General features: G+C 37.8%; 2 protein-coding genes across 2 annotated transcripts; both read left to right on the top strand.

Annotated features, from left to right (window-relative positions):
* The first annotated feature begins 55,657 nt into the window (after positions 1-55,657).
* Positions 55,658-56,669, top strand: LOC121978528 (red chlorophyll catabolite reductase-like). Its single transcript, XM_042530863.1, has 2 exons — positions 55,658-55,867; positions 56,046-56,669. Exons 1-2 carry the CDS (start codon positions 55,658-55,660, stop codon positions 56,652-56,654), a joined length of 819 nt encoding a protein of 272 aa, XP_042386797.1. The 3' UTR covers positions 56,655-56,669.
* An 11,302-nt stretch (positions 56,670-67,971) lies between these two features.
* Positions 67,972-69,350, top strand: LOC121977835 (red chlorophyll catabolite reductase-like). Its single transcript, XM_042530258.1, has 2 exons — positions 67,972-68,353; positions 68,529-69,350. Exons 1-2 carry the CDS (start codon positions 68,030-68,032, stop codon positions 69,150-69,152), a joined length of 948 nt encoding a protein of 315 aa, XP_042386192.1. The 5' UTR covers positions 67,972-68,029; the 3' UTR covers positions 69,153-69,350.
* Positions 69,351-70,254: the final 904 nt, after the last annotated feature.

Here is a 70,254-nt window from a genome sequence, read left to right as displayed (position 1 = left end):
TCAGTTTTTACCATCTCTACATAGCACCGGTGAGTTGCTAGTTGGTCGTCCTTAACTTTGCCGACTAAGTTATCCACAGGAAACTTGATATTTTGACAGAATATGGAGACAATCACTTAGAATTCATTCAATGCTGGTCGACCTAATATGATATTATAAGCGGATGGAGTGCCCACCACAATAAAGTTCATCATTCTCGTCCTCTTGAGCGGTTCCTCTCCAAGTGATATGGCCAGCTAAGCCTGACCGATCAACAATACTCCATTGCCAGTGAATCCATATAAGGGCATTGTCATGGGCTGCAGCTCATTCTGATTGATTTGTAGTTGATTGAACACATTTTTAAATATAATATTCACCGAGCTGCCTGTATCTATAAAAGTGTGATGAATATTATAGTTAGCAATTACTGCTCAGATGATCAAGGTATCATCATGAGGGAGTTCTACTCCCTCTAGATCTAATGGATCAAAACTAATCTCCGACCCCTCTGCTCTTTATTTGCGTCACTTGATAGCGTGGATTTCCAATAGCCAAGCATGCGACTTCCAAGCCTGGTTAGAATTGTTGTGGGTTTGGCCTCCTACGATCATGCCAATGTCGACCCAAGCAGCATTGCTACGTTTCTCTTCCTCCTGAGATGATAGGTGTGACCGTTTGGCAAATGCCCGGGCGGGCCTTTCATACTCTCTTTGCTGGGGCTGCTGTTGGTGTTGTTCATTTGCCGACCTACCTATTGGTTGCTACTCAGAATATTGTACCGATTTCCCTGTACAAACATTTGTACAAGTTCTGAACTATTCCTAACAACATATTGTGTTCTTTAGAAATTAAATTTGGAATCGCAAACAGAACTTAACATTATTGATTCTAAATTCAACTTATCTATTTTTAGTGGTTTAGACTTGGATCGCAAACGATGCTTAACATTATTGATCAAATCCACCCATGTTACAAATTCAATTAAATATTAATTTCAGAGATTGACTTCCAGGTTAAACATGGCAAGACACTAAGCCTTCTTGGGTATGGGAGCATCTACCACTTCCTAGACAAAGTCTTTCAACGAAATTCAATATTTAATTTCCTTATAGTAACCCTAGGTTTAACAAAAAAGAACAATCAAATCACAAGTTCGAAAAATAAAAGAAACACAAAATTGAAAACATAAATTCGATTACATAGATTCATTAGCCTCTTGTGTTTGGTATTTCAAGATCTAAATAAAAGGATGAACTAGTTATGATGCGGAAACTAATAACTAATTATACATTTTATAGCTTATAGACCTCACGATCTTCTGTCGTATTCCTCTTCTTATCTCGGACGTCGTGTGGGCGACAATCTACCGAGACGAGAATCCACCCAAGCTTCCTTCTTCTTCAAGCAAGTTTCGGCCAATCAACAAACTCCTTGAGACGAAGAACTTCGGCCACCAACCAAGCTCCAAGGGATGCAAAGAAACAAAGCCTCCTTTCTCTACTTCTTCTCCAAGCAAACTCCGACCACCAAGGGTCTCCTAGAGAGTTGATGTCGCTGTCCAAGGAAGAAGAAAAGGGAAAGAGGAAGAAGAGAGGGAGGGCCGACCACCATAAGGAAGAGAAGAGAGGAATACTAGATGCATTTTCTTATGAGGTGAGGCACCTCTACCCTCTCTTTTATATTCCTTGGTCTTGACAAATAAGGAAAATTTTAATAAAAACTTCCTTATTTTCATTGCCACAGAAAGGAAAATTTAATTTATTAAAAAAAAATTCCTTTTCTCTATCAATGTGGTCACCCACCTCAATTCCTCCAAAGAAGGAAAGTTTTAAATACAAAATTAAAACTTCCTAATTTATTTTTGAAAATTTTAAAAATAAAAATTTCTCTTTAAAAATTCCATTCATGGTTGGTTATAAAAGGAAACTTTTATAAATTAAAATTTCTCTATTAAATATGTGGATGATTACAATAAGGAAGGTTTTCTCAAAATTAAAATCTTCTTTCAATCTACAAATAAAGAAAGATATCAAATCTTTTCTCTTAATTTTTTGTAGAAACTATAAAAGGAAAGATTTAAATTTTAAAACTCTCTTTTAAAATCATGAGGATGGTTACAAAAAAGGAAAGTTTTATCAAAAATTAAAATCTTCCTTTTAACTACAAATAAGGAAAGATATCAAACCTTTCTCTTAATCTTTTGTAAAAAACTATAAAAGGAAATATTTAAATTTTAAACTCTCTTTTAAAACCATGGCTTCCACATAAGAAAGATTTAAAAAAAAATAAAATCCTTTTAATTTATTGTGGCCGGCCACCTAAGCTTGGGTTTAAGCTAGGGCCGACCACACTTCAACCCATCCAACCATGTCTTGGCCGGCCCTTGCTTGGGCTCCAAGCTTGGTTTGGCTGGACAACTAAGGATGGGTAAGAAGGTGGGTATAGGTGGGTACAAGACTTTATAAATAAGAGGCTACGACAGGGACCGAGAGAAGGAATTGGTTTTGGTCTCCCAATGAACTTGAGCTTCTCGTGTCCGCCCCGAACACCCAACTTGAGTTCATCAATAATATCTCATTCCACTAAAGAGTTATTATTGAACTACCGCACCAATCCCATATTACTATATGTGCTCCTTCTTATCATGAGTGTGTTAGTCTCCCTGTGTTTAAGATATAGAATGACCACTAATTAAATGAATTACTGACAACTCACTTAATTAATATCTAACTCCAAGAGTAGTACCACTCAACTTCATCGTCATGTCGGACTAAGTCCACCTGCAGGGTTTACATGACAATTCTGTTGGTTAGTCCTAGGAAAACGTACCGGTTCCACTGTACAAAAATTTTATACAAGTGTCGAACCTTTCCGTAAATAACCTATTGTGTTCTTTAGAAGTTAAATTAGGAATCGCAGACGGAACTTAACATCATTGATTTCAAATTTAACTTATCTGTTCTTAATGGTTTATATTTGAATCACAAGCGGAACTTAACACTATTGATTCAAATCCACCTATGTTATTAATTTCATTAAATATTAATTTCTAAAATTGGCTTACATGACTGCATGGTGAGACACATGACCTTCTTGGATATGGGAGCAACCACCACCGCCTAGACAAAGCCATTTAAGGAAAGCTAATATTTAATTTCCTTAAATAACTCTAGGTTAACAAAAAAGAACAATCGAATCACAAATTCAAAAAAGAAGAAAACACAAACTTGAAAAACTAATTCGAAAAACTAGATGTAATGCCTCTTGTGTTTGGAATTCTTACAAAAAGAAATAACTAGCATGATGCGGAAAATAATTGCTAATTATACCTTCTTTTTGTATGTTAATGACCTCGAGATCTTCTGCCATATTCCTCGCCTCACCTTGTACATCGTGTGGGCGACGATCCTCCAAGATGAACACCACCCAAAAGCATTCCTCTTCCTCTAAAATCCGGCCACCACCACCACCAAGGAGAAGAGAGCAAAGGGAAAGGGAGAAGAGAGAGGGCCGACCACCAAGAGATCCTCCAAGCAAGAGAATAAGAGTTGTGTCTCATGAAGCATCCTCACTCTTTCTTTTATAATACTTGCCCAAGGCAAATAAGGAAAGATTTTTTATAAAAAAATAAAATCTTCCTCTAGTTTTTCCTTTTCCCTTTAAAATTTTCTTTTCTTTCCTCTTGATTGAATCAATCACCAAATCAATTTGAATGGTGATTTATTTTATTTTCTTTTTGGCCGGCCACCTTGCTTGGGCACCAAGCAAGGGTGGCCGACCCCCATAAGAGGAAAAGAATATTATTTTTTATAAAATTTTACAAGAAGAATAACTCTTATAAAATTTTACAAGCTCTCTTTCCTAAAGTAGGAGTTAAAAAAGGAAAGTTCTAAAAATTAAAACCATGTTTTAAAATTCAAAACTTCTCTTATAAAATTTCCTTTTTTAACATGATGATAGAAAATTTAAATTTTAAAACTTATCTTCCATTTTTCTTAAACCATAAGGATGGTTAAAAAAGGAAAGTTTTAAAACTTTTTAAACTTTCTTTTAAAACATGTGGCCTAATTCAAATAAGGAAAGTTTTAAAACTTTAAAATCTCTCTTTAAAAACTTGTAGTTTTCTACAAAGAGAAGATTTTAAAAATTCAAAACACCCTCCTTGTTTGAATTATTGTGGTCGGCCCCTACATGCTTGGGCACCAAGCAAAGGGCCGACCCCTATAGAAGATGATGTGGCCGGCCCTTGCTTGGTCACCAAGCATTAGACCGGCCCCCTTCTTGGGCTTATATTTGGATGGACTTGAGGCTATAATGAGGCTACGACAGGGACCTAGAGGAGAAATTAGTTTTGGCCTTCCGATGAGCTTGAGTATCCCGTGTTCGCCCCGAACACACAACTCAAATTCATCGATAATAACTCATTCCACTAGAGAGTTATTATCGCACTACCGCACCAATCCCAAATTACATTATGGGCTTCTTCTTATCATGAGTGTGTTAGTCTTCCTGTATTTAAGATAATGAATGTCCACTAATTAAGTAAACTATTAACAACTCACTTAATTAATATCTAGCTCCAAGAGTAGTACCACTCAACTTCATTGTCAAGTCGGACTAAGTCCATCTGCAGGGTTTAACATGTCAATCCTTATGAGCTCTTCTTGGGGACATTCTCAACCTAGATAACTAGGACACAGATTCCTTCTATAATCAACAACACACACTATAAGTAATATCATTTCCCAACTTATCAGGCATATTGATTTAACGAGCTAAACCTCACCCTTTGATAAGTCAAAGAAATAATATTAAATATATGTGCTTGTTCTTATATTAGGACTAAGAGCACACACTTCCATAATAACTAAGGTCTAGTTCTTTTATTAAGTCAGCACAAAAAGAACTTACCTAAAATGGTCCTACTCAATACACTTGGAGTGTACCAGTGTAATTTATTAATCAAGATAAACTAATACTTAATTACACTACGATTATTCCGATGATTTGTTCCTTTCCATCTTAGTCGTGAGCAACTGTTTATAATTTATAAAGAACTGACAACATGATGTTCTGTGTGTGACACCACACACCATGTTGTCTACTATATAAATTAATTGAACAATTACATTTTGTTGGTGCAATATTCCCTAGGTCAAGGTTGACCTGTTTGACTGGGCTTGAAGTGAGTCAAGCTCGAGTCTTGATGATTTGGTTTCGATGTTTGACAATACTTGTAGACAACACATGAACATTGTAGGTGCATTTGTTCATGTGGAGAGATTGTGAAGGAGAGTCAAGTAGGTCAAAGTTGACTGCATACTTGACTGAAAATCCTAGTGAGTGAAGCTAGGTGAAAGTCCTGGTGAGTGAAGTCAGGCAGAAGGAAACCCTAGTGAGTGAAGCTAGGTGAAAGTCCTGATGAGTGAAGCCAGGCAGATGAGAAGATCTAGTGAGTGAAGCTAGGCAGAAGGGAAATTCTGGTGAGTGAAGCCAGGTGAAAGTCCTGGTGAGTGAAGCCAGGCACGGGGAAATCCAGATGGGTCAAGGTTGACCAGACATCTGGTGAAAGTCCAAGTAGGTCAAAGGGATTGACCAGATACTTGGCAAGAGGAAAAAAGTCCAAGTGGGTCAAAGGGATTGACCAGACACTTGGTGAGAGAGTCCTAGCTGGTCAAGGGTGATCGGATGCTAGGTTTTATGTACCAACAAGTTATGGTTGACTGGATGTTGGTTTAGGGGGCTTTGGACTTGCTTTTGGGCAAAAACCAAGATCTGTATTGATCAGCGGATTGATCCAGCAGATCTGGATCGATCAGCCGATCGATTGGATCATGCCCAATCGATCAGCTGATCGATCGGGTGAGTCCCCACGAACAGAACCCCTTTGGATCGATCCGTGGATCGATCCAGAGGTCCCAATCGATTAGTGGATCGATTGGGAGCTGCTGTTTGTGAGCGATAAGTCCTGGATCGATCCAGGCTATTCCAGAGAGCACAGAGGCACTCTGGATCGATCGATTGATCGATCCAAAGCCTCCCCGATCGATTGGGAGCAATCCAATCGATCAGGATCCGACCGTTGGCGTTGTATTTAGCTGCAGGCGAGCGTTTCCTTCAAAAAGGCTTACACGATTCATCTCCAATCTTCACCAGCGACTCCACAATTCTCTCTCAAGTTCAGATCGCCAGTTCTTGAAGATTCTTGGAGGTTCTTCCAAGTCAAGAGGCAGATCAAAAGCAAGAAGAGAAGTTAGGGTTAGGGTTTATTGTAAGCTTTTGCTTGTATTTCATATCCTTTCCTTTGTTCTTGTATTGAGAGTTTGTAAAGGCTTCTCCGCCTTCGGTAGTTACCGTAGAGGAGTGTGTTTCATAGTGGAGGGTGCGTGAGTGTGTGGATCCTTGGATTAATCACCTCTTGTGAGGTGGATACCAAGTAAAATCTATTTGTTAGCGTTGTATTTTGTTTCTTGTACATTTCCGCTGCACATCTTTGAAGAAACAAGCAACGCCAACCAAGAAGCACGCGACGAGCTATTCACCCTCCTCTAGCTATATTTTGGTCCCAACACATTTAACAAATAAATGTAGATATTGACCAATGTGATTCTTTTATTTCAAAAATAAATGTTTACAAAAGCTAGGCTTTTAGTATACACTCTAACAATCTCCCACTTATACTAAAAGACTAAGCTGCCATATCTGTTGCCATACATCTGATTCCCATCTCCTCCACATGCCGATCAAAAGCTTTCGCCGGAAGGGCCTTAGTGAAAGGATTTGCCAGGTTATCTGCTGATGCTATCTTGGCGACGACAACTTCTCCTCGCTTTACGATGTCTCGTATCAGGTGGTACTTGCGCTCTATATGTTTACTTGCCTTATGGGCTCGTGGTTCCTTCGAGTTTGCAACTGCACCGCTATTATCACAATAAATTGTGATGATTTTGGGCAAACCAGGAATCACATCTAAGTCCATTAAAAAGTTCCTGAGCCATACAGCTTCTTTGGCTGCCTCAGAGGTTGCCACATACTCAGCTTCCATGGTTGAGTCCAAGACGCATTTCTGCTTAACACTCCTCCATGCAATGACTCCTCCTCCTAGAGTAAACACATAGCCTAACTAGACTTACTATTGTCCCTATCTGATTGGAAATCCAAATCCGTGTAACTTATAGGGAGCAAATCATCTGCTTGGTAAACTAGAATATAATCTCTAGTCCTTCTCAGGTACTTCAATATATGCTTTTCAGCAGTCTAATGTCTTTGTCCAGGGTTACTCTGATATCTGCTAACCATGCCCACGACAAAACAGATATCAGGTCTCATACACAGCATTGCATACATAAGGCTTCCTACAGCCGAAGCATAAGAGACTGCCTTTATATCCTCCATCTCCTTTGATGTCTTCGGAGACATCTCTTTAGATAAGACTACTCCATGCCTAAAAGGTAAGAAACCTTTATTGGAGTTCTGCATGCTAAAACGAGCAAGGATTGTATCTATATATGAAGCTTGAGATAGGCACAACATTCTTTTCTTGCGATCCCTTATGACTTTGATCCCAAGAATGTGTGCACATTCTCCTAAGTCCTTCATATCAAACTGTTTGGACAATCATACCCTTACGTCCGATAATACCTTGACATTGTTGCCAATTAACAAAATATCATCTACGTATAGTACAAGAAATACCATCACGTTTCCATTACACTTCTTGTATACACAAGACTCATCCGGACACTAAATAAATTCATATGACTAGATTACTTCGTTAAATCGGATGTTCCAAGATCTTGAAGCTTGCTTCAATCCATAAATAAACCAATTGAGCTTGCACACTAGATGCTCTTTGCCATTTTCAATGAACCCTTCTGGTTGCTTCATATGGATGTTTTCTTCAAGACTTCCATTAAGGAAAGCTGTCTTGACATCTATTTGCCAAATCTCATAATCCATATGAGCGACAATGGATAAGAGTATTCGGATAGACTTAAGCATGGCTATCGGTGAAAAAGTCTCCTCATAATCGATTCCCTCTTTCTGAGTGTACCCTTTCGCAACAAGCCTTGCTTTGAAGGTTTCTACCTTCCCGTCTGTCCCTCTTTTCCTTTTGTAGATCCACTTGCATCCAATGGCTTTTACACCATCAGGTGGTTCTACAAGCTCCCAGACCTTATTAGAATACATAGATTCTATTTCTGAATTCATTGCCTTTTGCCACGATACTGCATCTATATCTTGGAGTGCTTCATCATATGTTCAGGGATCAGGTTCATGTTTACTCGGGATCAAGTTCGAAGACTCTCCCAAAAACATGAATCTCTCAGGTTGCCTTACAACCCTCCCACAACGACAAGGCACTGTCTCTGGTTATGTATCATGTGTGACACGTGTTGCAGTCTCTTGTGGTACTTCATCTTGTACTGTTGGTACTAAAGTAAACGTGTCCTCTCTAAGTTCTTCTAGAACAATTTTGCTATTGGGCTTGTGGTCCATTATATAGTCTTCTTCTAAAAACTGGGCATTGGTGCTGACAATGACCTTCTGGTCTTCAGGACTATAAAATAAACCACCTTTCGTTCTCTGGGATAACCCACAAACACGCGTACTTCTGTACGAGATTCTAACTTATCAGCATCCAGATTTAGCACATGTCCTGGACTACCCCAAATCCAAATATGTCTTAGACTGGGCTTTCGCCCATTCCACAATTCTGTGGGAGTAGATGATACTAATTTAAAAGGTACTAAGTTCAGAGTGTGCGCTGTCATTTCCAGAGCATATCCCCAAAACGAATTTGGTAATTCTAAATAACTCATCATCGATCTAACCATCTCCATAAGAGTCATATTCCTTCGTTCTGCCACACCATTCTGTTGGGGTGTACCAGGTGCGGATAACTGGGATTGAATCCTGGTCTCTGATAAGTAATTCCTAAACCCTCCTAAGAGATATTCGCCACCATGATCAGACCATAGTGTCTTGATACTTTTACCAAGACGTTTCTCCATATCAGCCTTGTACTCTTTGAATTTATCAAAGCACTCAGACTTACGGCGCATCAGGTAAATGTATCCGTATCTTGAATACTCGTCTATAAAAGAGACAAAATATTCAAAACCACCTCTTGCATGGATAGACATAGGACCACACAGATCAGAATGAACCAGTTCTAACGCTTCTTTGGCTCTATACCCCTTGGCCTTAAAAGGTCTCTTGGTCGTCTTACCTTCCAAGCACGATTCATAGGTTGGAAAATTTTCCAACTCCAATGTGTTGGTGCAATATCCGTCAGGTCAAGGTTGACCTAGTTGACCAAGCTTGAGTCTTGGTCATGGTTTCGATGTTTGACAATACAGGTAGACACATGGACAATGTAGGTGCAGTTGTCTATGTGGGAAGAGTCTGATCAGGGACTGATCAGTGTGGATGAAGAAGAGTCAAGTAGGTCAAAGTTGACTGGATACTTGATGAGGAAAGTCCTAGTGAGTGAAGCTAGGTGAAAGTCCTAGTGAGTGAAGCCAGGCAGTTGGAAAGTCCTGGTGAGTGAAGCCAGGCAGAAGAGAAAGTCCTAGTGAGTGAAGCTAGGTAGTATGAAAGTCCTGGTGAGTGAAGCCAGGCAAGGGAAATCCAGATGGGTCAAGGTTGACCAGACATTTGGTGAAAAGTCCAAGTAGGTCAAAGGGATTAATCGGATACTTGGCACAAGGAAGAAAAGACCAAGTAGGTCAAAGGGATTGACCGGATACTTGGCAAGAAGAAAAAAGTCCAAGTGGGTTAAAGAGATTGACCGGACACTTGGTGAGAGAGTCCTAGCTGGTCAAGGGTGACCGGATGCTAGGTTTTATGTACCAACAAGTCATGGTTGACCAGATGTTGGTTTGGGAGGCTTGGGACTTGGTTTTGGGTAAAAACCAAGAGCTGAATCAATCAGTGGATTGATCAGTGGATCAATCAGTGGATCGATCAGTGGATCGATCCAGACTTTTCCCAGCGAACAAAAAGCCTCTGGATCGATCCAGGCCTCCGGATCGATCAGTGGATCGATCCAGGCTTTTCCCAGCGAACAGAAAGCTTCCGGATCGATCAGTGGATCGATCCAGAGGTCTCAATCGATCAGTGGATCAATTGGGACGCTGTTGCTTCGCGCGATAAGCGCTGGATTGATCCGTGGATCGATCCAGACATTTTTTTAGAGCACAGAGGCGCTCTGGATCGATCCGTGGATCGATCCGAAGCCTCCCCAATCGATTGGAAGCAATCCAATCGATTGGGATTCGACCGTTGGCGTCGTTTATAGCTGTTGGCGTGCGATTCCTTCAGCAGAACTTCACCGATTCATTCCAGAATCATCACAGCTCCTCCCCAGCACTCTCTAAGATCCTCACCGCCAGTTCTTGAAGGTTCTTGGAGGTTCATCCAAGTCAAGAGGCGAGTTGCAACGAGAAGAAGAAGAAGCTAGGGTTTTTACTGCATCTCTTGTAAGCTTTTGCTTATTCTTTACTACCCTTTCTTCTACTTGTATTGAGAGTCTTGTAGGGCTTCTCCGCCTTCGGTAGTTACCGAAAAGGAGTGTTTATTAGTGGAGGTGTGTGTGTGTGCGTGGATCCTTGGACTAGTCACCTCTTATGAGGTGGATACCAAGTAAAATCCTATTGTTAGCATTGTTGTAGTTTGTTTCTTTGTATTCCGCTGCGCATCACTTTGAAGAAACAAGCAATGAAGCACGACGAGCACACGCGAAGCTATTCCCCCCCCCCCCCCCCTCTAGCTACTTTTCGGTCCTAACACAATGGACCCAAGAGTCCATCAGCTATTAGTCTTTGAATCCTACTTAAGTTAATATGACTAAGCCTTTGATGCCAAAGATACGTTTGGTTCATCTCCGAAGGTTCTTTTCTCTTATTAGAGTTAAAAGATGTGTTATTAATTTTCATATTTTGCTTTTTGGGAGAAATTAGATTTAAAGTATATAAATTGCCAACCAATGCACCAGAACAGATAATCACCTTATTTCTCTTTATAACGACATTGTTACTAAAGGAAACAAAATATTCATCCAAATACAGTTTAGAAATTGAAATTAAATTCTTTCTAAAACTGGGTACATAAAGACAATTTCTTAAAATCAAACTTATATTCCTATCAAAAGATAAGTAGACATCTCCCACTGCAACAGCCGCCACCTTAGTAGCATTGCCCATGTAGACGGTTATCTCTCCATCAAATAGTCGTCGGGTGTCCTGAAACCCCTGCAAAGAATTGCAGACATGATCAGTGGCTCCCGTATCTACACACCAGGTGCTGGTAGATAACACCGCTAAATATGTTTCAACTACTAGAGCATGAGATATACCTTTATTGTTTTGATTCCTACGAGGACAGTCCACCTTTCAATGTCCTGACTGCTGGCAGATGAAGCACTTGCCCTTCAGCTTCTTCATTCCAGCTTTTTGTCCTTGAGGTTTATTCAATCTCTTTGCTGAAAAGACCTGTTTCTTCTTCTCCTTGAGTTGTCGCATCTATCTTGCCTCTTATTCTGCTGCGCCTCTGGTCGTCCAATAGTACCATGCCTTGCAAGCATCCGATCCACGACAAAATAGAATTTTACATATATCGATCCTATATTCCATAAAGGAATGCACATGTATTCTAGATCGAAAAAATAAAATTCCAAAAATAATACAGCTCCTGCTGTATTTGATACATACAATCATGCACACAAAATAATGCCCTTGACATGTTCAAGGGTCCAATCACACACAATATCTAAATGTCATAATAGTTGGAGCCTGCAACTACAAAGTTAGCACATCCTACTATTATTCTGCCTAAATTATGTATGACATGTGCATAATTAATTTGAAAATCAAAACACACAGAGGCAAACCCTAGCTCTGATACCAATTGTTGGTTAGTCCTAGGAAAACGTACCTATTCCACTATACAAAAATTTTGTACAAGTGTCGAACCTTTCCTTAAATAACCTATTGTGTTCTTTAGAAGTTAAATTAGGAATCGCAGACGGAACTTAACATCGTTGATTCCAAATTTAACTTATCTGTTCTTAATGGTTTAGATTTGAATCGCAAACGGAACTTAACACTATTGATTCAAATCCACCTATGTTATTAATTCCATTAAATATTAATTTTCAAAATTGGCTTCCAGGATTGCATGGCGAGGCACATGGCCTTCTTGGATATGGGAGCAACCATCACCGCCTAGACAAAGCCTTTTAAGGAAAGCTAATATTTAATTTCCTTAAATAACTCTAGGTTAACCAAAAAGAACAATCGAATCACAAATTTGAAAAAGAAGAAAACACAAACTCGAAAAACTAATTCAAAAAACTAGATCTAATGCCTCTTGTGTTTGGAATTCTTACAAAAAGAAATAACTAGCATGATGTGGAAAACAATTACTAGTTATACCTTCTTTTTGTATGCTAATGATCTCGAGATCTTCTGCCGTATTCCTCGCCTCGCCTTGGATGTCGTGTGGGCGACGATCCTCCAAGATGAACACCACCCAAAAGCTTTCTTCCTCTTCCTCTAAAATCCAACCACCACCACCACCAAGGAGAAGAGAGCAAAGGGAAAGGGAGAAGAGAGAGGGTCGGCCACCAAGAGATCCTCCAAGCAAGAGAATAAGACTTGTGTCTCATGAAGCCTCCTCACCCCTTCTTTTATAATACTTGCCCAAGGCAAATAAGGGAAGAATTTTTACAAAAAAATAAAATCTTCCTCTAGTTTTTTCTTTTCCCTTTAAAATTTCCTTTTCTTTCCTCTTGATTGAATCAATCACAAAATCAATTTGGATGATGATTTATTTTATTTTCTTTTTGGCCGACCACCTTGCTTGGGCACCAAGCAAGGGTGGCTGACCCCCATAAGAGGAAAAGAATATTATTTTTTATAAAATTTTACAAGAAGAATAACTCTTATAAAATTTTACAAGCTCTCTTTCCTAAAGTAGGAGTTAAAAAAAGGAAAGTTCTAAAAATTAAAACCATGTTTTAAAATTTAAAACTTCTCTTATAAAATTTCTTTTTTTAACATGATGATAGAAAATTTAAATTTTAAAACTTATCTTCCTTTTTTCTTAAACCATGAGGATGGTTTAAAAAGGAAAGTTTTAAAACATTTTAAACTTTCTTTTAAAACATGTGACCTAATTCAAATAAGGGAAGTTTTAAAAATTTAAAATCTCTCTTGTAAAACTTGTAGTTTTCTGCAAAGAGAAGATTTTAAAAATTCAAAACACCCTCTTTGTTTGAATTATTGTGGCCGACCCCTACATGCTTGGGCACCAAGCAAAGGGCCGACCCCTATAGAAGAGGATGTGGCCGCCCCTTGCTTGGTCACCAAGCATTAGACCGACCACCTTCTTGGACACCAAGATGAGCTTATATTTAGATGGACTTGAGGCTATAATGAGGCTACGACAGGGACTTAGAAGAGAAATTGGTTTTGGCCTTCCGATGAGCTTGAGTATCCCGTGTTCGCCCCGAACACACAACTCAAATTCATCGATAATAACTCATTCCACTAGAGAGTTATTATCGCACTACCGCACCAATCCCAAATTACATTATGGGCTCCTTCTTATCATGAGTGTGTTAGTCTTCCTGTGTTTAAGATAACGAATGTCCACTAATTAAGTAAACTACTAACAACTCACTTAATTAATATCTAGCTCCAAGAGTAGTACCACTCAACTTCATTGTCATGTCGGACTAAGTCCACCTGCAGGGTTTAACATGTCAATCCTTATGAGCTCTTCTTGGGGACATTCTCAACCTAGATAATTAGGACACAGATTCCTTCTATAATCAACAACACACACTATAAGTAATATCATTTCCCAACTTATCGGGCATATTGATTTATCGAGCTAAACCTCACCCTTTGATAAGTCAAAGAAATAATATTAAATATATGTGCTTGTTCTTATATTAGGACTAAGAGCACACACTTCCATAATAACTAAGGTCTAGTTCTTTTATTAAGTCAGCACAAAAAGAACTTACCTAAAATGGTTCTACTCAATACACTTGGAGTGTACCAGTGTAATTTATTAATCAAGATAAACTAATACTTAATTACACTACAACTATTCCGATGATTTGTTCCTTTCCATCTTAGTCATGAGCAACTGTTTATAATTTATAAAGAACTGACAACATGATCTTCTGTGTGTGACACCACACACCATGTTGTCTACTATATAAATTAATTGAACAATTATATTTAACAAATAAATGTAGATATTGACCAATGTGATTCTTTTATTTCAAAAACAAATGTTTACAAAAGCTAGGCTTTTAGTATACACTCTAACAAATCCTTATGAGCTCCTCTTAGGGACATCATCAACCTAGATTTCTAGGACACAGTTTCCTTCTATAATCAACAACACACACTATAAATAATATTATTTTCCAACTTATCGGGCCTATTGATTTATCGAACTAAATCACACCATTTGATAAATTAAAGAAATAAATACTAAATATATGCGCTTGTAATTATATCTGGATTAAGAGCACACACTTCCATAATAACAAAGGTCTCATTCTTTTATGTAGTCAGTATAAAAAGAACTTACCTTAAATGATCCTGCTCAATACACTAAGAGTGTACTAGTGTAATTTTATAGTCAAGATTAACTAATACCAAATTACACTACGACTGCTCCAATGGTTTGTTCCTATCCATCTTAGTCGTGAGCTACTGTTTATAATTTATAAGGAATTGATAACATGATCTTCTGTGTGTGACACCACACACCATGTTATTTACAATATAAATTAATTGAACAACTACACTTAGTATATAAATGTAGACATTTAACCAATGTGATTCTTATATGTTTAGACAAAAGCTAGACTTTTAGTATACACTCTAACAATCTTCCACTTATACTAAAAGACTATGCTGCCATATATCCTGTCATACATCTGATTCCCAACCCTTCAACATGCCCATCAAAAGCTCTTGCCTTAAGGGCCTTAGTGAAAGGATCTCCTAGGTTATCATCTGATGCAATCTAGGCGACAATAACTTCTCCTCGTTATACGATGTCTCGTATTGGGTGGTACTTGCGCTCTATGTGTTTACTTGGCTTATGGGCGCGTGGTTCCTTCGAGTTTGTTACTGCACCACTTATTATTAAAACACACTGTAATAATTTTTGAGCAAACCAGGAATCACATCTAAGTCCATCATGAAGTCTTTGAGCCATACAACTTTTATGGTTGCCTTAGAGGCTGTTACATACTCAGCTTTTATGGTGGAGTCCGAAAAACATCTATGCTTATCACTCCTCCATTGTTATGGCTTTACCTCCTAAAGTAAACACAAAACCCTGAGGTCGACTTACTATTGTCCATATTTGATTGGAAGTCAGAATCTGTGTTGTAACGACCCGACCCTCTTGGCCCATTGGCGGCCCATTTGGCGACCTCTCATGTCGTCGACCGTCGGCCCTTATGTCGTCGGCCCATTTGGCGACCTCTAATGTCGTCGACCGACGACCCTTTGCCGTGCCGTTACTCACTAGGACTTTCCACCCCTGGCAGTGGATTTTTGCCTCCCTCAGGATTCGAACTCTAAACCTCCAGGCTTAAGTATTAGAGTTTATGAATCCTGATAACCAAGTGAGATCATCTCACTTGGTTACCAGGATTCATAAACTCTAATACTTAAGCCTGGAGGTGCCGCCACAAGGGCCGCCCAAGAGGCCAAAGGGCCGAGTCGTTACAATAAAAGGCGCCTTTTATTGTAACGACCCGGCCCTTTGGCCTCTTGGGCGGCCCTTGTGGCGGCCCAACTGGCGGCCCTTATGTCATCGGCCCATTTGGCGACCTCTCATGTCGTCGACCGACGACCCTTTGGCCGTGTCGTTACTCACTAGGACTTTCCACCCCTGGCCAGTGGATTTTTGCCTCCCCCAGGATTCGAACTCTAAACCTCCAGGCTTAAGTATTAGAGTTTATAAATCCTGGTAACCAAGTGAGATTTTTTTTTATTGTAACGACCCGGCCCTTTTTGGCCTCTTGGGCGGCCCTTGTGGCGGCCCAACTGGCGACCTCTCGATCGATGACCCTTTGGCCGTGCCGTTACTCACTAGGACTTTCCACCCCTGGCCAGTGGATTTTTGCCTCCTCCAGGATTCGAACTCTAAACCTCCAGGCTTAAGTAATAGAGTTTATGAATCCTGGTAACCAAGTGAGATAAGAGTAACGGCACGGCCAAAGGGTCGTCGGTCGACGACATGAGAGGTCGCCAAATGGGCCGACGACAGGCCAAAAGGGCGGTCGTTACAATAAAGGCGCCTTTATTGTAACGACTGGCCTCTTGGCGCCCTGGCGACCTGTCGTCGTTTGGCGACCTCTCATGTCGTCGATCGTTACTCACTAAGTCTTTCCACCCCTGGCCGGTGGTTTTTCTCCGGATTCGAACTCTAGACCTCCGGGCTTAAGTACTAGAGTTTATGAATCACGGTAACCAAGTGAGATGATCTCGCTTGGTTACCAGGAATGTCATCACGGAGGTTTAGAGTTCGAATCTGGGGAAGGCAAAAAGTGGAAAGTCCTAGTGAGTAACGGCACGACCAAGAGTCGTCGGTCGACGACATTAGAGGTCGCCAAATGGACCGACGACATAAGGGCCGACGGTCGACGACATGAGAGGTCGCCAAATGGGCCGCCAAATGGGCCAAGAGGGCCGGGTCATTACATGTGTAACCCACAGGAAGTAAATCATCTGCTTGGTAAACCAGCATATAATCTCTAGTCCTTCTCAGATACTTCAATATATGCTTTACTGCAGTCTAATGTCCTTGTCCAGGGTTACTTTGATATCTGCTAACCTTGCTCACGGTAAAATAGATATCCGGTCTCGGTCACAACATAGCATACATTAGGCTTCCGATAGTCGAAGCATAAGGAACTGCCTTCATGTCCTCTATCTCCATTGATGTCTTCGAAGACATCTCTTTAGATAAAGCTACTCCATGGCTAAAAGGTAGAAACCCTTTCTTGGAGTCTTGCATGCTAAAACGAGCAAGGATTGTATCGATATATGAAACTTGGGACAAGCACAACATCTTTTTCTTCCGATCCCTTATTACTTTGATCCCAAGAATATGTGTGCATTCTCCTAAGTCCTTCATATCGAATTTCTTGGACAACCATGCCCTTACTTCCGACAACACTTTGATATTGTTTTCAACTATCAAAAATGTCATCTACGTATAGCACAAGAAATACCACCATGTTTCCATCACACTTCTTGTATACACAAGACTCATCCGGACACTGAATAAATCCATACGACTGGATTACTTTATTAAACTGGATGTTCCAAGATCTTGAAGTTTGCTTCAGTTCATAAATCGACTGATTGAGCTAACAAACTAGATGTTCTTTGCCCTTTGCTATGAACCCCTCTGGTTGCTTCATATGGATGTTCTCTTCAAGACTTTTGTTAAGGAAAGTTGTCTTGACATCCATTTGCCAAACCTCATAATCCATATGAGCGGCAATAGATAAGAGTATCTGGATAGACTTAAGCATGGCCACCGGCGAAAAAGTTTCCTCATAATCGATTCCCTCTTTCTGAGTATACCCCTTCGCAACAAGTCTTACTTTGAAGGTTTCCACCTTCCCATCTATCCCTCTTTTTCTTTTGTAGATCCACTTATATCCAATGGCTTTTACACCATTTGGTGGTTCTACAAACTTCCAGACCTTATTAGAATACATAGATTTTATTTCAGAATTCATCGCTCTTTGCCAAGATGCTGCATCTATATCTCGGAGTGCTTCATCATATGTTCGGGGATCAGGTTCATGTTTACCTGGGACCAAGTCTGATGACTCTCCCAAAAATATGAATCTTTCAGGTTGCCTCACAACCCTCCCACTACGACGAGGCACTGTCTGTAACTGTGAATCATTTGTGACACGTGTTATAGTTTCTTGTGATATTTCATCTTGTACTGTCGGTACTAAGGTAGGCGTGTCCTCTCTAATTTCTTATAGAACAATTCCACTCATGGGCTTATGGTTCATTACATAATCTTCCTCTAAAAATTGAATATTGGTGCTAACAATGATCTTCTGATTTTTAGGATTATAAAACAAACCACCTTTCGTTCCCTTAGAATATCCTACAAACAGACAAACTTTTATACGTGATTTCAACTTGTCAGTATCTCCCTTCAGCACATGTGCTGGACTACCCCATATCTGAATATGACTCAGACTAGGCTTACACCCATTCCATAATTCTATGGGAGTAGAGGGTACTGATTTAGAAGGTACCATATTCAGAATGTACACTGATGTTTCCAGAGCATATCCGCAAAACGAATTTGGTAATTCTGAATAACTCATCATCGATCTAACCATTTCCATAAGAGTCCTATTCCTTCGTTCTGCCACACCATTCTATTGGGGGTGTATCAGGTGTAGACAATTAGGATTAAATCCCAACCTCTGATAAGTAATTTCTAAACTCTCCAAAGAGGTATTCGCCACCACGATCAGACCGTAGTATCTTGATACTTTTACCATGACGTTTCTCCACATCAGTCTTGTACTCTTTGAACTTATCAAAGCATTCAGACTTGCGACACATCAGGTAAATGTATCCATATCTCGAATAGTCATCTATAAAAGAGACAAAATATTTGAAACCACCTCTTGCCTGGATAGACAGAGGACCACATAAATCAGAATGAACCAGTTTCAACACATTTTTGGCTCTATACCCCTTGACCTTAAAAGGTCTCTTGGTCATTTTACCTTCCAAGCAAGATTCGCAAGTTGGAAAGTTTTCCAACACTAATGAATGTTGGGACCGAAAAGTAGCAAGAGGGGGGTGAATAGCTCGGTGCGATCTTCGTTCTTGACGTTGTTTGTTTCTTCAAAGATGTGCAGCGGAAATACAAGAAACACTACAACAATGCTAACAAATGGATTTTACTTGGTATCCACCTCACAAGAGGTGACTAATCCAAGGATCCACACACTCACGCACCCTCCACTATGAAAACACTCCTTGTTGGTAACTACCGAAGGCGGAGAAGCCTTACAACCACACAATACAACAATGAGAAAGAAAGAAGCAAAATACAAATGAATCTTACAAGATTACAATGAAAACCCTAGCTTCTTCTTCTTCTTGTTGCAAATCGCCTCTTGACTTGGATGAGCCTCCAAGAACCTTCAAGAACTGGCGGTGAGGAAGTAAAGATCGTTGTGGAGAAGTTCTATGTTCGTTTGTGGAGAAGAGAGGAAGCCGTATTGAAGAAAACGCTCGCCAACGTCTATATTTGCGTCAACGGTCGAATCTCAATCGATTGGATTACTCCCAATCGATTGGGGAGGCTTTGGATCGATCGACCGATCAATCTAGAGCGCCTCTGTGCTCTCTGGAATCACCTTGAATCGATTGCCCGATCGATTCAAGGCTTCTCGAGCGATTTCCAGCGCTCCAATCGATCGCCCGATCGATTGGAGGCTTCAATCGATCAATTGATCGATTCAGAAGCTTATTGTTCACTCAGAAACTCTCCCAATAGATCGACCGATCGATTGGGGAAGTTTCAATCGATTACCCAATCGATTCAGCCCATTTCTGCATGAATTCACGTCAACCAATCGATCTACTGATCGATTGAACCCCCAATTGATTAGACAATTGATTGGGAAGCAAAAATCTGTGCAGAGCTTGAAATTATCTTTGTTTTGCATCTGAGATCACCTCATTCCGATATCCGAGTCAAAAGTTATGGTCTTCGGAAGTTTACTACGTCCGAACTTCCTAGTTCCATGCCAACTCCCTATTGGAGTTACGACCGTTAATGTTGGTGCGGTTAGCACTAACGATTTAACCCAGGTTTTGATGAATGACAAATTAGGTTAAGTTAGTTTGTCGTTGTCTGACACTTTGATCAAGTGTGCAGGAGAAGTCCAGACAGGTCAACCACCAATCAGACTGGGGGTGAATTTTTTATTTTCTTTTGTTTTCAGTTCGACGCTTAATTCTAAAACTAGTGAATCATCACTTTAATATTTTTCTTAATTAATCTAAATTGGTGCAACATGAATCTAGATTTTTACTATTTTTTTCTCTTCCCGCACTACTAATCCAAGACCAAGTCTTGGGATTTTTTGTTGTTTCTTCTCTTTCGTCTGTGCGCAGGACTAAAATGTCTCAGACAGAAGGATTCAGCACAGTTCGACCTCCACACTTCAACGGGGACGATTTTCCGTACTGGAAAAAGCGGATGGAGGTTTACCTCAAAACAGACTTCGACCAGTGGATGAGCATTACGAGACCATACAAAATTCCAGTGGACAACTCCGGGAAGGGAATATTAGGCGTCGATCCGGCTTAGATCCATTTCGGATATCTAAGTCGAGATCGTGACTAGATTCCGGTCTCGGAAAGACGGAATCTAAGTCATACTATTTGTGCTAATTCATACTATTATAAAATGTGCTAACAATCTATGTTGCAGGTTATATATTGCCTCGGACTAACTTTGTTTTGCAGGAAAAGGGAGTTTTCTGGAACAAGGTGGTCCGGGCGCCCGGAGGTCCGGGCGCCCGGAAGGGATCCGGGCGCCCGGAAGGCAAATTATATCCAGCTAAGTCGTCGCCACGTGGATCATCACGGTTTGAGCAGCTACGTCACATTCCAAGCGCCCGGAAGGAATCCAGGCGCCCGGAACAACATATAAAAGAAGCCCCAGGCAGGAGCTTCAGACAATCAATCATCAATCTGAGAACTCTTCTACTGCTGGTCCTGCTGCTCTGCTGCGACGCCAACAAAGCTCCGACAAAGTGCTCCTTCGGTTTTTAGTTAATTTCCTTGTCGGTATTACTTTGTTTCATTAGCATTTCCTGTATTCATCTTGTAATTATATTCGAATTGCTAGTGATTGCCCAACGAAAGTGGTCAAGGACCATGGGCCTTCGAGTAAGAGTCGTCACAGGCTCCGAACGAAGTAAAAACAACTGTGTTCATTTACTTTTCCGCTGCGTATTTTTACTCGACTTTTCGAATTGATATTCACCCCCCTCTATCGAATCTAATGGTCCTACAAGTGGTATCAGAGCAGCTACCGCTCTGATTTGGTGCAACCACCAATCAAGCAAAGGGGGGTCGTTTTTTTTAAAAAAAAATTAGATATTGTTTGTCTTTTAAATAAAATAATATTATTTAGTATTTAAAAATTAGATATTGTACGCCTTTCATTTTTTCCCTCCAAAACGATTTTTGAAAAATACATCGCCATCTTTTCACCATTATTTAGTATTTAAAAAATATTACATTTTCAAAATTTTGAAATAATATTTTTTCAAATATTTTATTAATATTTTAATAATATTTTATTATTTTTTTTCGAAAATAGTGAAATATTATTTTTTTTTTCAGCACTGCTAATCCAAGACCAAGTCTTGGGATTTTTTTTTCTGTTTCTCTGTGTGTAAGAATAATGACTCTTCAAGAAGGACGGAACCCCCACGAACCACCACCATACGATCAAGATTTCAACTATTGGAAGCGATTAATGGAATGCTTCTTAGGAAGCGTAAACTTTGATTATTGGCTGATATTGAGAAAACCTTCTCAGAACTCAGAACTAAACACAAATGTAAGTAAAATCATTTGTAATGTTTTACCTAACAATGTTTTATGCAGAGTAAAAAAGTACAAAGATGCACAGGAGCTTTGGACCCAATTGATCAAACTTCACGAGGAGCCAATGGAGCTCAAAGATCAAGTTAAAGTCGAATCTGGACTCGAGTCAGATCCAACGGAGAAGCCAGCTGAATTAGGGGTTGCGCTCAAGGTTAGTAATATTTACCAAAACACCCTTGCTAGTAGTAGTTTAAAATATGCGACTGTTAATTTGGATATGTCTGAAAGTATATGTGAAAATAGTGTACATGACAATACTTGCAAAAATACCTCTAGGATATTTTCTGATAAAACAAATATAATTAATTTAGAAAATACAGAAAATCTAAAAATAATTAATAAATCTAAAAATTTGAATTTAAACCTAAACAAATTTGAAAATTCAAACAAAAAAGATGACAAGGTCAATATTGATCAAGATAAAATTAATAAATTATTTAATCTAGACAATATTAATCTAGAAAATGCTATCCAAAACCAAGATAATTTAATTAATAAGAAATTAAACTCTAAAGATAAAACTAATCTAATAAATTCAATTAACCATATCAATTTAAAAGGCAAAGAAAATATAAGGATAAAATCAAACACTTTGATAAAATCAAAATGGAATTTAACAAACTTAAAATTAAATGTTAAAGATAACATATTAAACAAAAATAATCTAGAAATTTCAAAATTAACAATTAATAAAAAGCTAAAAGATAAACCATTAAGAAAATATAATTCAAACAGTTTAGTTAATTCAAATTTAAAAATAAATAAAAACTTAAACTTTAAAAATAAGCTATTAAAGAAATATAATTCAATTAACCCAATAAAATTTAAATTGAAAGAAAATTCAAATATTAAATACACTCTCTTAAAGAAAGATAATTTGACCAAGTTAATTAATTCAAAATTAAAAACTTAAATTTAAATTACAAATTAAACATTACAACTTAACTAAAACCAACTCTAATTATACAAAAATCTTAAATTAAAGACCAATAATTCAGGAGGAGGCTCCAGAATAGCTGGCACTTCCAAAATTAACCTACCCGACAGGGTAACCCTAACCAACCTACCCGACAGGGTAATTAGGACTAGTTAAAGAGGGTTCAAGTTTAACTTGAATCATGGTACTGGTGAAGTTTTTTGATGATAGTACGTTGGGGAAGCTTGGGCATCGCATGTCTAGAAAGATATGGCTTCAATCTGGTGCATTTGGCCAAGTGGAACCGACCGAAGCTACCTTTAAATGGATCCTAACTAGTTAGACCAAGGTTTAGTACTAAGCTCCGTGGATAGGACTATTCGGAAAATCTCGAAAGGTTGGTTACTTCTAATGACGTCCATGTGACTCACCAAGCTTAGAAGTTTATCCGAAGAATGCCTATTTGTTGAGACCAAAGCTAAACCTGAATCTAACACAAGTTAAACCAAACTCTGTAATAAAATCTAATTCATCTCACAAAATTATAGGATTCCTTGATTGATAATCTAGATCGGGTGAGATGAATAAGGATCAAATTAAGTTTCAAATTAAATTAAAATTAATTAAAATTAAATTTCAAATTTTAAATTGAATTTCAAATTAAAATTAAATTTCAAATTTCAAATTTAATTTCAAATTAAAATTAATTTCGAATTTCAAATTAAATTAAAATTAATTAAAATTAAAATTTGAATTTCAAATTAAAATTAAATTTTGAATTAATTAAAATTAAATTTCGAATTAAAACTAAATTAATTTTTTTTTAAAAAAAAATTAACTTTAAAAATTATTATAAAACAAAAATTAACTTTAAAAAATATTTTTAAATTTAACTTTAAAAAGTTTATATTTAACTTAAAAAATTTATTCTAAATTTAAAAATTATTTTAAAACATTTTAAAAATTATTTTAAAAACTCTTTTAAAAATCATTTTAAAAACTTTAAAAAAAATTCTTTTAAAACAATTAAAAAATTCTTTAAAAACTATTTTAAAAATTCTTTAAAAACTATTTAAAAATTCTTTAAAAACTATTTTAAAAATTATTTAAAAACTATTTAAAAATTATTTAAAAACTATTTTAAAAATTCTTTAAAAACTATTTAAAAATTCTTTAAAAACTATTTTAAAAATTCTTTAAAAACAATTTTAAAATTCTTTAAAAACTATTTTAAAAATTCTTTAAAAACTATTTTAAAAATTCTTTAAAAACTATTTAAAAATTCTTTAAAAACTATTTTAAAAATTCTTTAAAAACAATTTTAAAATTCTTTAAAAACTATTTTAAAAATTCTTTAAAAAAAAACTATTTTAAAAAAAAAATTCTTTAAAAACTATTTAAAAATTCTTTAAAAACTATTTTAAAAATTCTTTAAAAACTATTTTAAAATTCTTTAAAAACTATTTTAAAAATTCTTTAAAAAAACTATTTTAAAAAACTCTTTAAAAACTATTTAAAAATTCTTTAAAAACTATTTTTCTTTAAAAACTATTTTAAAATTCTTTAAAAAATATTTTAAAAATTCTTTAAAAAAAAACTATTTTAAAAAATTCTTTAAAAACTATTTAAAAATTCTTTAAAAACTATTTTAAAAATTCTTTAAAAACTATTTTAAAATTCTTTAAAAACTATTTTAAAAATTCTTTAAAAAAACTATTTTAAAAAATTCTTTAAAAACTATTTAAAAATTCTTTAAAAACTATTTTAAAATTCTTTAAAAACTATTTTAAAATTCTTTAAAAACTATTTTAAAAATTCTTTAAAAAAAAACTATTTTAAAAATTCTTTAAAAACTATTTAAAATTCTTTAAAACTATTTTAAAATTCTTTAAAAACTATTTTAAAATTCTTTAAAAACTATTTTAAAAAATTCTTTAAAAACTATTTAAAAATTCTTTAAAAACTATTTTAAAATTCTTTAAAAACTATTTTAAAATTCTTTAAAAACTATTTTAAAAATTCTTTAAAAAAAAACTATTTAAAAAAAAAAATTCTTTAAAAAAAGTATTTTAAAAAATTCTTTAAAAACTATTTTAAAAATTCTTTAAAAACTATTTAAAAATTCTTTAAAAACTATTTTAAAAATTATTTAAAAAATATTTTAAAAATTCTTTAAAAACTATTTTAAAAATTCTTTAAAAACTATTTTAAAAATTCTTTAAAAAACTATTTTAAAAAATTCTTTAAAAACTATTTTAAAAATTCTTTAAAAACTATTTTAAAAATTATTTAAAAACTATTTTAAAAATTCTTTAAAAACTATTTTAAAAATTCTTTAAAAGACTATTTTAGAAATTCTTTAAAGAACTAGGTTAAAAATCTTTTAAGAATTATTTTTTTTAAAAAAAAAACTTTAAAAAATCATTTTAAAAATTATTTTAAAAACTTAAAAAAAAATCATTTTAAAAATTATTTTAAACCTTAAAAAAAAATCATTTTAAAATCCTTTTAAACACTGTTTTAGAAATCCTGTTAGAAATCCCTTTAAAATAATAATAATAATAATTCTTTTAAATTCATTTAAAACTTAGACACTTAAATTCCATTAACTTTAACTTTAAACTTAATTATGTAATTAATAAGTAGAACTTAACTGTTTAGTTTAACTTCATTTGAGAACTAAAATTGACTTGAATTAAACCTTACTTAACTGTGTCTAATAATTTTAACTTCATGCTAACTTCAAACTAAATTAATCCCACCTAAAAGGAAGTAAATAAAAAAAATAATTATAACTAACACTTTCATTAACCAACTCAATCAATTAATATGAAATTTGAATTATTTTATTAAGTATTAAATTGTTACATCAAGTAAAAATTAATCAATAAATTATTGATAATGGCCAACTATTTTTTTTGTTTATCTTATTTAACCTTAAACTGAAGCTTAAGCGCCTGAATCTAATATTAATTATTGATTAATCAAACTCAAATAAACAATTATATCAAGGAAACAGAGATAAATATGTAAATAATTTAAGTGTTACCAAATCCCCTAGAACACTTAGGTAGACAAATGTGTTAGAGCTTGAAATTTAACACACACAAACCTTAGCATTATATTAAGGGGGAGTAATAAATAAGGAGGATTAATAAATTAAAGGAGTATTAAATTCAGGGGGAGGTTTATTTTTTAATTATCAGTGTTATTTTTTAAAATCTCTCTAGAAAATTCTACCTCATTTAAAAAAAAAAAAATTCTTCTTTGAATATTCTTAGCAAATATTCTCAAAATTTTATGTCAGGTTCAGGGGGAGGAATTAATTAAAATTTTCCCTTTATTTAAAATATTTTAAAATTTGTGTTTTGAAAAATGTTTTCTTAACAATTTCTTAAACCTATTTTTGAAAACTAACTCTTATAAAACTAAGTAAACTAAGTTATTTTTAAGAATTGGGTTTTACTTTTTATTGAAAATTGATTTTGAAAATTAGATTTAACTTAGTTTTGAAAATTGAATTTAAAACTCTAGTTCTTAAAATTTGATTTTACTTAATTTTGACAATTTGATTTAAATTAGTTGTAAAAATTGCTTTGATATTGAAAATTATGAAAATTAGATTTTTTTTAAAAAAACTTAAGTTTACAAAATCATTTTTCCTTAATTTTGGAAATTAAATCTTTCTGTTGAAAAATAAATTTCAAAGTTTTAAAACTGATTGTTTCCTTAAATCTAAAACTTAGTTTTAGAATTTTTGAATTTGTAAACTTATGTTTAAAAAGCGTTTCAAAGTTGAAACTTGTTTTGAAAATTTAAACTTGATATTGAAATTATGTTTGAAAATCAGACTATCTAAACTTAGCTATTTTTCTAAACAGCTAATGCTTTAAACAAGTCTTCAAAAGTTTTAAATTCCCCCAGATTAACTTGACATTATTCCTTACTTTGTCTGAAATCTATGTGTATGCTTACTTAATCCATGCTTATTTTTGATGAATGCCAAAGGGGGAGGGTAAGGTGGTTAAGTTAGCTGAACCAAACTGAAAATATAAACTAACTTAAAAACCACATTAAATGCATGTTGTTTTATGCATATGTTTACACTAACTTAACCAGGTTGCCATTCCATCAAAAAGGGGGAGATTGTTGGTGCGGTTAGCACTAACGATTTAACCCAGGTTTTGATGAATGACAAATCAGGTTAAGTTAGTTTGTCGTTGTCTGACACTTTGATCAAGTGTGCAGGAGAAGTCCAGACAGGTCGATGGGCTGACCGGATGTCTGGCACGAAGCCCAGCTAGGTCGACGGGCTGACCGGATAGCTGGCACGAAGTCCAAGCGGGTCGACGGGCTGACCAGACGCTTGGCGAGAAGTCCAGCTAGGTCGACGGGCTGACCGGATAGCTGGCGAGAAGTCTAAGCGGGTCGACGGGCTGACCGGACGCTTGGCGAGAAGTCCAGATGGGTCGACGGGCTGACCGGACGTCTGGCAGGTAAGTGATGTAAGTCACTGGAGGGGAGTGACTGCGAGGACGCGTACCCGGGAAGGGAATATTAGGCGTCGATCCGGCTTAGATCCATTTCGGATATCTAAGTCGAGATCGTGACTAGATTCCGGTCTCGGAAAGACGGAATCTAAGTCATACTATTTGTGCTAATTCATACTATTATAAAATGTGCTAACAATCTATGTTGCAGGTTATATATTGCCTCGGACTAACTTTGTTTTGCAGGAAAAGGGAGTTTTCTGGAACAAGGTGGTCCGGGCGCCCGGAAGGGATCCGGGCGCCTGGAAGGCAAATTATATCTAGCCAAGTCGTCGCCACGTGGAGCATCACGATTTGAGCAGCTACGTCACAGTCCAGGCGCCCGGAAGGAATCCAGGCGCCCGGAACTCAGAATCAATCATCAATCTGAGAACTCTTCTACTGCTGGTCCTGCTGCTCTGCTGCGACGCCAACAAAGCTCCGACAAAGTACTCCTTCAGTTTTTAGTTAATTTCCTTGTCGGTATTACTTTGTTTCATTAGCATTTCCTGTATTCATCTTGTAATTATATTCGAATTGCTAGTGATTACCCAACGAAAGTGGTCAAGGACCACGGGCCTTCGAGTAGGAGTCGTCACAGGCTCCGAACGAAGTAAAAACAACTGTGTTCATTTACTTTTCCGCTGCGTATTTTTACTCGACTTTTCGAATCGATATTCATCCCCCCCTCTATCGAATCTAACGGTCCTACAGTTAAGACTTCGGTCAACTTTTGACTCATCTGGACTTTCTCTTTGTGCCAAGTGTCCGGTCCTCCATTACCCACTTGGACTTCCCAACACCAGATGTCTGATCAACCTTGATCCATATGGATTTCCTCGTGACTTGTTTCACTCACCAGGACTTCCCTTCTGCCTAGCTTCACTCACTAGGTCTTTCACCTGGCTTCACTCACTAGGATTTTCCTTCTGCCTAGCTTCACTCACTAGGTCTTTCACCTGGCTTCACTCACCAGGACTTCCTTCTGCCTGGCTTCACTCACCAGGACTTTCCCACTGCCTAGCTTCACTCACTAGGTCTTTCACCTGGCTTCACTCACCAGGATTTCCTTCTGTCTGGCTTCACTCACCAGGACTTCTAGTCAAGTATCCAGTCAACCTTGACCTACTTGACTCTCCTTTACATCTCAACTGGTCAACCTTGACCAAACGGGAATTGTATCAACAATCTCCCCAAATGAACAACTGCACCTGCATTGTCCATATCATCTAAACCCAATATATTGTCAAACATCAAAACCTAAAGCAAGACTCAAGCTTGGTCAACCAGGTCTACCTTGACCTAAAGGATATTGCACCAACAATCTCCCCCTTTTTGATGTTTGACAATACCACATGTTAAGTTAGGAAATTAGGCTAATCTCATAGCCTCAACTCCATTCATGCCAATATCTGAATGATGGTTCCCTTCATTCTTCTCCTTTTCTAGAGGGCAAACTCCTCCTTTAGATACTGAAGGCCTAACTTAACCATGCATTCTCCCCCTATTGGAACATATCACAAACATGCCCCCATTTTTGGGCACACATCAAAAACAACACCTCCCCCTGAAGAGTTGCTTATCGTTGTTCACAACTTCACTCATTGTGATCACCATGATAATGAAGATCTCATACCCTTCATTATCATCAACGCTCACCCTTGAGCATTAACCACTTGAATAACCCAAATGAAGGTCACATACCCTTCATTTTTATCAAATGCTCATCCATGAGCAAACTCCACTTAAACAATGAGGATACCCACTCCTCATTAATTTCAATGCCCAACCTTGAGCATTTTCTGAAAAAAAAAGGTTAACCACCTTCCAAGGTTCATGAAAAATAGTTTTCATGTCTTTAAAGAGTCTCTCCCCCTAAAGACATGGTGGTAACTTCTGTCATTGCACCAACAATGACATGGAATCTCTAAACCTTTAGGAAACCCAAATTTAGAAGTTTTGAGGTTCAAATATTCAATATTTGAAGCAAACCTCAACCTAAACTTCTACTTAGTCTCCCAATCCATCCTTGTTTTCAACATGAAAACACCCTTTTTATGTATAAAAATGTACTTTTAAGGGTTTGGAATGGTTACCTAGACTAACCATGGTTCAAAAATGCTGAAATTAGGCTTTACCAGCCAAAATCAACAACTTTGATCGATTGGAGTTGGGTCCCAATCGATCGGACCATGATGAATCGATCCACTGATCGATTTAGGAGGGCTGGATCGATCGGTGGATCGATCTAGACGGCTTCTGTTTGCGAGAAGCCTGTTCTCAATCGATCGTTCGATCGATTGAGACCCTTCAATGGATCGAGTGATCGATTGAGGTCTGATAGTTGTTGAAAGTTCATTTCAATCAACTTCAGAAACCCCTAGAAAATTCTACAAAATTCCAAAAATTGTGAAAATTTGTGTAAACATTATTTAGGATATATATTTTCATGGAAAAGTAGTTTTCTAAGAAAATACATCATATTTTCAAAGATTGACACAAACTTGAAAACTTGCAAAAACTTTAGTGTTTTCTTCAAGTTTGTGTCTTACTATTCAATGATGATTACTATCAAAAGATAGCCTTCACCAAGGTTTTCCAAAATCATTTTAAAACCATTTTCAAAACCAATATCCCACCATGTTCCTTGGGCTTAATGCACATGACATGTACACTAGCTTTCCCAATGATGGGAACACACATAACTATATGTTTTGATGAACTTAAAACTCAAAAGAATGTACTAAATCAACATCTTGAGTTTTGTTCATCATCCTAACATCTCACTTGTATCTACTGTGCACTAAAACACATACAAGTCACCTTATAGGTCTTTGTGAGATGTAGATTTTGGTTTTGCCCTAATCTAGGGATCATGCATCTCTATATAGATATTTTGAGTGGCAAACATCCACCAAGGATGTTACTTGTTTATATCACCTGTTGATAAATGTCATTTGTCCTTAATTTTAAGGAAATAAACATAATGCATGATAATGTTATGGCATACATCAAAAAGAAATAATTTTCAAAAGAAAAATTTCCTATAACTACATGATGTATGTATGTCATGACATGGTATTTTTGTGTTTTTCATCATAAGGTACGAATGCAAAAATAATCATGATGTCATGGCATATAGTGAGCAAATAATCATGGCAAGGTTTAGCATAGATAAAATACCTAGATTACCTATCTAAGTGTCCTTAAACCTTAGATAACTTAAAATCTAACCTAGATTGCCCTCTAAACGCTCCAAGAAAATGCCAAAATCTAAATTGACATTTTTAATTCTCTTGACAAAATTTATGCTGATTGAAATTAAGCATATTCCTCAAGTGTTGGCATATTTTATTTTTCCACAAGAGTAGTACATTTAATTAAGGCTTAGATTTGCCTTAAATTACTAAGAAAATACCAACGTCCCAACTTGGTATTTCTTATGCTTTCCCAAATTGTGCCAATTAAAAATAAAATCAATACTTCTCAAATTTGGCACATTTTACTCTTTCAAAGAGTAAATCATAAATTCATTTCATTTTCAAAGGGTTAATAATAACTTTGAAAATGCTCCTTGAGTGTCAATTTCTTCAAAGTTGGGTTAATTACCCTTCTTCTTAGAGTTGACACTCTCTAACCCATCTATGGGGTAGAGAAGATGCTCCTAGGAACCCAAAATTTATTGGTGCTCCTTGAATGCTCTAGGTACTCACTAGGGATAACTTTCCTAGATACTTTCCTAGTGACCTTGTTTGGCTTCTTAGAAGCCTTGGTCACCTTTTCTAGGTCAACCCTAGGGATTGCTTCCCTTGTGACCTTCTTTGTGACTCTCTTAGACTTCTTAGAAGTCTTAGACACGTTTGTTGCAAAAATACTCTTAGGGATGACCTCCCTAGTATTCTTGACTTGACCACTAGACCTAGGGTTTGTTCCATAACTATATGGAACTCTATGACAAGTAGGTACATCCTTTTTGGTTTTAGGTTTGTATCCCAAACCTCTATGGCCCTTGGATGACCCTTGTTGCCCTAAACATAGATTTGCTCATTTTGCCCTTTAAGGATATTTTCCATCCTTTTTAGGGTCTTTTATAGTTTGTCAAGTCTTGATCTCAAGACTTGATTCTCCATTGCTAAGTTCTTAGTTTTTGGTTTCCCATTAAGTCCATGAGCATTTTGGTTTCTAGGCTTGTAGCTAAAATCCTTAGTGTTATTGCCTAGACTTTTACCTACCTTCCTAGACCTATGTTTGGTTGTCTTAGCATGGAGAGCCACATGATTTTCTTTGATAACATCATGCCTCCTATTTTCATGGTAAATAGCATTAAAATGATATAGATTAGAACTATCATGCTTTTTACCATTGTTTAAGGAGGTAGGTTCAATGAATGATACCTTCCTTTTTACCTTGGAGGCTCCCCCTTGAGTTGTGCTTTCTCCTTGAGCCTTGACCGCCTTCTTCCCCTTAGGGAATTGACTTCGGTAATGCCCCTTTTGATTGCAAGAGAAGCACACAATGTACTCCTTGCTCTTCTTTGTGTTGGGGATGGTCTCCTTGGGCTTCTCCTTGCCCTTTTGTGCCACTTGGCCCTTCTTCTTGACCAATTTAGGGCATTTACTTTTGTAATGCCCTTTTTCCCTACACTCAAAACATATAATATGATTTTTATTTTTAAATGAACTATTTATACCTTCTTGTGTAGGGGTGACTTCTTCTCCTTTGGATCCGGATGTGGAGGCTTCCTCTTGATCCGATGATGATTCTCCTCCAATAGATATGACTTGATTTGTGGAGGTGGAAGCTTCTTCATCCTCTTCTCTTCTTGACCCGGATGTGGAGACTTCTCCTTCTTCTTGATTCAGTGTCACCAAAAGTTGCTCCCCCTCAATCCTAGAGGTGGAGACTTCTTCATCTTCATCTTGTACATGGAACAAGGAGTATGCTCCCTCCTTGTTCCCTTCATTGCATTCCCTCGAAGATGAAGCTTCGTCTTGGACTTCTTCTTTAAAAGTTGAGCATCTCTCAACTTCGGAGTCCTCCTCTTGGTATTGCTCCAATGAGTCGTCCTCTTTGGATTCCTCTTGATTCGGTACAGTGGAGGGAATCTCATGGATTGATGCCAATTTGCTCCAAAGCTCCTTTGCATCTTCAAATTCTCCAATTTTGCAAAGAATGGTGCTTGGCAATAAATTAATCAATAATTTGGTTACCTTGTTATTCGCCTCACACCTTTGAATTTGTTCTTGGCTCCATTTGCTCTTCTTGAGGATTTTGCCCTTTGAGTTTCTTGGAGCCTCGAAGCCTTCCAATAGAGCAAACCATTGCTCTATCTCCATCATTAAGAAATTTTCAATTTTTGATCTCCAAGAATCGAAGCTTGTAGATACATATGGTGGAGGCACCCTTGTGTCGAATCCAAGTCCGTCTTGGAATTCCATGTTGAAGCTGAGCTTGAAGAAATCTTTGACTTGAAGAATTTTGCTCCAACTTCTTCACCGTCTAGCTCTTTGCCCCTTCCGGCGATGATTCCGGTGAAGAGCGGCCTCGCTCTGATACCACTTGTTGGGACCAAAAAGTAGCTAGAGGGGGGGTGAATAGCTCGGTGCGATCTTCGTTCTTGACATTGTTTGTTTTTCAAAGATGTGCAGCGGAAATACAAGAAACACTACAACAATGCTAACAAATGGATTTTACTTGGTATCCACCTCACAAGAGGTGACTAATCCAAGGATCCACACACTCACGCACCATCCACTATGAAAACACTCCTTCTTGGTAACTACCGAAGGCGGAGAAGCCTTACAACCACACAATACAACAATGAGAAAGAAAGAAGCAAAATACAAATGAATCTTACAAGATTACAATGAAAACCCTAGCTTCTTCTTCTTCTTGCTGCAAATCGCCTCTTGACTTGGATGAGTCTCCAAGAACCTTCAAGAACTGGCGGTGAGGAAGTAAAGATCGCTGTGGAGAAGTTCTGTGTTCGTTTGTGGAGAAGAGAGGAAGCCGTATTGAAGAAAACGCTCGCCAACATCTATATTTGCGTCAACGGTCGAATCCCAATCGATTGGATTGCTCCCAATCGATTGGGGAGGCTTTGGATCGATCGACCGATCGATCCAGAGCGCCTCTGTGCTCTCTGGAATCGCCTTGAATCGATTGCCCGATCGATTCAAGGCTTCTCGAGCGATTTCCAGCGCTCCAATCGACCACCCGATCGATTGGAGGCTTCAATCGATCAATTGATCGATTCAGAAGCTTATTGTTCGCTCAAAAACTCTCCCAATCGATCGACCGATCGATTGGGGAAGTTTCAATCGATTACCCAATCGATTCAGCCCATTTCTGCATGAATTCGCATCAACCAATCGATCCACTGATCGATTGAACCCCCAATCAATTAGCTAATCGATTGGGAAGTAGAAATCTGTGCAGAGCTTGAAATTAGCTTCGTTTTGCATCCGAGATCACCTCATTCCGATATCCGAGTCAAAAGTTATGGTCTTCGGAAGTTTACTACGTCCGAACTTCCTAGTTCCATGCCAACTCCTTATTGGAGTTACGACTGTTGGTTGCTACTCGGAAAGCCTAGAGGTTCCACTGTACAAAAATTTTGTACAAAGGTCTGAACCTTTTCCTAGCTACCATGTGTTCTTTTAAATTAAATTTTGGATCGCCTGCGGAACTTAACACGTTTGATCCAAAACTTAATCTATTTGTTCTTTTAGGTTTTGACTTGGATCTCCTGCGGAACTTAACACGTTCGACCCAAATCACCTTAAGTTATTAATTCCATTAAATATTAATTTCCATAATTGGTTCCCAGTACTGACGTGGCGAGGCACATGGCCTTCTTGGATATGGGAGCAACCACCACCGACTAGACAAAACCTTTTATAGAAATCTAATATTTAATTTCCTAAAATAACTTTAGGTTAACCGAAAAGAACAATCAAATCACAAGGAAAAATAAAACAAAAGAACACAATTTCGAAATACTAGAATCGTAAGCCTCTTGTATTTGGTATTATTTCCAAAAATAACTAGTATGATGCGGAAAGAAAAAATACTAGTTATACCTTTTAGAAAGACTTCTTGATCTTCTACCGTATTCCTCTTCTAACCTCGGACATTGTGTGGGCAACGATCTTCCGAGATGAGAATCCACAAAAGCACCTTCTTCTCCTTTCTTCAAGTTTCGGCCAAGCACAAAGTTTCCAAAAGATGAAGATCTTTTTCCACCAACCAAGCTCCAAGGGATACAAGCTTTGTCTCCTTCTTCTTCTTCTTCTCCAAGTAGTATCCGGCCACCACAAGAGCTCCAAGCCAATAGAGAAGGTTCGGCCACCACCAAGAGGAAGAGAGGAAGAAAAGTTGGCCGGCCACAACACCAAGGAAAAGAGGGAGAGAAATAATAGAGGTTGTTATCTATGAAGCCTTCTCTACCCCCTCTTTTATAATCCTTGGTCTTGGCAAATAAGGAAATTTAATTAAAAACTTCCTTAATTCTTTTGCCATGAAAAGGAAAATTTTATTTAATTAAAAACAATTTTCCTTTTCTCAATTTACATGGACGGCCACCATCAAGCTATAATCAAGGAGAGTTTTAATTAATTAAAACTTCCTAATTTGTCTCCAGAAATTTATAAAATTTCTCCAATAATTTAATCCCTTCATGATTGGTTTATAAAAAGGAAATTTAATAAATTAAAATCTTTCTTTTAAACATGTGGATAAAAAGAAAGTTATCTCTAAAAATTAAAATCTCTTTTAATCTACAAATAAGGAAAGATATCAAATCTTTTCTCAATCTTTTGTAGAAACTAATAAAAGAGAATTATTAATTTTTAAACTTTTCTTTTAAATCATGAACATGGTTAAAAAGGAAAGTTTTCTTAAAATTTAAAATCCTCCTTTAATCAACAAATAAGGAAAGATTTCAAATTTTAAACTCTCTTTTAAATATGTAGATGATTTACAAATAAGGAAAGTTTTTACCAAAAAATTAAAACCATCCTTTTAAACTACAAATAAGGAAAGAGATTAATCTCTTCTCTTAATCTTTTGTAGAAAACTATAAAAGGAAATTTTTAATTTTTAAACTCTCTTTTAAAAACATGATATCCACATAAGAAATAATTTTAATAAAAATCCTTTTTAATATTCTAGTGGTCGGCCACCTAAGCTTGGGACCCAAGCTTTGGCCGGCCACCTACATGGCTCATCCACTTGGCCGGCCCTAGCTTGGGTTCCAAGCTAGCTTGGCCGGCCCCAATGGATGGGTAAGAAGGTGGGTATGCGGTGGGTATAAATCTCTATATACTAGAGGCTACGATAGGGACCGAGAGGAGGCATTGGTTTTGGTCTCCCGATGAAATTAAGCATCCCGTGTTCGCCCCGAACACACAACTAAATTTCATCAATAATAATTCATTCTACTAAAGAACTATTATTGAACTACCGCACCAATCCCAAATTACATTTTGGGCTCTTTCTTATTATGAGTGTGTTAGTCTCCCTGTGTTTAAGATAACAAATGTCCACTAATTAAGTAAGTTACTGACAACTCACTTAATTAATATCTAGCTCCAAGAGTAGTACCACTCAACTTCATCGTCATGTCGGACTAAGTCCACCTGCAGGGTTTAACATGACAATCCTTATGAGCTCCTCTTGAGGACATTCTCAACCTAGATCACTAGGACACAGTTTCCTTCTATAGTCAACAACACACACTATAAGTGATATCATTTCCCAACTTATCGGGCTTATTGATTCATCGAACTAAATCTCACCCATTGATAAATTAAAGAAATAAATATCAAATATATGTGCTTGTTATTATATTAGGATTAAGAGCACACACTTCCATAATAACTGAGGTCTTTGTTTCTTTATAAAGTCAGTATAAAAGAAACGACCTCTAATGGTCCTACTCAATACACTCTAAGTGTACTAGTGTAATTATATAGTTAAGATAAACTAATACATAATTACACTACGACCTTCCAATGGTTTGTTCCTTTCCATTATGGTCGTGAGCTACTGTTTATAATTTATAAGGTACTGATAACATGATCCTCTGTGTGACACCACACACCATGTTATCTACAATATAAATTAATTGAACAACTACATTTATCATAAATGTAGATATTTGACCAATGTGATTCTTATTTCTAGATAAATGTTTATACCAAAAGCTAGGCTTTTAGTATACACTCTAACAATCTCCCACTTATACTAAAAGACTAAGCTGCCATATCTGCTGCCATACATCTGATTCCCAACCCTTCATCATGTCCATCAAAAGCTCTCGCTTTAAGGACCTTAGTGAAAAGATCTATAGGTCATCATTTGATGCATTCTAGGCGGCAACAACTTCTCCTCGTTTATACGATTTCTCGTATTGGGTAGTACTTGCGCTCTATTGTGTTTACTTGCCTTATAGACTTATGGTTTCTTCGAGTTTGTTACTGCACCATTATTATTACAATAAATTGTAATAATCTTTGGACAAACTAGAAATCATATCTAAGTCTATCTTGAGGTAATTAAGTCATTCAGCTTTTATGGTTTCCTCAGAGGCTTGCCATATACTAAGCTTCTATGGTGGAGTCCAGAAAAACACCTATGATTATCACCTTCCATAGTTATGACTTTACCTCCTAAAGTAAACACAAAACCCCGAGGTTGACTTACTAATGTCCCTATCCGATTGGAAGTCAAAATCCGTGCAACCCACAGGGACCAAATTAACTGCCTTGTAAGCTAGCATATAATCTCTAGTACCTCTACGGTACTTTAATATATGCTTTACTGCAGTCCAATGTCCTTGTCTAAGGTTACTTTGATATCTACTAACTATGCCCTTGGCAAAACAGATTTCTGATCTCGTGCATAGCATACATTAGGCTTCCGATAACCGAAGCATAAAGATCTGCCTTCATTTTCTCTATCTCCTTCGATGTCTTCGGAGACATCTCTTTAGATAAAGTTACTCCATCCTGAAAAGGTAAGAAACCTTTCTTGGAGTTTTGCATGCTTTAAAACGAGCAAGGATTTTTCCGATGTATGAAGCTTGGGATAAGTAAAATATTCTTTTCTTGCGATCCCTTATTACTTTGATCTCAAGAATATATACATTCTCCCAAGTCCTTTATATCTAATTGTTTGGACAACCATACCCTTACTTCTGACAACATTTTGATATTGTTTCCAACTACCAAAAATGTTATCTACGTATAGTACAAGAAATACCACCACGCTTCCATCACACCTTTTGTATACACAAGGCTTATCCGGTTCCATAGGTCTGAATTACTTTGATAAACCGGATGTTCCAAGACCTTGAAGCTTTGCCTCAGTCCATAGACTGATTGAGCTTTACACAAGATGCTTTTAGCCCTTTGCAATGAACCCTTCTGGTTGCTTTATATGGATGCTTTCTTCAAGACTTCCATTAAGGAATGCTGTCTTGACATCCACTTGCCAAATAGATAAAAGAATCCGGATAGACTTAAGCATGGCTACCAGTAAAAAAAGTTTCCTTTTTCATCAAGCCTTGCTTTGAAGGTTTCAACCTTCCTGTCTATCCCTCTTTTCCTATTATAGACCTTTTACACCCAAAGGTTTTTACACCACTTGGTGGTTCTACAAGCTTCCAGATTTTATTAGAATACATATATTCTAATTCTATTATTCATTACTCTTTGCCAAGATGCTGCATATTTATCTTGGAGTGCTTCGTCATATGTCCGGAGATCAGGTTTATGTCCTTCAGGGATCGAGTCCAAAAACTCTCCCAAAACATGAACCTATTTAGGTTGCCTAACAACCCTCCCACTATGACAAGACACTTTATGTAATTGTGTATCATTTGTGATACGTGTTGCAGTTTTCTTGTGATATCTCATCTTGTACAGTTGGTACTAGGTTAGACATGTCCTTTATTATTTCCTTAAGAACAAATTTACTTATGAGCACGTGGTTCATTATATAGTCCTTTTCTAAAAATCAGTCATTGATGCTAACAATGACCTTCTGATTTTTAAGACTATAAACCTACTTTTGTTTATCTAGGATAACTTACAAACAAGTGAACTCCTATCCAACTTATCATTGTCTCTCTTTAACATATGTGCTGGATTACCCGAATCCGAATATGCTTCAAAATAGGTTTTCACCTATTCAGCAATTCTATATGAGTAGAGAGTTCTAACTTGAAAGGTACTATGTTCACTTTCGTTTTCAGAGTTTATCCTTAAAACAAATTTGGTAATTTTCTGAATAACTCATCATCTATCTAATTATTCCATAAGAGTCCTTTACCTTCTTTCTACTACATCATTCTGTTGGGGTGTACCAGATGTAGTTAGTTGGGATTGAAATCCAACTTCTGATAAGTGACTCCTAAAATCTCTCAAGAGGTACTTGCCACTACGATCTTCCATAGTGACTTTTTACTTTAACATTTCTCCGCATCAACCTTGTACTCTTTGAACTAATCAAAGTACTTAGTCTTGCGGTACATTAAGTAAATTTATTTGTATCTTGAATAGTTGTCTATAAAATAGACAAAATATTCAATACTACCTCTTGTCTGGATAGTCATAGGATCACACAAATCAGAATGAACCGTTTTCAACATATCTTTGACTCCATACCCCTTGGACTTAAAAGCTTCTTGGTTATTTTTCTTCCAAGTAAGACTCGCAGGTTGGAAAGATTTCCACTACCAATGAACCCAAAAGTTCATCAGCTACCAATGAATCCTACTCAAGTATAACCTAGCTTTAGATGCCAAAGATATAATTGGTTCATTTCCGAAGGTTGCTTTCTCTTAAATTAGAAGATGTGTTACTTATTTCCATTTGTTGCATCGTGGGAGTTTTATTGGATTATAAATTGTCAACCATCATACCAGAATAGATAATTTCCCTATTTTTCTTGATAACAACTTTGTTATCAAAATAGACACAATATCTATAATAGTTTAGAAACTGAAATCAGGTTCTTTCTAAACTTGGTACGTAAAGACAATTACTTAAAATCCATATTTTATTCTTATCAAAGGATAAACATCTCCCCCTGCAACACTTTTACAATAGTGCCCATGTGGACGATGATTTACCTTTCATTTAGTTGTCGGGTTTCTGGAACCCCATGAATTGCAGACATGATTAATGGCATCTTGTATCTACACTCCAGGTTCTGGTAGATAACACCACTAGACATGTTTCAACTAATGAATTAAATACACCTTAATTGTTCTTAGTTCTAAGAAGACAGTCTACCTTAATGTCCAAGTCTTATTTCCAATCATTACAATTGGGACTACTAAGTCTTTTTCTATAGTATGACTACTAGGGATTGACAAATATCCTAAGAATCACAAAAATATTTGGTCAATATCAACTCCTTAAAATCTCCATGAATTTTGTGTATACAAAATCGAAGAGGAGATTTTATTCATTAATTTTATTATCTCGTCAACTTTACTTTATGATGAATAAAATTAATAGTTGATCTGTCTTTGATCAAATATTTGGTCAAAACTCTTTGAATTTAAAATAACATTGATTCCTCAAACAATATTATTTAAATTTACCAACACCTCAAACACCGTGAATTTTGCATGCCACGTTAGTGTGGACGTATACAAATTCAACATTTGTAAAAGGAGGGTTTTACCCATTAACTATCTTGTCAACGTATCTTTATGACAAATAAAATTATCTCAAACACCGTTAATTTTGTATGCCACGTTAGTGTGGACGTATACAAAATCAATCATTTGTAAGAGGGGTTTTAACCCTTTAATTTTATTATCTTGTCAACCTAGTTTTATGACAAATTAATAGTTGGTTTCATTTGGTCACACAAATAATAGCAGTGACTCCGATGGGGAGGATACTATTAGATGTGTCTAAGTGTATACCGTTACTTGACACTAAGTCCATTAATAAGATTATGCCCCTTCCGTTGGGGAAGATCACACGCTCTTAATTAACTTCCTATAGTCATCCAAAAATGGAAGTCTGTTCTAGTGATCCACAAATAAGCTCATCCGTTATGGAGGAAGGCACTCAGAGCCAACGCGCAAGCTTGTTTGCATCACTTACAAATCAGTAATGGAGACCATGGGATTTATTTAAAAATCCCTCTCCCACTTAGTTATTTATAAACGAGGAATTTTAACTATGCTAGCCTACTAAATATGTAAACTAACATGCACACACAGCACAATATAAAAGCAATAAATAGAAAATCTAATTTTCAACTATTATGGCTTTTATCTCTAGTTGTCCTCCGTGTGTTGTCATCCCAAGCTGCTGCCATATTTGGCCACCGCCACCGGGTCTAGCTGTCGCATCCATCTTGCTCCTAGTTCCGCTGCGCCTCTGGTCCTCAGAAGGTTCCACGCTTTGCAAGATTCGATCCGCGACATAAATAGAATTTTACATTTTGATCCTATATTCCATAAAAGGAATGCACATGTATCTAGATCAAAAATAAAATCCTAATAAAACTAAATACAGCTCCTGCTGTATTTTATAATACAATCATGCACATACAATAAAATGCCCTTGACATGTCCAAGGGTCCAATCACACACATAATAACTATAAGCCATAATAGTTGGATCCTGCATCCACAAAGTTAGCACATCCTACTATTATCCTGCCTAAATTATGTATGACATGTGCATAATTAAACTAATACCAAATACACAGAGGCAAAACCCTAGCTCTGATACCAATTGTTGGTTGCTACTCGGAAAACCTAGAGGTTCCACTGTACAAAAATTTTGTACAAAGGTTTGAACCTTTTCCTAGCTACCATGTGTTCTTTTAAATTAAATTTTGGATCGCCTGCGGAACTTAACACGTTTGATCCAAAACTTAATCTATTTGTTCTTTTATGTTTTGACTTGGATCTCCTGCGAAACTTAACACGTTCGACCCAAATCACCTTAAGTTATTAATTCCATTAAATATTAATTTCCATAATTGGTTCCCAGTACTGACGTGGCGAGGCACATGGCCTTCTTGGATATGGGAGCAACCACCACCGACTAGACAAAACCTTTTATAGAAATCTAATATTTAATTTCCTAAAATAACTTTAGGTTAACCGAAAAGAACAATCAAATCACAAGGAAAAATAAAACAAAAGAACATAATTTCGAAAAACATATTCGAAATACTAGAATCGTAAGCCTCTTGTATTTGGTATTATTTCCAAAAATAACTAGTATGATGCGGAAAGAAAAAATACTAGTTATACCTCTTAGAAAGACCTCTTGATCTTCTACCGTATTCCTCTTCTAACCTCGGACGTTGTGTGGGCAACGATCTTCCGAGATGAGAATCCACCAAAGCACCTTCTTCTCCTTTCTTCAAGTTTCGGCCAAGCACAAAGTTTCCAAAAGATGAAGATCTTTTTCCACCAACCAAGCTCCAAGGGATACAAGCTTTGTCTCCTTCTTCTTCTTCTTCTCCAAGTAGTATCCGGCCACCACAAGAGCTCCAAGCCAATAGAGAAGGTTCGGCCACCACCAAGAGGAAGAGAGGAAGAAAAGTTGGCCGGCCACAACACCAAGGAAAAGAGGGAGAGAAATAATAGAGGTTGTTATCTATGAAGCCTTCTCTACCCCCTCTTTTATAATCCTTGGTCTTGGCAAATAAGGAAATTTAATTAAAAACTTCCTTAATTCTTTTGCCATGAAAAGGAAAAATTTATTTAATTAAAAACAATTTTCCTTTTCTCAATTTACATGGCCGGCCACCATCAAGCTATAATCAAGGAGAGTTTTAATTAATTAAAACTTCCTAATTTGTCTTCAGAAATTTATAAAATTTCTCCAATAATTTAATCCCTTCATGATTGGTTTATAAAAAGGAAATTTAATAAATTAAAATCTTTCTTTTAAACATGTGGATAAAAAGAAAGTTATCTCTAAAAATTAAAATCTCTTTTAATCTACAAATAAGGAAAGATATCAAATCTTTTCTCAATCTTTTGTAGAAACTAATAAAAGAGAATTATTAATTTTTAAACTTTCTTTTAAATCATGAACATGGTTAAAAGGAAAGTTTTCTTAAAATTTAAAATCCTCCTTTAATCAACAAATAAGGAAAGATTTCAAATTTTAAACTCTCTTTTAAATATGTAGATGATTTACAAATAAGGAAAGTTTTTACCAAAAAATTAAAACCATCCTTTTAAACTACAAATAAGGAAAGAGATTAATCTCTTCTCTTAATCTTTTGTAGAAAACTATAAAAGGAAATTTTTAATTTTTAAACTCTCTTTTAAAAACATGATATCCACATAAGAAATAATTTTAATAAAAATCCTTTTTAATATTCTAGTGGTCGGCCACCTAAGCTTGGGACCCAAGCTTTGGCCGGCCACCTACATGGCTCATCCACTTGGCCGGCCCTAGCTTGGGTTCCAAGCTAGCTTGGCCGGCCCCAATGGATGGGTAAGAAGGTGGGTATGCGGTGGGTATAAATCTCTATATACTAGAGGCTACGATAGGGACAGAGAGGAGGAATTGGTTTTGGTCTCCCGATGAAATTAAGCATCCCGTGTTCGCCCCGAACACACAACTAAATTTCATCAATAATAATTCATTCCACTAAAGAACTATTATTGAACTACCGCACCAATCCCAAATTACATTTTGGGCTCCTTCTTATTATGAGTGTGTTAGTCTCCCTGTGTTTAAGATAACAAATGTCTACTAATTAAGTAAGTTACTGACAACTCACTTAATTAATATCTAGCTCCAAGAGTAGTACCACTCAACTTCATCGTCATGTCGGACTAAGTCCACCTGCAGGGTTTAACATGACAATCCTTATGAGCTCCTCTTGGGGACATTCTCAACCTAGATCACTAGGACACAGTTTCCTTCTATAGTCAACAACACACACTATAAGTGATATCATTTTCCAACTTATCGGGCTTATTGATTCATCGAACTAAATCTCGCCCATTGATAAATTAAAGAAATAAATATCAAATATATGTGCTTGTTATTATATTAGGATTAAGAGCACACACTTCCATAATAACTGAGGTCTTTGTTTCTTTATAAAGTCAGTATAAAAGAAACGACCTCTAATGGTCCTACTCAATACACTCTAAGTGTACTAGTGTAATTATATAGTTAAGATAAACTAATACCTAATTACACTACGACCTTCCAATGGTTTGTTCCTTTCCATTATGGTCGTGAGCTACTGTTTATAATTTATAAGGTACTGATAACATGATCCTCTGTGTGTGACACCACACACCATGTTATCTACAATATAAATTAATTGAACAACTACATTTATCATAAATGTAGATATTTGACCAATGTGATTCTTATTTCTAGATAAATGTTTATACCAAAAGCTAGGCTTTTAGTATACACTCTAACAACGACCGTTAAGACTTCGGTCAACTTTTGACTCATCTGGACTTTCTCTTTGTGCCAAGTGTCTGGTCCTCCATTACCCACTTGGACTTCCCAACACCAGATGTCTGATCAACCTTGATCCATATGGATTTCCTCGTGCCTGGTTTCACTCACCAAGACTTCCCTTCTGCCTAACTTCACTCACAAGGTCTTTCACCTGGCTTCACTCACCAGGATTTTCCTTCTGCCTAGCTTCACTCACTAGGTCTTTCACCTGGCTTCACTCACCAGGACTTCCTTCTGCCTGGCTTCACTCACCAGGACTTTCCCACTGCCTAGCTTCACTCACTAGGTCTTTCACCTGGCTTCACTCACCAGGATTTTCTTCTGTCTGGCTTCACTCACCAGGACTTCTAGTCAAGTATCCAGTCAACCTTGACCTACTTGACTCTCCTTTACATCTCAACTGGTCAACCTTGACCAAACGAGAATTGTATCAACAATCTCCCCAAATGAACAACTGCACCTGCATTGTCCATATCATCTAAACTCAATATATTGTCAAACATCAAAACCCAAAACAAAACTCAAGCTTGGTCAACCAGGTCAACCTTGACTTAAAGGATATTGCACCAACAATGAACTCAAGAGTCCATCGACTATAAGCCTTTGAATCCTACTCAAGTTAATATAACCAAGCCTTAGATGTCAAAGATATGTTTGGTTCATTTCTGAAGGTTCCTTTCTCTTATTAAAAGATGTGTTATTAATTTTCATTTGTTGCTTTGTGGGAGTTATTGGATTTAGAGTATACAAATTGCCAACGAACGTACCAGAATAGATAACTTCCCTATTTATCTTGATAACACCTTTGCTATCATAAATAGACAGAATATCCATCCTTGTATTGTTTTAGAAATTGAAATCAAGTTTTTTCTAAAACTTGGTAAGTAAAGATAATTTCTTAAAACCAATATTTGTTTCCTATAAACATCTCTCATTGCAACAACTGCTACTTCTGTAGCATTGCCCATGTATACAGTGATTTCTCCTTCGTATAGTTGTTCCTGGAACCCCTGCGATGATTTGCAAACATGATCAGTGGTTATCATATCTACACGTCAGGTACTGGTAGATAACACCACTAAACATGCTCCAACTACTAGAGAATAAGATATACCTATATTGTTCTCTTCCTACGAGGACAGCCCGCCTACAAATGTCCAGACTGCTTGCAAATGAAGCACATGTCTTTCGGCTTCTTCATTCCTGCTTTTAGTCCAATACCTAGAGATCATACAGTCTTGCCTGTCAACCCGATTCTAGTGTCCGAAGAGTTTCTTGAGATTGTACATCATGTCATGGCCAGTAGGCATGGTCTGATGCTGATGTTGCAACACATTTGATATAAAAGCCAAATGTAACTCCATGTCATCTCATCTGCCTTGACCCATTTCCTATGATACTCAATCTCCTCTTCACTAGAATCGCCGTTAGGCACATTAGGGCAGACCTCTAACAGTACAAACTTATAGCCTTTAGCAGTTAAGATAATGTCCAGGTTTTTTTTCGAATCTATGTAATTGGGACCAATAAGTTTGTTCTCTTTCAGTATAATAGCCAGTGGGTTGAAAGTCATCCTAAGAATCACAAAATAAACTTTTGGTCAAGACTCTACATTTAGAATAATATTGATTCCTCAAACAATATTATTTAAATTTACCAACACCTCAAAACACCGTGAATTTTGCATGACACGTTAGTGTGGACGTATACAAAATCAAACATTTGTAAGAGGAGGGTCTTACCCATTAATTTTATTATCTTGTTATCCTAACTTTATGACAAATAAAATTAATAGTTGGTATTCCTTTAGTCACACAAATAATAGCAGTGACTCCGTTGGGAAGGATACTATTAAATGTGCCTAAGTGTATACCATTACTTGATACTTAATCCATTAAATAGGATTGTGCCCCTTCAATTGGAGAAGATCAGACGCTCCTAAATAATTTCCTATAACCATCTATAAAGAAAGTTTGATCTAGTGATCTACAAACAAACCCATCCGTTGTGGAGGGAGGCACTCAGAGCCTGTTATGATGTATACTAAAAGTCTAGCTTTTGGTATAAACATTTATCTAGAATTAAGAATCACATTGGTCAAATGTCTACATTTATGATAAATGTAGTTGTTCAATTAATTTATATTGTAGATAACATGGTGTGTGGTGTCACACACAGAGGATCATGTTATCAGTACCTTATAAATTATAAACAGTAGCTCACAACCAAGATAGAAAGGAACAAACCATTGAAAGGTCGTAGTGTAATTAGGTATTAGTTTATCTTAACTATATAATTACACTAGTACACTTAGAGTGTATTGAGTAGGACCATTAGAGGTCGTTTCTTTTTATACTGACTTTATAAAGGAACAAAGACCTCAGTTATTATGGAAGTGTGTGCTCTTAATCCTAATATAAGAATAAGCACATATATTTGATATTTATTTCTTTAATTTATCGATGGGTGAGATTTAGTTCGATAAATCAAAAAGCCTGATAAGTTGGGAAATGATATCACTTATAGTGTGTGTTGTTGATTATAGAAGGAAACTGTGTCCTACTGATCTAGGTTGAGAATGTCCCCAATGATGAGTTCATAAGGATTGTCATGTTAAACCCTGCAGGTGGACTTAGTACGACATGATAATAAGGTTGAGTGGTACTACTCTTGGACTAAGATATTAATTAAGTGAGTTGTCAGTAATTCATTTAATTAGTGGACATTCATTATCTTAAACATAGGGAGACTAATACACTCATAATAAGAAGGAGCCCAAAAATGTAATTTGGGATTGGTGCGGTAGTTCAATAATAGTTCTCTAGTGGAATGAATTATTATTGATAAAATTAAGTTGTGTGTTCGGGGCGAACACGGGATGCTTAATTTTATCGGGAGACCAAAACCAATTCCTCCTCTCGGTCCCTATTGTAGCCTCTTAATTATAGAGTACTATATCCACCTATACCCACCTTCTTACCCATCCTATAGGGGTCGGCCAAGCTAGCTTGGAGACCAAGCTAGGGCCGGCCATGGTTTGGTTCATGGGTGAATTCATGTGGCCGGCCCTAGCTTGAACTCAAGCTTAGGTGGCCGGCCCTATTAAAATAAAAAGGAATTTTAATTTTAAAATTTTTCTTATGTGGATAACATGATTTAAAAGAGAGTTTAAAAATTTAAATCTTTCCTTTTATAAGATTCTACAAAAGATTAAGAGAAGAGCTAAATCTCTTTCCTTATTTGTAGATTAAAAGGTTGATTTTAATTTTGGTAAAAAATTTTCTTTTAATCATGTTCATGATTTAAAAGAAATTTAAAAATTAAAAAATCTCTTTTATTAGTTTCTACAAAAGATTAAGAAAAGATTTAATATCTTTCCTTATTTGTAGATTGAAAGGAGATTTTAATTTTTAGAGATAACTTTCCTTTTTGGAAATTATCCACATGTTTAAAAGAAAGATTTTAATTTATAAAATTTCTTTTTATTAACCAATCATGAAGGGATAAAAATTATTGGAGAATTTTTTTTTATAAATTTCTGGAAACAAATTAGGAATTTTTAATTTTTGTTTTAATTAAAACTCTCATTGTTTTGGGGAAAGAGGTGGCCGACCATTGTAATTAAAAAAAGAAAATTATTTTAATTAAAATAATTTTTATTTTTCATGGCAAAGGAATTAAGGAAATTTTTATTTAAATTTCCTTATTTGCCAAGACCAAGGATTATAAAAGAGGGGGTAGAGATGCCTTCATGGTGAACGACTTTATTCTTTTTCTTCCTCTCTTTTCTTCCTAGGTGTGGCCGACCCCTAGAGTTTCCTCTTCCTCTTCTCTCTTCTCCTTCTTGTGGCCGAGACTTCATCATCTCTTGGAGGCATAGAAGTGGCCGGATCTAGCTTGGAGAAAAGGAGAGAAAGGAGGCTTGTTTCTTGCATCCCTTGGAGCTTGGTTGGTGGAAAAAGTTCTTCATCCTTTGGAAGTTTTTGCTTGGCCGAAACTTGAAGGAAAGAAGAAGAAGGTGCCTTGGTGGTTCTCATCTCGGAAGATCATTGCCCACACAATGTTCGAGGTTAGAAGAGGAATACGGTAGAAGATCAAGAGGTCATTGAAAGTTCACAAAGAAAGGTATAACTAGTAATTATTTTCCACATCATACTAGTTTTATTTCTTTGTAAAAATACCAAATACAAGAGGCATGCGATTCTAGTTTTTTGAATTAGTTTTCGATGTTGTGTTCTTTTTGAACTTGTGCTTCGATTATTCTTTTTGGTTAACCTAGAGTTATTTAAGGAAATTAAATATTAACTTTCCTTAAAAGGCTTTGCCTAGGCGGTGGTGGTTGTTCCCATATCCAAGAAGGTCATGTGTCTTGCCATGCAGTCCTGGAAGCCAAATTTGGAAATTAATATTTAATTAACTTTGTGATCTAGGTGATTTGGATTGAACGTGTTAAGTTCCGCAGGAGATCCAAATCTAAACCTAAAAGAATATATAAGTTAAACTTGGGATCAAACGTGTTAAGTTCCGCAGGCGATCCAAGTTTAATTTAAAAGAACACATGGTAGCTAGGAAAGGTTCAGATCTTATACAAAATTTTTGTACAGAGGAACCATTAGATTTTCTGAGTAGCAACCAACAGAGCCAACACGTAAGTTTGTTGCATCACTTATAAACCAGTAATGGAGACCGTGGAATTTATTTAAAATCCCTCTCCCACTTAGTTATTTAAGGTGAGGAATTTTTTCATGCAAGCACACATCACATGCACACACACATCACAGTAAATAAAAGCAATAAATATGGAAATTAATTTTCCAACTATTATGGCTTCTTCCATCACTGTCCTCCGTGTGCTGCCAGCCCTAGGGTTCATGTTGTTGGGTCCATCGAGCTTCCTTTTCTGTTGCGCTTTTGGTCCTCCAATAGTATCACGCCTTGCAAGGATACGATTCGCGACAAAAATAGAATTTTACATATATCGATCTTATATTCCAAAAGGGAATGTACATGAAATCTAGATTAAACAAAAATGTAAAATCCTAGGGCTAATACAGCTCCTACTGTATTTAATAAATACAATCATGCACACACATAAAATACCCTTGACATGTCCAAGGGTCCAATCACACACAATCACAATAAGTCATAATAGTTGGAGCCTGCAACCATAGAGTTAACATATTCTACTATTATCCTGCCTAAATTATGTATGACATGTGCATAATTAAATTGAAAACCAAACACACAGAGACAAACCCTAGCTTTGATACAAATTGTTGGTTGCTACTCGGAATATCGTACCGGTTCCCCTATACAAAAATTTTGTACAAGTCCTAAATCATTCCAAACAACCTATTGTGTTCTTTAGAAATTAAATTTGGAATCACAAAAAGAACTTAACATTATTGATTCTAAATTCGACTTATTTGTTTTTAGTGGTTTAGACTTGGATCACAAACGATGCTTAACATTATTGATCCAAATCCACCCATGTTACAAATTCAATTAAATATTAATTTCAGAGATTGGCTTCCAGGTTAAACATGACGAGACATTAGGCTTTCTTGGGTATGGGAGCATCCGCCACTTCCTAGACAAAGCCTTTCAACGAAATTCAATATTTAATTTCCTTATAGTAACCCTAGGTTTAACCAAAAAGAATAATCGAATCACAAGTTACAAACAAAAGAAACACAAAATTGAAAACATAAATTCGATTATCTAGATTCATTAGCCTCTTATGTTTGGTATTTCAAGATCTAAATAAAAGGATGAACTAGTTATGATACGGAAACTAATAACTAGCTATACCTTTTTTAGCTTATAGACCTCACGATCTTCTGTCGTATTCCTCTTCTTATCTCGGACATCGTGTGGACGACGATCTACCGAGACGAGAATCCACCCAAGCTTCCTTCTTCTTCAAGCAAGTTTTGGCCAATCAACAAACTCCTTGAGATGAAGAACTTCGGCCACCAACCAAGCTCGAAGGGATGCAAAGAAACAAAGCATCCTTTCTCTACTTCTTCTCCAAGCAAACTCCGGCCACTAAGGGTATCCTAGAGAGTTGATGTCGCTGGCCAAGGAAGAAGAAAAGGGAAAGAGGAAGAAGAGAGGGAGGGCCGACCACCACAAGGAAGAAAAGAGAGGAATACTAGATGTATGTTCTTATGAGGTGAGGCACCTCTACCCTCTCTTTTATATTCCTTGGTTTTGGCAAATAAGGAAAATTTTAATAAAAACTTCCTTATTTTCTTTGCCACAGAAAGGAAAATTTAATTGATTAAAAAAAAATTCCTTTTCTCTATCAATGTGGCATGCCACCTCAATTCCTCCAAACAAGAAAAGTTTTAAACACAAAATTAAAACTTCTTAATTTATTTCCAAAAATTTTAAAAATAAAAATTTCTCTTTAAAATTTTCCTTCATGGTTGGTTATAAAAGGAAATATTTATAAATTAAAATCTCTCTATTAAAACATGTGGATGATTACAATAAGGAAAGTTTTCTCAAAATTAAAATCTTCCTTTCAATCTACAAATAAGGAAAGATATCAAATCTTTTCTCTTAATCTTTTGTAGAAACTATAAAAGGAAAGATTTAAATTTTAAAACTCTCTTTTAAAATCATGAGGATGGTTACAAAAAAGGAAAGTTTTATCAAAAATTAAAATCTTCCTTTTAACTACAAATAAGGAAAGATATCAAACCTTTCTCTTAATCTTTTGTAGAAAACTATAAAAGGAAAGATTTAAATTTTAAACTCTCTTTTAAAACCATGACTTCCACATAAGAAAGGTTTTAAAAAAATAAAATCCTTTTAATTTATTGTGGCCAACCACCTAAGCTTGGGTTCAAGCTAGGGCCAACCACACTTCAACCCATCCAACCATGTCTTGGTCGGCCCTTACTTGGGCTCCAAGCTTGGCTTAGCTGGCCAACTAAGGATGGGTAAGAAGGTGGGTATAGGTGGGTACAAGACTTTATAAATAAGAGGCTATGACAGGGACCGAGAGGAGGAATTGGTTTTGGTCTCCCGATGAACTTGAGCTTCTCGTGTCCGCTTCGAACACCCAACTTGAGTTCATCAATAATATCTCATTCCACTAAAGAGTTATTATTGAACTACCGCACCAATCCCATATTACTATATGAGCTCTTTCTTATCATGAGTGTGTTAGTCTCCCTGTGTTTAAGATATAGAATGTTCACTAATTAAATGAGTTACTGACAACTCACTTAATTAATATCTAACTCCAAGAGTAGTACCACTCAACTTCATCGTCATGTCGGACTAAGTCCACCTGCAGGGTTTACATGACAATCCTTATGGGCTCCTTTTGGGGACATCATCAACCTAGATTTCTAGGACACAGTTTTCTTCTATAATCAACAACACACACTATAAATAATATTATTTTCTAACTTATCGGACCTATTGATTTATCGAACTAAATCACATCCTTTGATAAATTAAAGAAATAAATACTAAATATATGCGCTTGTTATTATATCAGGATTAAGAGCACACAATTCCATAATAACAAAGATCTTGTTCTTTTATGCACTCAGTATAAAAAGAACTTACCTTAAATGATCCTGCTCAATACACTAAGAGTGTACTAGTGTAATTTTATAGTCAAGATAAACTAATACCAAATTACACTACGACTATTTCAATGGTTTGTTCCTTTCCATCTTAGTCGTGAGCTACTGTTTATAATTTATAAGGAATTGATAACATGATCTTCTGTGTGTAACACCACACACCATGTTATCTACAATATAAATTAATTGAACAACTACACTTAGCATATAAATGTAGACATTTGACCAATGTGATTCTTATATGTTTATACAAAAGCTAGACTTTTAGTATACACTCTAACATTACCTTCCTTGTGTTGTCCTCCCAATTGGCGGTGATAGTGGCAATCAAGAGACGGGGATCGGTGGCAGAATCTTGGAGGAGTCGGTCGGTGTAGCTTCGATTTGAGACGGTAACAATCTCTGGTGTTATGGGGTGCTGAGCAGTGATAACTACAAAATAGTGGGGTCCACAGTTAGGACTCGGTGAATTTCGCTCGCTCGGCCTCCACATGTTGAACTACATGGGTCCAGCGCGTTTTAGTGTTGCTGTACTACTCCCGCTCGAGGATCCTTTGGCGGTTGGTGTGTATAGACCACCCTGTATTCTAAGACAACCACTGGCTCGGGGATTATTGTTGGGTCGTGACACACGTGAGAGAGGGGGGTGAATCACGTGAATTTCAAAACACTTTTTTTTCGATTTTAAAAACTCGAGTACGCAGCGAAAAGTAAGAAGTTTGAAGATAAGAAAATACGAGAAGAGCACAAGCAGTTTTTACTTGGTTCGGAGCCTTCGGCGACTCATACTTCAAGGCCCAGGTCCAGTGGACCTATCGATGGGCAATCCACTAAAAACCTCTTCCGGTACCCCCGAAAGAGAGAATCGAGTATACGAAAAGTTAGGCCAAGTGCAACACACTGCACTTGTCCTTTTATAGTAATTAATTATAATAACAAGATTTTACCAACAGCTTTTAGAAATTGAAATGAGGCACTTTGTGTTGATATCTGTCTGTCAGGCATGATTGAAACTCCTCGGAGCAGTCGTTAGGCTCAGTAACTTCGCAGTAGAGTCGCAGCAGGAACCAAGAGCAGTCGAAGACTCAAATGTGCGCGCAATAGCTAGTATATAGTTGTTGTATCAATGTACACTCGAGACAGCCTTATAAAAGGCTTAAAGGGTGCCTCCCATAGTCATGGAAGGAGCCTCCAATGAGACAAAAGCTATCCTGATTTCCTTGGCACTTATCCGCAGTGAAGTCAAATTTTATCCGCGGAGGGGGCCTTCCATTGCCATGGAAGGCGCCTTCCATAACCATGGAGGGCGCCCTCGGATACTGTTCACCTAAAAGCAACTTGCTTACTTGCTTGCTTTCTTGCCCTGCAACAAATGCGTTAGTCCAAATGCCCTGCAAGACAAGTGTTAGCACAAATATAATAAATAGAATAATTAGTTCCTGTCCTCCCAGGACTAGGAACTAGTCAAGGTCTCAGTCTAGGGATCCCAAATGGAGCTAAACTGGATCGACACCTATTGTCTCTCAATTGGGACGCGTCGTCACAGTCACTTTCCTCTAGTGACTTACCTTTACTTACCGTTTGCTAGACATCCAGTCAGTCTGTCGACTTGTCTGGACTTCCTGCCAGCTATCCGATCAGCCCGTCGACCTAACTGAACTTCCCTACAACACTGAGTTAGCACAATAGATAAAATGGTAAGGTAAAATAGTGTTAACAAAATTCAAGTATAACCTAGGGTTATCTTCCCCTAGGGTTGCCTAGCTTTATTTACTAGGACTTCCATTGCCTGACTTCACTCACCAAGACTTCCTCCACCTAACTTCACTCACTAGGGCCCGACTTCACTTACTAGGACTTCCACCACCTAGCTTCACTCACTAGGGCCTAACTTCACACACCAGGACTTCCACTACCTAGCTTCACTCACTAGGGCCTGGCTTCACTCACCAGGACTTCCACCACCTAACTTCACTCACCAGGACTTCCACTTTATCTAACCTTTGGTTAGGACTTACCTTTGCTAGTCATCTAGTCCTGACTAGACTTTTCTCTCCCAAACATCAAGTTCTGTTTAGATCAACCCTTGGTCAAATTGACCAAACTTAGGTATATTATTAAATATCGAAACCCTAGAGGTCGATTGCACCAATAATTACTTCCTTCTTCCAAGCTGTCTAAGTTTCCTCGATGTTGATGTATTTGGTAGCCCGCCCAAGCAGGTGATTGAAGTCCATCGGGGGCTTCCGGATGACTGAGTGAAAGAAATCACCATCTATAAGTCATTGGGAAAAAGAACTTACCAAGATTTTCGGAGTGGCTAATGGATCTCCATGACCACTTAGTTGAACCTCTTAATATAGGCCCGCAATGCTTCCTTGGGCCCTTGTTTGACTGCGAACAGGTTGACGTTCGTCTTCTGATAGTAGCGACCGCTTCTAAAATGTTGGAGAAACATCGTTCGGAAGTCTTTAAAGTTGCATATGGATCTGATTGACAACCGCTTGAACCACCTCTGCGCTGATCCGAAGAGCGTGGTGAGGAATACTTGGCACTTGACTCTATCAGTATACTGGTGAAGCATGACCATGTTGTCAAACTTGATTAGATAGTCCTCGAGATTGGTTTCCCTGTGTACTCCCCAATCGTCAGTGGTCTGTAGTGAGGTGGCAGTTGGTCGTCCAGGATCTATTGAGAGAACTGTTTATTGATCCGCTTGGGAGAATCATCGAGTCAGAGTACTTTGTTTTTCTGCCCGTACCAGGAGGGCACATCCTCTGAAGAGGACCCTTGTGTCCTTTCCGCTCGGCATTGCTCTTCCGAGGGCGTGAGGAATAGTGCTCGGTGATATGGGATTGGCATGTTCGGTGCTTCCCGGAAGGAGCCATTCGGCCTATTGTTCGATTTGTGGCCGGCGGGGTCTTCTGCTCAGGCTCTTGGGTTATCTTGTTGACCCGTCGCTGATACTATCGGGTCATTCGACGCTCAATAGTCAACTGCTACTTCTTGCTGTTGCTGCATCATCTTTACAACTCGGTACTTATCAGCATCTCTAAATCTTCTTGAGTTAGTGTTACATTAGTGAGTCGTCCAGCATCTTCGATCCTCGTGTTTCGGCTACAGGTGAAGTTCTCACAAATGACACCAAATATGATCCTGTCGAAAGCAGAGAAGATGGTTGGCTGGGGACGTGACTCTACGGTTGACTCGGAGAAGACTTCACGTGGTCCTACAAGACAAAGAGCGTTAGTGCCGGGTCGGGAAGAGGTTCTCCGCGTTGGCCCTCCGACATTCAAGTCAGTCCTCGGCTTAGTGGAAAATAGTAACAAACTACAACTAGAGCCTGTAGAATGAAAAAGTTACTCATATCTTCGCTTGTGGATTGAAACCTCCTTTTATAGTATCATTATAGTGTCACGCTTTTCAAAGTGTCCTAAGGAAAGACAGGTCAAAAGTGTCCCACTAGATGCCGACCAGAAGCCATTCAACAAGGATGTCCCAACTCGGTTGTACTGAACAGAATTGTTTCCCTTCACTCGCCAGTCGAGTTGTCGAAGGGCTATCTTTTATCCGACTAGTCGTGATGCTTCGGTCGATCGAGACGGTGGTCCGGGTGTTTCATTGCTTATCTCTTGTCTCTTAACCACACTCGTAGCTTTTCCATGAACGGGCCATTCGGATGACCACATCTGATCGATATTATGGCCCGATCGACAAACTATCCCTACTCAATAGATCTAAATTTTTTATTATATTTAACTTTGACTTCCACATCAACTATTTTTCTTTACTTTAATTCATCTTAAATGGGCCGCTTTTTCACATCATTAATCAATTCTAAAGTCAGATGTTTAAATTATATAAAAAAACAAAAGTTTGCATATTAATTGCCCACACGCCAGTAAATAATGTCTTCGTCTGTTGCATCCTTTCTCCTCTTTGTCCTCGTCCGGGCTCTGCCGTCGGAGTCACAGGCTGAAACGTGAACTTTCTGAATTTTCTGGTGCCAATGAAAATTTTTTGTAGAGTCGGCCGTCACCTTCAATATTAATCAATTCGGAGAGAGTTTTGAAATTGATTCAAGTTTGCAACTTAATTATCCACACATTAGTAAACAATGTCTTCGCGGTGTTCTTCCTCCTCCGGGCTCTGCCGTTGCGGTCGCGTGCACTTTCTGAATTTTCTGGTGGCCAATGAAAATTTTATGTGTAGTCGATCACCTTCAATATTAATCAATTCGAAGAGAGTTTTGAAATCGATTCAAGTTTGCAAATTAATTATCCACACATCAGTAAATAATGTCTTCGACGGCCGTCGGTTGCCTCCTTTCTCCTCTCCGTTCGCGTCCGAGCTCTACCGTCGCGGTCTCAGGCTGCAACTGCAAGTGCAGATCCATTCGGGTCCGCGCATCGATGAGCTCCCCGCCGCCTCCAGTGGTGGAGTTTCCCTACCTACTGCCGGCGCAGCGGGAGCTGATGGTGGAAGTCCTCTCCATTGTGGAGACTGGGCTCGGGCCGCAGCTCCTCCCCTCCACCGTGCCCTCCGACGTCCTGTCCTTCCAAAATCCGTCCGGGTCGGCCCATGGTGCCATCGATATCCGACACGGTGGCCGCGATTCCACGGTACCAATTCACTTCTGTCTTCATTCTTTCCGTTGCTTCGTATAGATAATAGATAGATTCATGAGTTTCTATGTGCTTAAAAATGATGATAATTCACACAGATAATCAAGTATCAGTGTTACAAAACCTTGAAAAAAAAAAGTGTCTTATTCATGCATTTTATTGGAATTTTGTTCAGGTGGACTTCGTACTGGAATCATGGCTGCATTGCCAGATCCCTACTGGTGCTCTTAATATAGCCACTTTGTTGGTCTTTCTTAATTCTTCCACAGATGCTCCTCACCTTCTTATGGACTTCATACAAGGAAGCCCAACCTCCCTCGTTCTCCTCCTGGACTTGATACCACGCAAGGATGTCGCCCTCCACCCTGACTACCTTGACGAATTTTACCATCAAACCGATCTGGATAAAAAGAGGCAAGTGCTTTCCAAACTTCCACAGGTGCAACCTTACATGCCATCCTCTATTTATGCCCGCAGTCTCCTATCACCCACAGCAATTGTAGTTAACATCAATTGCGGTGACGGGAACGAACAGACCTTGCTGGAAGAGATAATCCGTGGCAAACTCAATTTGATTTGCAAGGAGATTGTTCAAATATGGTTAAGCTTATGTGTTAAAACTAGGCTATCGAGTGAAGTGGATCAAGACATTTTGGTTAAAAGAGATAGTTTGATCAAGAGCAAGGTCATTGAAATTGATCTCGAGGCAAACCTGCCTAGAATGTTCACTCCTGAGGTCGCAAGCCGCATAATAAGGGAAATTAAGGAGGCTTATAAGGTATAAGACAGTGGAAAAAATTTGTCTAAGAGTTCCCAAGATGTAACGATGATAATAAGTTTAGATTTGCAGGTGCAGCAAAATCGTAATAGAAACTAGTCCAGAGGAACCAAATTTGCATGTCTAACTTGATCCTCTTGATATTTTGTCATGGCAAACCATATATTTAGCTATAAATTAAATATATAAATTTTGTTAGTTTGTTTGTCTATCATAAAAATTTGGCTTGATGAATTGTCTATGTAATAGCTGAGTATGTTGGAGCTTTACTATGATTCGACCTTTTTGTTTGTTTATTTGTGAAAATATTGTATGCTTTAGAGAGTATTGATGACTTTGTTGTGCCATAATCTAATGAACCTGAATAAACTAATATCCATGAAAATGTATCGGCCATTACATTGTGTCACGGTAAGGTATTTAATAATTTATCCATGTACTCATGATTTGAATCCTAACTACTATGTATTTTAGGGCATTTTCTTAAAGTAGAATGAAAAATCTAGAATATTAATTGCTGAGCGAGGAGTCACTAGTGGTTTAAAATTCACTATATATCAAAAAAGATGAATTAGAATCAACTAGGCAATGCTCATAATGGGCTAGTAGGTGAGTTTTTTTCACTTACTCTCATAATGGGCTAGTAGGTGAGTTTTTTTCACTAACTAGTCATGGAGTCAACTCTTTTCATGTTGACCTTTTAAATCGAGTCCTACAAACAGACGTGAGGTCTGTGATCATAAATGAAGATGAAATGTGCAAAACTTATTTGATCTCACTTTATTATCATTTTTAACTTAAATACTATAATTCTTAATTGATTCAAGATGCTTGTGTCATCTTGCTGAGTAGGCCGAGCAGAGATGGATGAAGCATCTTGGTTTATCTGAACTGAATGATCGCCCCCTCTTATCTTGGATAGCCTGACTAAAAGCAATTGGGTTGACCCATGATCTGGACTTTGACCACCATCTCAGCATAACCATTGACATTCTTGGTACACGTGGAAGTCTTTGATACTATCCATATCACAAGCATCCTCCGAGTGTAGTCAAAGGAGGTCTAAGTCCGATTGACTAGATCGCAGTGTGATTTTATCTACCAACTGAGTTGCTTTCAAGGGATGACATGTCTAAAAACCTTACCATTGTACAAGAGCTTGCCTTGAAAATTGACAAGTCAAGCGCCATAAATGTCAATGATATACGTGATGGCATATCTCGATCATGATTAGCCCATCTTGTCGATCATCAATGCTTACCCTCTGAGGTTGCTATGTGCCAATGTCATGTCAAGAATATCAACTAGAGGAGACTGTTAAGATTCTACTGATTTGGGGGTGTGATCCAACGGTTGTGCATAATAACTACCTTTTGGCCTTCCTAATTAGACGGTCAAGATTAGTAGGCTAGGGCTATATTACGATTAGCAAAGGGAGAACTGTTGGTTGCTACTCGGAATATCGTACCGATTCCCCTGTACAAAAATTTTGTACAAGTCCTGAACCTTTCCTAACAACCTATTGTGTTCTTTAGAAATTAAATTTGGAATCACAAACAGAACTTAACATTATTGATTCCAAATTCAACTTATCTGTTCTTAGAGGTTTAGATTTGGATCGCAAACGATGTTTAACATTATTAATTCAAATCCACCTATATTACAAATTTGATTAAATATTTATTTCAGAAATCAACTTCCAGGTTAAACATAGCAAGGTACTAGGCCTTCTTGGGTATGAGATCATCCACCACTTCCTAGACAAAGTCTTTCAACAAAATTCAATATTTAATCTCCTTACAATAACCCTAGGTTTAACCATTAAGAACAATCGAATCACAAGATCGAAAAATAAAAGAAACACAAAATCGAATCATAAATCCAAAACCTAGAATCATTAGCATCTTGTGTTTGGTATTTTAAGATCTAAACAAAAGAATAAACTAGTTATGATGCGGAAACTAATAACTAGTTATACCTTTTGTAGCTTATAAACCTCACGATCTTCTATCGTATTCCTCTTCTTATCTCGGACGTCGTGTGGGCGACGATCTACCAAGACGAGAATCCATCCAAGCCTTCTTCTTCTCCTTGCAAGTTTCGACCACCAACTCTTCTTCAAGAGAAGCTTTCTTTCTCTTCTTCTTCTCCACAAGCAACCGACCACCAAGATGAAATAAGACCTCTAAGTGCCGCTGGCCTCAACATAAGGAGAAGAGAGAAAGAAAAGAGGAGAGGGCCGACCACCACCAAGGAAAGGAGAGGAGAGAAATAATAGATGTGAGGTGAGGTGAGACGTCTCTACTCTTTCTTTTATATTCCTTGGTCTTAACAAATAAGGAAAGTTTTAAACATAATTAAAACTTTCTTATTTTCCTTGCATATGGCTAATAAGGAAAATTTAATTAAAATTTCCTCTTAATCCATCTTGTGGTCAGCCCCTACAAGTCCTCCAAATAAGGAAAGTTTTAAACACAAAATTAAAACTTTCTAATTTGTTTCCGAAAATTTTTAAAATAAAAATTTCTCTTTTAAAAATTTCCTTCATGGTTGGTTATAAAAGGAAACTTTTATAAATTAAAATCTCTCTATTAAAACATGTGGATGATTACAAAAAGGAAAGTTTTCTCCAAAATTAAAATCTTCCTTTTAACTACAAATAAGGAAAGATATCAAATTTTTCTCTTAATCCTTTGTAGAAACTATAAAAGAAAAATTTTAATTTTAAAACTCTCTTTTAAATCATGACTTCTACATTAGGAAAGATTTTAAAATTAAAATCTCTTTTATTTTTATTGTGGCTGGCCACCTACTTGGGCTCCAAGCTAGGGTCAACCACCACTTGAACCCATCTCTCCTTGGTTTGGTTGGCCCTAGCTTGGGCTCCAAGCTAGGCTTGGCCGACCACCTTAAGGTGGGTAGGAAGTTGGGTTTAGGTGGGTATAAGACTTTATAAATAAGAGGCTACGACAGAGATCGAGAGGAGGAATTGATTTTGGTCTCCCAATGAACTTGAGCTTCACGTGTTCGCCCCGAACATCCAACTCGAGTTCATCAATAATAACTTATACTACTAAAAAGTTATTATTAAACTACCGCATCAATCCCATATTACTTATGTTCACTAATTAAATGAATTACTGATAACTCACTTAACTAATATCTAACTCCAAGAGTAGTACCACTCAACCTTATTGTCATGTCAGACTAAGTCCACCTGCAGAGTTTACATGACAATCCTTATGAGCTCCTCTTGGGGACATCATCAACCTAGATTGTAGGACACAGTTTCCTTCTATAATCAACAACACACTATAAATAATATTATTTCCTAACTTATCGGGCCTATTGATTTATCGAACTAAATCTCACCTACTAATAAATTAAAGAAATAAATACTAAATATATGCGTTTGTTATTATATCAGGATTAAGAGCACACACTTCCATAATAACAAAGGTCTTGTTCTTTTATGCAATTAATATAAAAAAACTACCTTAAATGGTCCTACTCAATACACTCAGAGTGTACTAGTGTTATTTTATAGTCAAGATAAACTAATACCAAATTACACTATGACTATTCCAATGGTTTGTTCCTTTCCATCTTAGTCGTGAGCTACTATTTATAATTTATAAGGAACTGATAACATGATCTTCTGTGTGTGACACCACACACCATGTTATCTACAATATAAATTAATTGAACAACTACACTTAGCATATAAATGTAGACATTTGACCAATGTGATTCTTTATTTCAAAGTAAATGTTTACCAAAAGCTAGGCTTTTAGTATACACTCTAACAATCTTCCACTTATAGTAAAAGACTATGCTGCCATAAACGTTGCCATACATCTGATTCTCATTCCTTCAACATGTCAATCAAAAGCTTTCGCCGGAAGAGCCTTAGTGAAAGGATCTGTCAGGTTATCTACTGATGAAATCTTGGCAACAATAACTTCTCCTCGCTTTACGATGTCTCATATTAGGTGGTACTTACGCTCTATATGTTTACTCGCCTTATAGGCTCGTGGTTCCTTTGAGTTTGCTACTGCACCACTATTATCACAATAAATTGTGATGATTTTGGGCAAATCAGGAATCACATCTCAATCCATTAGGAAGTTCCTAAGCCATACAGCTTCTTTGGCTGCCTCAGAGGCTGCCACATACTGAGTTTCAATGGTTGAGTCTGAAACGTATTTCTACTTAACACTCCTTCATGCTATGACTCCACCTCCTAAAGTAAACACATAGCCTTATGTAGACTTACTATTGTCCCTATCTGATTGGAAATCAGAATCCGTGTAACCCACAGGGAGCAAATCATCTGCTTGGTAAACCAGCATATAATCTCTAGTCCTTCTCAGGTACTTCAATATATGCTTTACTGCAGTCCAGTGTCCTTGTCCAGGGTTACTTTGATATCTGCTAACCATGCCCACGGTAAAACATGCTGGTTGGTCCTAGGAAGATCGTACCGGTTTCACTGTATAAAATTTTGTACAAGTGTCGAACATTTCATAACAACCTATTGTGTTCTTTAAAAATTAAATTCGGAATCGCAAACGAAACTTAACATTATTGATTCCAAATTTAACTTATCTGTGCTTAATGGTTTAGACTTGGATCGCAAGCGGAACATAACACTATTGATCCAAATCTATCTATGTTATAAATTCAATTAAATATTTATTTCATAAATTAGCTCACAGGTCAAACATGGCAAGGCACATGATCTTCTTGGGTATGGAGCATCCACCACTGCCTCAACAAAGTCTCTTAACGAAATTCAATATTTAATTTCCTAAAATAACATTAGGTTTAACAAAAAAGAACAATAGAATCACAAGATCGAAAAAATAAAAAAACACAACTTCGAAGAAGACCCTATATAAGGAGGCTGCGACCACAGACAAAAGATTACGCAGATAACACAGCTAAGAAGGCAGAAACTCTCCTCCTCATTCTCCTCCTCTGTTATGCAACTCTTGCTCAGCAGAGTGCCCGTGGTAGCATTCGGGTGCCACTCAGTTCGCCGTGACCACCAATGCTTGGTGGAGTTCATGATCGATCGTTGTATCCTGAGAAACAGACGACCCGAGTCAACCTCAAAGCACAACCGGAGGTGGGCGAATCTGTTTCAAGGAAACTGCTACTCGCAGGCCTCGGTCAGCTTGGCCGGTCGAAATTTTCACCCGACCTTACTGTCTGGTCTGTCCCACTGTAGACCTGTCATTCTGCTCTGTAGACCTGCTAAAACAAACCTGGTCATTCTGCTCTGCAGACCTGGTCTTCCTTTTTGCAGACCTGCTGCTCTGGTCTGCTGCTCTGCAGATCTGTTTGCTGCTCTAGTCTGCTGCTCTGCAGATCTGTTCTGCTGCTCTGGTCTGCCGCTCTGCAGACCTGCTCTGCCACTCTAGTCTACTACACTACAGCGTTGGTCTGCTGCTCTGCCCTACTGTTCTGCAGACCTGCTCTGCCACTCTGGTCTGCTGCTCTGTAGACTTAGTCTTCCGCTCTGGTCTGCCGCTCTGCAGACCTGCTCTGTCACTCTGGTCTACCGCACTGCAGTGCTGGTCTGCTGCTCTGCCCTACTACTCTGCAGACCTGCTCTGCTGCTCTGCAGACCTGCTCTGCCGCTTTGTAGACCTGCTCTGCCGCTCTGGTCTACTGCTCTGCAGACTTAGTCTTCCGCTCTGGTCTGCCACTCTGCCGACCTGCTTTACCGCTCTACAGACCTGCCATGTCGCTCATCTCTGCTGCGTTACGAAAACCAGCCCTTGCTGGCAGCCTAAGATTATCTGCTCAGATCATTTCGACAATAAGTTGAATTTAAATTCTGTGTAAGTTTTAAATTCAACTAAGTCCCCTAAAATCTCCGGCAACAGATTGTATTGTCTAACAAAGACTACAAGTCCAGACAATGTGCTCCTCTATACCCGACCTATTTTATGTCGGTCGGACTCCTAATCTAATCTCGGTCAACTTTATGTTGGTCGTACTCCCAATCTAATCTAGGTCAGTTCGTAGCTGGTCAGACTTCCAGGGGCCAGCTCGTCACTTCTCCTAAGCACCGTCCCAGCCTTACTCTTGGTCGGCTTCTTAGTCGATTGGACCCTCAGGGCTCAATTTCCTTACTTTCCCTGGGCACTGTCTCAACCTTACTCTCAGTCGATTTCTTAGCCAGTCGGATCCTCAGGGTTCAGTACCCTCACTTCTCCTAGGCCCTCACTTCTCTTGGGCACCGTCCCAACCTTGCTCCCAATCGATTTCTTAGCCGGTTGAACCCTCAGGGCTCAATCCCCTCACTTCTCTTGGTCACTGTCCTATCCTTAATCCTGGTCGGCTTCTTATCAGGTTGGACTCCTAGGAGACAACGCCGCCAGGGAATCATAATAATTTGTTAGAAAATAATAGTTATTTGTTGAGAATATTCTAATGATCTGCCACATACAAATTGCAAAATCTTCCTTTACCCAATGGAAGTCCGTCGTACATTCTCTTTACCTGACACCCCTGACATTCGACATTTTCTGATGCCTTGTGATTGCGGAAGTTATAAAGGGTAGTATAAAAAGGGAAGTTCCCTTTGTTGGCCAAGTATGCTCACACATGTGCTTATACTACGGTTCTACTTTCGCATACTCTTTACCGCTCGGCCTCTTCCCACTTGAGGGTCGAAGGTCCTACGTTAGAGACCTCTTCCCTGATTTTTAGCTCTAATACTCCCGGGTGCTTGGTTTGTGGTGTCTGCAGGGTCGTGGGTACCATCGGCGATCCTCTCCCCCAAGCCTCAAATTCCTCTCTTCGTTAACATTATTTCCATCGCTATCACCATCCCCCATCTGACTTAGCTTCTGGACGGGATTAAATTTGGCGTTATTTATGGAATTCTTTTCACCTGTTCCAGGACATAAAGATAGAGGATACTGGTAGAATCGATGCTACTATGATGCTTAAAGAATATGAACCGTTCAAAGAGGCCAAGGTGCAAGCGGCTTCAGAAAAACAAACTGCGGATTCTTATCCATGCCGCGCACTTGAGGCCTCAAAGGATAGACCCTTCACCTTAGATGGAATGTCCAAGAGAAAGCAGTCATGTGACTTCCCTTGAGCACTTTATTCAACACCTGGAGAGGATTGCACCAAGAGGGAGCGGTGTCAAACTTCCTCGGCCGAGAACTCGTCCTCGAAAGATCCGAAGAGGGGAAAGGCTCTGGCCAGTCGAGAGATGCCTAAGCAACCCAACATACCTTTCTCCCAGGAGGTATTGGACGAGAAGTTGCCTAGGGGTTATAAGCCCCTATCTATCATAGAATATGAGGGTAATAATGACCCAGAGGATCACCTCCGTAAATTCCAAAACGTGACCCTTCTCCACCAGTATAACGATGCAATAAAGTTTCAAGTGTTCCTAACCACTCTTTCAGGCATAACATAGAGATGGTTCAATAGACTATCGGTCTGGTCTATCACCAGCTTCAAAGAATTCAGAAAAGTCTTCCTGCACTATTTTGCTAGCATCAAGAGATGCCAGAAGACTAATCACAGTCTATTTGCCCTAAAACAAAGGGCCACAGAGTTTTTGTGGGCATACATCAAGCATTTCAATCAAATGGCACTCGACATCCTGTCTGTCACCTCTGAGATATTAATAAACACCTTTTCTTAAGACCGTTGGAAGGAGAATTCTTTTAAGCCCTCATCTGGAAACCTACGAATGACTTCAACTATTTGTTGGAGAAATTGGCCAAATACATTAATGTGGAGGAAGCTCAGGCCGCCCGAAAGAAAAAAAAGTAAAGACCCTTGCTCCAACTGGTTAAGCAGAAAGGAGACCACTGCCGCCTCCTGTCCGCCCTAATAAAGCTGTAAAGTTTGAGAAATGTTTATATTTTTATTGTGGAGGCTATTCACCCCCTCTAGTTGGCTGCCAAGGGACATACAGATTTGCCGAAGGAAGACAAGGAAGATGTACTATTAGTACCCTGGGGTAATTTTGATGTGGTCAACTAGGTTCAGTTATGTCCTGTTGTGTTTGATTTTTGTATCTAAGTGTGCAGGAGCTTAGCAACACAAGAAGTCGAGCGAAAGACAGCTAGCGACAAGGATGTCACGAGAAGGGAGTCGACGAGCTTAGTGCATCCGAAGGACGAGATGTTGCGGAAGAATATACCAGAGGACGAGAAGGATGCGTGTAGCAGTCCGAGGAAAGAGAAGTCAGGGAGGAAGGTTGCTCGAAGAGAAGGTTAGAGTTGGGTTCGGGTGAGCTCAACTTTAATTAGCCGGAGCATCACCCACGTGACGAGATCAGCAAAGGAGTCGATCTGGCATATGGAATGCGCTGAAAGGCGCCTTCGATGAACAGTACGAAGGCATTGGAAGGCGCCTTTGAAGGCGTCTTCCGATAGTCGTTAGCCGTGGATAGAGTTTTATTTGCAGCAGATAAAATTTATCCGATGGAAGGCGCCTTAGACCTCATTGAAGGTGCCTTCAAGCTGCGGATAAAGTTTTACAAGGGCTATAAAAAGACCCCTAGACATAAGAAATAATCAACAACTTCTGTATTAACTTTCCTAGTCATTCTTGAGCTATCAACGTGTGTAAAAGGCTTCTCCACCTTCAACGAAGGAGATGTTCTAGTACTTTTTCAACGCCTTGGATTAACAACCACTTAAATTGTAACCAATTAAAACTTTAGTTTTTTACCTACTCTTTTTAAATTGTTTTTTTAATTATTATTTTTATTGTGTTACTAATAAAATCAAAAGAATGAGAAGGACTTATCTTTTTTCTAGTAGGCAATTTTTCCCCATCTTGTCGGTCCCGCCGCATCAACAAATACAACAAAAACAAAGGATACGTGCAGGTTTAGAAGCCATGGGACATTTTAAAGAACGGTCATGAGACACAAACCTTACGATCACATTGGAAGAAGAGTCATCCCTCAAGATCATTGGAGCAAGGAGTAGGTGAATCGTCATAGAATATTGCACATTGGCATTGCGGGGGAAAGTAAGGCAAATAGAAGCATGACAGTATTGGAAAAAAGAGATATTTATGGCAATGATAGAAGGCAAAAAGGGAACGGTGGAAGGTAAAAAGGCACGTCATCCCAAGGTTTTTTTCTTACCTTCATGGCATTTGCAATCTATCAAACTCGGTCAACAACACATAAGTATCTCCCGTCCGGCTAAATAGTATGACAGTAAATAGTCTTTGGTCTAGTCAGTCATGCATGGACCTCCTTTAACAAGATTTGAAATGGAGGCTTGTGATAGGGCGGGATGACGGTCAAGATGACATGGTAGTCAAAAGTCAAGAGAAGGTGGTAGTTAAGGTCAAAGACTACCCGTCCAGGTAGTCTACTCCTCTACGCCTGACCGACTTTACATCGATTGAACTCCCAAAATAATCCCGGTTTGCTTTACACCAGTTGGACTCCAAATCTAATCCTAGCCGGTTCTTAGCCGGTCGGACTTTTAGGTGTCAGTCCCTTCATTTCTCCTAGGCACTATCCTAATCTTTCTCCCAGTCGACTTCTTAGCCAGTTGGACCCTCATGGTTCAGTCCCCTCACTTATCTTGGGCACCGCCCCAACCTTACTCTCGATCAATTTCTTAGCCGATCGAACCCTCAAGGCTCAGCCCCCTCACTTCTCCTAGGCACCGTCTCAACCTTACTCCTGGTCTCTTAGTCGGTCGAACTCTTAGGGTTCAGTCCCCTCACTTCTCTTAGACATTGTCTTAGCCTTAATCCCAGTCGACTTTTTAGTCGGTCGAATCCCCAGGAGACAACGCTGTCAGGGAATTGCAACAACTTATCAGAGAATAATAGATATTCGTCAGGGAATATTCTAATGCTCTACCACATACAAACCGCGGAACCTTCCTTTACCTAATGAAAATCCGTTGTACATTCTCTTTCATCTGACACCCCCTGACATTCAACATTCTCTGGCAGGTGAAAAAGAATGTACAACGGATTTTGATTGGATTGTATAAAAAGGGAATCCTCTTTATTGACTAAGTACGCTCACACATGTACTTTTACTACAATTCTACTTTCGTATACTCTTTTTCATTCGGTTTCTTCTGACTTGAATATCGGAGTATTTATATCAAAGATCTCTTTCTTAATTTTTATCTCAACACTCCTAAATACTTGGTCTGTGATGTTTGTAGAATCGTGAGTACGAGCGATGATCCTCTCTCCTTTCACCCTCTGATTTCTTTTTTCATTAAAGATTTCTACCATTATCAATATTATCCTCTTTCGATTCCGTTTTATTAGTATATTTATTTATTTAATTTCTCATATGATATTAGTATTTATTTAATTAATTTCTGACATGATATCTGACATATGGATGAGGTTGCTATAGACTCAGCAATACCGCTCGATGATGCTGGGCCCAGTGCAGGAGGTTACATGGATCCAGCTGAGATTTTTGTAAAGTATGCCCCATGCGAAACTATGGCAGCCTCTAAAGTAGCCTACGCTTTGACGACGTGAGTGCCTTGGTTTCTGTTATTGCGTAGGCACCTATCAATCAAGATGTGCAAAAGTTAGGAAGTGAGACATATTTATAACTATGACCTGTCACTTCTTGTTTCCTCATTGGCGGCAGTATGGCCACGGAGCTAATGGGAGCAGTCGATCAAGAATAGATTGGAGTTATCGGCCATACTGACTGATCTGGACGATCTGTTTGCGCCATGCGCCATGCGCCATGCGCCATGCCCCATGCTAGTGCTGACTAACGTTAATAATTTAAAATTTATTAATTAATATTTATAATATCACAGTATACATCTTAATTTGAATTTAACAAAATAAAAATATATTATAATTTGTATATTACATGATTATTACATCTTAACATTAAAATTTTGAAGGAAAAATAAATTAATTATCCACACACATGAATGATATAAGTTTGCATATTAATTGCCCAGGCATGGCGTCGTGTCAGTGTGCACAGTCGCACAAATGGAAGGATCACATTCGAATCTTCATTAAAAATAAAATAGTAATTATGCCTACTGTAGATTTCGAACCGTAAATGTTCAACTCTTTGCGTCTGACGCGTTCAATTTTTTGAATTTACGAGTGACTAATGAAAAATTTTATTACTTTCAATATTAATCAATCGGAAGAGTAGATATTTGGATTATAAAAAAAGTTTACATATTAATTATCCATTTTGAAATTGATTCAAGTTTGCAAATTATATAAAAAAACAAAAGTTAATTAATTGCCCACCCGCCAGTAAAATTATTTTTAGAGTCGGTCACCTTCAATATTAATCAATTCGAAGGGAGTTTTGAAATCGATTCAAGTTTGCAAATTAATTATCCACACATCAGTAAATAATGTCTTCGACGGCCGTGGGTTGCCTCCTTTCTCCTCTCCTTCCTCGTCCGAGCTCCACCGTCGCGGCCGCAGGCTGCAACTGCAAGAGCAGATCCATTCGGGTCCGCGCATCGATGAGCTCCCCGCCGCCTCCAGTGGCGGAGTTTCCCTACCTACCGCCGGCGCAGCGGGAGCTGATGGTGGAAATCCTCTCCATGGTGGAGACCGGGCTCGGGCCGCAGCTCCTCCCCTCCACCGTGCCCTCCGACGTCCTGTCCTTCCAAAATCCGTCCGGGTCGGCCCATGGCGCCATCGATATCCGACACGGTGGCCGCGATTCCACGGTACCAATTCACTTCTGTCTTCATTCTTTCCGTTGCTTCGTATACATAATAGATAGATTCATGAGTTTCTATGTGCTTAAAAATGATGATAATTCACATAGATAATCAAGTGTCAGTGCCACAAAACCTAGAAAAACAAAGTGTCTTATTCACATTTTATTGGAATTTTGTTCAGGTGAACTTCATACTGGAATCATGGCTGCATTGCCAGATCCCTACTGGTGCTCTTAATATAGCCACTTTGTTGGTCTTTCTTAATTCTTCCACAGATGCTCCTCACCTTCTTATGGAGTTCATGCAAGGAAGCCCAACGTCCCTCGTTCTCCTCCTGGACTTGATACCACGCAAGGATGTCGTCCTCCACCCTGACTACCTTGACGAATTTTACCATCAAACCGATCTGGATAAACAGAGACAAGTGCTTTCCAAACTTCCACAGGTGCAACCTTACATGTCATCCTCTATTTATGCCCGCAGTCTCCTATCACCCACAGCAATTGCAGTTGACATCAATTGCGGTGACGGGAAGGAACAGACCTTGCTGGAAGAGATAATCCGTGGCAAACTCAATATGATTTGCAAGGAGATTGTTCAAATATGGTTACGCTTATGTGTTAAAACTAGGCTATCGAGTGAAGTGGATCAAGACATTCTGGTTAAAAGAGATAGTTTGATCAAGAGCAAGGCCATTGAAATTGATCTCGAGGCAAACCTGCCTAGAATGTTCACTCCTAAGGTCGCAAGCCGCATAATAAGGGAAATTAAGGAGGCTTATAAGTGCATAGACAGTGGAAATTAAAAAATTTGTCTAAGAGTTCCCAAGATGTAATGATGATAGTTTAGATTTGCAGGTGCGGCAAATCTAACTAGTTTGTTTGTCTGTCTATCATAAAAATTTGGCTTGATGAATTGTCTATGTAATAGCAGAGTATGTTGGAGCTTTACTATGATTCGACCTTTTTGGTTGTTTATAATCTAATGAAACTGAATAAACTAATATCCATGAAAATGTATTGGCCATCACATGGTGTCACGATGAGGTATTCGATAATTTATCTAAGTACTCATTCGAATCCTAATTACTATATATTGTAGGACATTTTCTTAAAGTGGAATGAAAAATCTGGAATATTAATTACTGAGGGAGGAGTCACGTTTCAAATTTACTATATATCAAAACAGATGAATTAGAATCAACTAGGCAATGCTCATAATGGGCTAGTAGGTGAGTTTTTTTCACTAACTAGTCATGGAGTCAACTCTTTTCATGTTGACCTTTTAAATCGAGTCCTACAAACAGACGTGAGGTGTGTGATCATAAATGAAGATGAAATGTGCAAAACTTATTTGATCTCACTTTATTATCATTTTTAACTTAGATACTATAATTCTTAATTGATTCAAGATGTTTGTGTCATCTTGCTGTGTAGACCGAGTGGAGATGGGTGAAGTGTCTTGATTTATCTGAACTGCATGACCACCCCCTCTTATCTCGGATAGCATGACTAAAAGCAATTGGGTTGACCCATGATCTGGACTTTGACCACCCCATCTCGGTATAACCATTGACATTCTTGGTACACGTGGAAGCCTTTGATACTATCCATATCATAAGCCTCACTCGAGTATAGTCGAAGGAGGCCCAAGTCCAATTGACTAGACCGCAGTGTGATTTGATCTGCCAATTGAGTTGCTTTCTAGGGCTAACATGTCTAAAAACTTTACCAATGTACAAGAGCTTGCCTTGAAAATCGACGAGTCAAGCGCCATAAATGTCAGTGATATACGTGATGGCATATCTCCTGCATGATTAGCCCATCTTGTCGATCATCAATGCTGACCCATCTGAGGTTGCTATGTGGCAATGTCATGTCAAAAATATCAACTTGGGGAGATTGTTA

The sequence above is a fragment of the Zingiber officinale genome, chromosome 4B, assembly GCF_018446385.1.
Source record: "Zingiber officinale cultivar Zhangliang chromosome 4B, Zo_v1.1, whole genome shotgun sequence".
Lineage (NCBI taxonomy): Eukaryota > Viridiplantae > Streptophyta > Magnoliopsida > Zingiberales > Zingiberaceae > Zingiber > Zingiber officinale.
This window is presented reverse-complemented; position numbering and strand designations above follow the sequence as displayed.

What these genes read in the sequence shown, in the direction of transcription:
- LOC121977835 (XM_042530258.1), top strand. Translation starts at nt 68,030, where the DNA reads ATGTCTTCGACGGCCGTGGGTTGCCTCCTTTCTCCTCTCCTTCCTCGT. An exon ending in ACGGTGGCCGCGATTCCACG is followed by an intron (nt 68,354 to 68,528) that starts GTACCAATTCAC and finishes AATTTTGTTCAG; the next exon opens with GTGAACTTCATACTGGAATC.
- LOC121978528 (XM_042530863.1), top strand. Translation starts at nt 55,658, where the DNA reads ATGAGCTCCCCGCCGCCTCCAGTGGTGGAGTTTCCCTACCTACTGCCG. An exon ending in ACGGTGGCCGCGATTCCACG is followed by an intron (nt 55,868 to 56,045) that starts GTACCAATTCAC and finishes AATTTTGTTCAG; the next exon opens with GTGGACTTCGTACTGGAATC.